Genomic DNA, 72,089 nt, shown 5'->3' on the forward strand with positions numbered 1-72,089 from the left:
AGATCTTACAGACTTGCAGAAAAAGCAATGAAATGTACTAAGGACGTTCAATATATAAGTCTCCCTGTGCTATAAAATATTGTATAAAGCAATGCCATTAAAAAGAAGCACATGGTTGACAAGCGCCATCCTTCGTCTACAAGGAAGAACAATCGATTCGTTATCAGACGTGAAGGCGCATGCGCTCAAGGGCGAAAAGTTAATGCTTGTTCGGAAGTTCAGAAGCATAGATGCTAAGGGCGTTCTGCTTATGGGCTTTTTGGAACAAGGACGAACAATTAATGCTGACCGTTATTGTCAAACATTGGATAAACTGAAAAACGCAATTCGACATAAGCGACCAGGTCTCCTGTCAGCTGGTGTCATTCTTCTTGACGATAACGCTCGCCCCCACTCAGCAGTGCAAACACAACACAAAATTGAAGAATTGGGGTGAGAACGGCTGCCCCACCCTCCATACAGCCCCGATTTAGCACCGAGTGATTTCCATCTTTTTCCGGTGTTAAAGTCTGAATTGCAAGGTTACCGTTTCGAAACAGATGAAGAAGTGAAGCGTAATGTGAGAATAGTGCTCAATAGCCAGAGCCCTGATTTTCTTGCAAAGGGTATGGACAAATTGGTGCAATGGTGGGACAAATGCCTGAATCTCTATGGGGATTATGTGGAGAAGTGAGAAGGATTCTCCTACACATGTATGTATAGTTTTCTAATGTATCTTAAAAATATTATTTTTTACAGCATACGGAAACTTATATATTGAACGACCCACGTATGAAACACAACTCGAAGGAACTTACAAAATATTTTTAAAACGTTTAAATCTCAATATGTTTTTCCTAGTTTTATGAGATATACGTAAAAATAAGCCATACTGACTCAAATAATAGGAACCGAATGCTGTCACTATTCAATATCGTTATTTTGACAACTGACATTTCGTATGGTTTCTGCATACAAATAATTTTGCGTGCCGAAAAACGTACTGTAATTTTATTCTTCTCATTTCCGTCAAATTCATGGCTGGCATGATATGATTTAAGGTAGGAAACGTTCCCTCGCAAGGTACTGAGTGCCGCCAAAGGGGGACCGGTCACTTCAGAGGCGTGTAAGCAACTAAAAGAACACCAGAAAAAAGGCGCGAACGGCTCTGTGTTTTTGTAGGAATAATGTAAATAAGTTACCTAGTGCTTCCCCGGCCATTATTGTACTGGTAATGAAAATAAATCTTTTTTTTAAAAAAAAAAAAAAAAAAAAAAAGTGGCGCTCCTGCCGCCGCGTGGGTTGCGGAGCGATAAAGTATGGTCAGCGACGATGAGAACAGACTGTACTGAACAAGTGCTATGAAACGAATAGCAGCTTTACGCACTTTGGCTCTCTTTATGGAAACATTAAAAACACACCCTAAATTCCTACAATTTATATTTATGTTTTTGGTAAAGACGCCAGGCAATGGTAATTTAGCTTTTTAGGATCGGGTGTAAATTGTATGAATTTCAGCATGTTTTTCAATAACTCTAAAAATAATTATTGACAGTTAAGAACTGTTGCATTTGTTTTTCACAAAAAATAATGTAAAGCAATGGAAACAAGGGAGAATTTCGAAATTGTATCACGTTAATGCGGTTCCTCTACACCTGAACCATCAATCATTTGTCAGAGAGGACAGAGGGAGAGTACGTTTTCTCTGACATAACGGATGCCCTTCAACAGATTTCAGTAAATTTGACGGCATACATTTCCGTATATGTCAAGACATGACTATTTCCAATTTTGCCAGAAATGTAATCTATCATTGTCAAGTTGTACGGATCAAATATTTGAAAGAAACTCAGCGTATACAGGATTCATGGTTGGTACATCAAATTCATGCCACTTTGAACATCCTGTAATTGTATGTTTGAAGAGGTGCCATTTACGTCACCGTCCAATTGTCCCCACCGGGATTTTTTTAATGTTAAGCACGCGTTGGAACATAATTGCATGTGAACATATTGTTATCATGCTTCCGGTATGCAGCATGCGTATATATAATCTCGTATGTGTAATGCAGGGTCCAGTTTATTTGTCAAGGTTCCAGAAGCAAGGAAAATTCAAACCACTGGGGTAAGATCTGATACTCTTTTCATATTCTTTTCCACTTTGCATATAATGTTCTTTCATGATCGCTGCCAAATTCGACAAAGCAAAATCTCTCACTTTTCTAGTAATTTATTTATTGACTAAAAATAATGAACCATGTAGGTACGTGTGATTATTTATCAAAAAATCTAAATATTAACTTTTCAATAGTTCACATTTTTAAACTGAGCCGAGTTGACAAATTTACGTCTTAAATTGAATGTTTTTCTGTTTCACGATAATATCCGGAGAGAAAGCTGCATATTTATCTTTGTATTTGCATTTTACGTCAATTTTCTTCAATTTTGGTCTAATTGAAAGCATGAAGATGAGTGATGATTAGATGAAAATGATGAAAATAGTATCCATATTCAGGACGGGATTCGAACTCGGCAAAATCGATAGGCGACCACTTAACTCGCCCGGTCACCGAGAAGGCTCGATAATGGAGAAACTTAAATGTATCCAAAAAAAGTTTTTTTTTCATGTCCAGTGGCGGCGATTGAGTTCCAATACTGGGGTCAACTACAGTTTACTTTCCCTTGGTAGATAAGGTTTAGCATAGTGCGGGAGAAAAAGTGGCAAAAAGTGTGTTTTATGTATGAGCTGAAAGCAAGCTGTTCTTATTCTATTTATTACCATTTAAATTTAAATAAATTTTAATTATAATTATAATAGACATGGCTAATTTAAAAAATTAAAATATAGAGGTAAGAACATTTAATGTAAACATTTATACTTGAAACAATTACGTCACACAAATACAGCGTGTCCCGCTTATACGTGTAATAAAAGAAAAATTCATAACTTCTAAACAAACTGTCAAAATGATGTGATTTTTGTTTCATTATAAAGAGAGACTCAGATTTTTTTTAGCAACACATGCAGTGGTAGTTGCGCTTGCGCAGTAGCCAGAATGTCTTGAAAACTGATATTATCAGTTTATCAGTAGCCATTCGTCATGTGGTCGCTACAAGAAAAGGTGTTTTATGTTTCAATGTCTGAAGTAAAAGTCTGTGACACTTGTGCAGAAACGATTTCGTGCACGTTATGGTTTGGGTGCTAAAGAAGTAGTTCCATCGTACATTTCAATAAGGACATGGGAAAAACAAAGGGATGCATTATCTCCATTGCTCTTTAATTTTGCCTTAGAATATGCTGTTAGGAAGGTAAAATAAACTAAAGAAGGACTAAAATTAAATGGCGTGACTCAGTTGTTAGCATATGCAGATGATGTAGACTTACTGGGGGATGATGTGAATACAATTAAGAATAATGCTAAAATATTTTTCAAAACTGCTAGAGATAGGTTTGGAAGTTAACAAAGAGAAAACTAAATATATGCTTACAAGCCGAAACCAAGTGTTAGGTAATAATCAAAATCTAATTATTGATAACAACTCGTTTGAACGAGTTTCCAAATTCAAATACTTAGAAGTAATATTAACAAATGAAAATTATATTAAAGAGGAAATAAAAAGTAGGCTTAATTCAGGAATGCATGTTACTTCTCTTTTCATAAACTTTTGTCTTCTCGTTTAATATCTAAAAAACTAAAAGTTAAAATATACAAAACAGTAATTTTGCCTGTAGTATTATATGGATGTGAAACTTGGTCCCTTACATTGAAAGAGGAACATAAATTGAGAGTATTTGAAAATAAGATCCTTAGGAAAATCTTTGGACATAAAAGGGATGAGGAGACAGGTGAGTGGAGAAGAGAAGGTCACATAATTTAGAACTACATCATTTGTATTCATGTTCAGATATTATTAGAATAATTATATAAAGAAGACTTAGGTGGGCAGGCCATGTGGCACGAATGGGAGAAGAAAGAGGAGTTTACAGGATTCTTGTTGGGAAACCTGATGGTAAGAGACCTGTAGGAAGGCCAAGACGAAGATGGAGGGACAACGTTGAGATGGACCTATAAGGGAAATCGGTAGGGATGGAAAAGAGTATATAGATCTTGCTCAAGATAGGGAAAGATGGAAGGCCTGTGTTGCTGCAGCCATGAACCTTCGAGTTTAAGAAGGCTAGAGAGTTAGTTAGTTAGTTAGTTTAATGGGAAAAACAGTTACGCAGAACCGGTTCATTTCTCAAATCTCGTTAGAGACTTCCTGAACGAGTGATTTTTTGTTGTGGGGGTGTGTTAAGGACAAAGTTTACTGTACACCGGTTACAGATTTACAAGACTTGCGTGAAAGAATTGTGGTTACCCCGCACATACTTCAAAGCGTGTGGCTTGAATCTGACAACCGGTTTGACATTTGCCGTGCCACTAACGGTTCAAATGTGGAAGTTCGCTCGTTTTCTTGATTTGTAAAAAAACGTTCTGAGTTGTTACATGTTTGTACAAACTTTGGACAAAAAATATTGGTAAATAAAAAAGTTGTGATTTTTTCTTTTATTATGCGTATAAGCGGGACACACTGTATTTCCTTGCATCAAATATATAATATATATGCAGATTAACATTTTTATTTATTATTAGAGCCCGGAAGGTCAGGCATTTATTTGCCTCCTACCCAGCAATTTGTACGTTCTACTGACAAAACGTTTACTTAATCCACGGCCTCATCCATTTTTTAAATTTTACGGTAGCTTGTGAATCTCCAGGGAACTAAAGCGAGTAGAACGTTACATATTAAAAAACTTGTTATTTTATTCAAATCTATTGAAATATACAGAAAGTATAGTTGTTCCTGAAAGAATTAACTTGTTACAGTTAGAGTTACTCATTTTAAAAGTAACTACACTGAAAAAAATAAAGGTGTGGAAACTCACCTTTTGGGGTGAGTTTGGCTTGTCACAAATAGAAGGCCCCAAAAGGTGAGTTTCCACACCCCATATTGGGGTGAGTTTTTCTCACCCTAGTATAGAGTGTGTTTTTCCTCCCATAAGGGTGAGTTTTCTCACCCTAGTATAGTGTGTGTTTTTCCTCCCATAAGGGTGAGTTTTCTCACCCTAGTATAGAGTGTGTTTTTCCTCCCATAAGGGTGAGTTTTCTCACCCTACTATAGAGTGTGTTTTTCCTCCCATAAGGGTGAGTTTTCTCACCCTAGTATAGAGTGTGTTTTTCCTCCCATAAGGGTGAGTTTTCTCACCCTAGTATAGAGTGTGTTTTTCCTCCCATAAGGGTGAGTTTTCTCACCCTAGTATAGAGTGTGTTTTTCCTCCCATAAGAGTGAGTTTTCTCACCCTAGTATAGAGTGTGTTTTCCTCCCATAAGGGTGAGTTTTCTCACCCTAGTATAGAGTGTTTTTCCTCCCATAAGGGTGAGTTTTCTCACCCTAGTATAGAGTGTGTTTTTCCTCCCATAAGGGTGAGTTTTCTCACCCTAGTATAGAGTGTGTTTTTCCTCCCATACGGTGAGTTATTCTCACCCTAGTATAGAGTGTGTTTTTCCTCCCATAGGGTGAGTTTGAGGGGTTCGTGAGGAAGAGGTAAATGATCTTCATTTAGTATAATAATGCTTACCTTTAACCTTGAAGAATCAGTCAGATCTTTTCTATCTTATCCAATATGAATTCAGAATAAGATAGAGCAATCATAACTTCATTGTAATTTCTTCCCAGATGGCAAATGTATCAAAGTAGAGAAATGCAATGTTAACTCTTGCATTGTGTAATATACGACATCACAGTGAAAACAGTGTTTCTTCATTTAATGCGTTCAGATTTTAATGTGATTAATTGTCTTCTTTATAAAAATAATACCATTCAATTCAGCATTAAAATTTGACAAAGCTTAAAAATCTTAGAGGAAACTAGATGCAGCACGCTCACCAAGGTATTCATGTAGAAGAACAAGCCATCCCTAAATTACATGAAGCTTGCAAGGAATATTATGTATCGATTTCTAAATCATACAAAAAAGCCGCAACTTTTAATGTACATACATATTTTCCAATAAGTCTTTTTTGAGACTTCCACTTGATGCTTAGAAGCCAATTGGGACTGGATATATGTACAGTCACATACACTGCTGGGTTGTAATGATTTAATTGAAAGTCAATGGTGCTGTTACAACCCAGAAGTGTCCTTGAGTGTACAATATAACATGAAGGGTATTGATCTTCAGAAGTCACACCTGTTAATTATAAAATAACAACTTTTTTCTGTACTGTTTGGAAAGCAACACTCATGCTCACATACATTGCTAGGATAAATAAATGACATACTTAACACAACAAAATACTGTATACTTGTATATCCGTAGATAAATTTTATGTATACGTTGGATGCAAGTATATACATACATGGTAAGGGGATAATCTCTGAAAAATACTACCTTGCCACTAAATGCATACACATTAAGCAATAATTCAACCTTACCTTTCCTTTGCTGTTGGTTCTGCACACTCAGTTCAATGCCACAATCATTACAATGTGAGTGATTTTTGGTGCTTTTAGAACCTATTTCAGTACTTTAATAAATTAATTAGAAACGAAAATGTACATTCTTAAGAAGGCAGAGCAAATTTAGTAGAAGTTATAAATGTTCATATACATAATTTTTAACCACTCTATTTCAAATACAGAGCTTAATTTTTTTCGCCCCAAAGATTAGGTTGAAGAAATAAAGTTACCAGTTAGCAAAAAATTCAACTTTATTTACAATATTCGTACATTTCATCTTGCAATAATTCAACATAGTTCTCACAATTTTATCAAAAAAAAGAGGAATTTTACTTCATTGCTAAAAATTTGCATGCTGTATTCCTTTAAAATGTCTGTATGGAAAGGCGTCCATGATCTGAAAGGAGAAAAAATGTAAGAGTAAATAAGAATATAACCAAGAATGCATTTAGGTCAGAATGTGATAATTTAGAATGTACTTATAACATTTATGAGTCTTAATACTTCCCCGAAAAGTATACTAGTGATGTGTGCATACAAAGTGATTCAAGCTTGAGTAGCCAGCCTTCGTGGATGAGTGGTTACGAAAGCATGCTAAAACGCCTGGGGTGTCGAGTTCGAATCCCAGCCTGAGCACAGGTGTTCTTTGTGAGTGTCCATTCATCCATTCCATCATATCATCACTCATCCTCATGTTCGCAATTAGCCCAAAAGTGGCAGAAATGCGAAGAAAAATAAACAAAATCAATCAGTCAAGCTGCTCAATTGATAGATTGACTTGGTGTTTTAAGTCCACTTTATGCACAATATGGCTAATCGAGACTGGACCTGCGGTTCAAAGTGGGATCCGAACCACTATGTGCCTCCACAGGGTATCGAACCCAGGACCCCTTGATTACAAGGCAACGACCTACCACTGCACCATCGGGGAGGCCCTCAAGCTGATCAGTTTCTACATTGAATGCAGTAGCACTAAATTGGCAATTTATTTTACACAGCATTTCCCATAATATTTAAAGCTCGGGGGGGGTTAAACCCAGTAACCCCCCTTGCGTGCGCCACTGATTGAATGAACAGGTGGAGGGACTAAGAGTATGTCACCCTATTATGCAAAGGTAATATAAACATGCGTGCTTTTATTTCATAAGCAAGGGCCTATACAAGGAGGGTGATGATGGGGCTATAAACAGGCAGGAAAAAATAGCGAAATGAGGGCTGACTACTGGGCACGCCACAGCATATAACTGGAAATGGCACACTATCTTCAAAAGTAAGAAATTACTTTAGGATAATATTTTGTGCTGAAACATCGGTGTCGGGAGATGGAGGTGGAACATATCCGTTGACCCCCCCACCCCCTGGAATTGCCATCGGCCATTTCAAGTCACAAAAAGCAGAAGTTGTTATAACATAAATAATGTTTAGAAAGCTTTTATTGAAAAGTTAAAACTTAAAGATAAAACAGAATAACTGTGCATTTCAGTACACTAACTGTAAAATGTAAAAAAAAAAAAAAATTATAGTAATAAGGAAAAGTTGTACTTGATATTCATTCATCTAGTAGTTCTCCCAAAGGATTTAATAATAGTAATAATAATAATATAATTTTATTTTTTTGTTATAATAGTTATTACTGTAAAATTATTGTCATAACCATGATTCTTATTGTTAATATTTGTTCTACTATTAAGTTAAGTCAATGGATTGCCCCCCAATACACACACACAAACACCTTTCTGGTGTCGCCTAAGAGCTCAAACAGTACCATTCAATGTTGGTGTGAAAAATATTTTTTTTACTAATTTTTGAGTGTTTAGCTTTAGCTTTCTTTTGTTTCTGTTAGTTCTGCAGGGTGCGAAATCCTGGGGGGACAGGGGGATTTCCCACCACCAACAATCTTGGCCTTAAAAATCCCCCCACCAAAAATTTCCGGGGGGAAGATTTTTTGTTATAACAAACGAAAGATAAGTAATTACTTTTAATTTCAAATATACTGTACTAAGAATAATATCGAAAACACACACAAATTAGTGTAGTTGTGAGTATTGAATGCTTTCTCCCTCAAGAAATCATTAACAAATCTACACCAATACGCACAATTAAAGTAAAACAAGAATGCAAGAAAATTATAACTATGAAATCTAATTGATTTATATTAACATAAAGCACAAACAAAACAAAAACTTACACATAATAAAAGCACTTCAACTATTTCATAATTTATAACATCTTTAACCAAGTTAATAAAGGAATTAGTTGGCTGCTTTACAATATCTGATATGTATAAAAGTAACAAATTAATTTACTTTTTATAATACACACATGTGGCGGAGGGGGAATGTAAATTAAGAACTTTCTTCCCCCACCAGTTTTCAATGATTTCGCACCCTGTAGTTCTGTCCTGTCAAAGTGTATGTGTAAACATCATGTAGCGAAAAGGCAAAAAGATTTTATTTATTCTGTACATTATACTAGCATGTAACAGGCACAGTGCCAGAAGGAGAAGTGAGTGGATGCCTCATTCCATCCCTTCAGCCAGCAGACAAGAGACACATACCCTTGACAATTTTAAATATTTTCTATAGAAACAAGACATAGCTACATGAAAGTTCAACTCTTCAAAAATAAAAGCATGGATATGATTCTGTTTTCAAGTAGCAGAAATAAAGTTCTATTGAAAGTTTAGTAGGCTACGAAAGAAATACATAAAGATTATAATTTGTATATTTATGCTAAGGTGCATTTTGGAAATGCATATCCAAAGATTCTTAATTACAAAATGAAAGGTGTGTATGTATGGTTCGCACACGCAGCATTATATTTTACGTTCCTAGTTCTATTTATGTGATTCTGACATTTTCAGATTACATACAGGTTAATTGATTTATTTACTTACATTTCCATTTACAAAATCAGGATCATCTTCAAACATCAGATGTGGTTATTTTAGTTAAACAGCATTCAATGTCTGAAATAAGGAATAAATTTAAATTAGATTAATCTTGAAAGTAGCAAAAATTTAACTTCTTCAATACAACAGTTTATTGTACAACTATATTTCTTAATAGATGGAAGACTATTTGAAACGTTCAAGTGGATTTAACACATAAAAGTTAATTATCATGCAAAGTTAGTATCATTTGGATCCCCCCAGCAATTTAAATTCTCATAAGGAATGTCTATATATACAGTGGAAGATTGAATGAAAGAAACCCAGAATGATGAAAGTTTAGATACTTTTCAAATAAGAATTAATTTCTTTATCTGTGTGTTTTCTTCTACATAACATCTCAAAATGAATTTAATTTCCAAAGACAAAATTTGTATGTAGGCTTTTACAGGGTAACTGATAGCCAATAAATGTAGCATCACAGACCCTCACTTTGCAAGTTGAAAAGAGAAAACAAATAAAATGTATGAATCACTTACTTCATCCCACATCCACAAGAACACTAAATTGTACACAAGCAGCAATCGATTCTCAGAACTTAAAGATGCTGACACAGAAGTATATTTGCTGTGTGGTCTAGTCAACCATTTTTTTTTTCACTAATCCTCCATGAAATTAATTGTGTAACAAAGATATTAGGAAAGGTATGTAAAGAGTGAGATGCATAAATATTTCCCGGAGAAGTTCAATGCAGTTCAATTCCTTAAATACACGTGGGACGTCAAAAAATATTGAAAATTATGAACAACTTGCCTGGTAATATTTTAACATCTCGCTGTACACATTGTGTAATTAGTATGCCATATCAATTTCAAAATACTTCTTAAGACAGTCACAACAAAGTTTTACACTCCAGCCTACACTGTGTATAACTATTAGTACTGTCCTTCCCAGTGGCGAACACTCCCTTTGAAACAGAAATAACCGAAGCTATGAGACACCCACCCACCCTTTCCTATTTCCAGATTTGTTGTTTGAATTTGTTTTTAAGTCCACTTTATGCACAGAAAGGCTAATCGGGGCTTCACCTAAAGTTCAAAGTGAAATCTGAACCACTACCGAGTATGGAACCTCGGACTCCTTGATACATGTATTTATGTATGCATGTACTTTTGACACTTTAATTTTCTTTTCACACTCACTGACCACCTCTAGCGTGTGCTACACCTGGGTACATATAGTGGTCGCCACTGGTCCTCCCATCTCAGCATATAAGCTTACTTCCTAAGAGACCTCTGTCATTTCAAGTTCCTACAGCTTAAAACTTATGAAAATAATGAATAATAAATTCCCTTGAAAAGAGAACAAAATTAGATTTGAACTACTCTACTTACGTACATTGCATATCTGTGTAAATTCAACCCATGCAGGATCCTTGAAAAACTGCTATCGGTGATGAGTGGCGAAATGTTCAGTGTAGATTGGAACTAAGGCGAGTGTGTTTGTGGGTATTATCCGTATTCACTCCTCTCTATGCATGGCACATTCCTGAAAAGGAGTTGAAAATTAAAATAATACTTAAAATTTTATGTTACACAACCATATTTATGTGTAAAAGAAATCTAAGACAACACTCTAAAAGAAATTCTAGCTGCTGCTTGAAATTGTAAGTTTTCTTAACTTAAATTGTTAATGTTTAGAATCCCCCAAGGACCGAAAATTAGAAGATACTATGGACGCACACTACAGAAAACCTCACGAATATCAGCATCTGAATGTGGGAAGGCGATCATTGCTCCCGAAAATTAATGTCAAGGTATATTTAACTTTCACGCCCTTGTTTACAATGTGTCTTTTTTCCTTTAAAAAATTGTGAATTAGATGCAATCGACTACAACGAATGAATGGAGTTTAAGCAGCAGCTTACAAATCTTATAAACTCTTACAGAAGCCTGTTTTGTAAATAATATTTCCCATGCAAATTAACTTTACGTCCCACAGTATCCCACTGCATTATTTTGGCCTCTTTACTTAAAAATCAATTACAAATCCCTCTGGGGTACGTTCCGACAGCCAATAACGAAAGATTATGAATTGTGCGCAACAAGTTACTTTACAACTTTAGGAACATCACACACCAAACGAAGGTGTCAGTCGCAGTCAGAATAGTCGACACCAAAGGGGGCTCTAGCCCACCACGAAATATTTTTGGCCCATCTCCTCCTAACACAAATAGCCAACAGTTAAAAATTGGGATTGCTTACAGCGCAGCGAGAATCACACAAGAACAGAAGAACACAAAGAGAGAGGGTGAAAGAGACCGAAGATACATTGACAGCGAATGACAGAGAACATAAATAGAAGAAGGAAATGGTAAAGAGAGAAGGAAGCGTAGAAAGAAAGAGACAAAAGGTAAAGAAGAATAACGGAAATGGAAACAGAGGAACCAAGAGAGCAGAGAAAAATTGAAACATATGAAAACTGAGAAAGAAATAAAGATGATAGAGAATCCTAGTAGCAGTGATAATTGTAGTAGGGTCAACCTTTGTGACGTTGTTCCCCCAAACATCCACATATTCTGTTTAAAGTAAGATTATCTTTCGTTTGTACCGGATTGTATCGCATTTACTTTCGTTTGCAACATTACAGAGTTCGAGTATTCACAAATTGAACTTGGGGGGGGGGGACTTCAGGTAGCCCGTACAGTTTTATCCCAGCGCATTTTTTCGATTGTACCGTAACGATTTGAGAGTAAATTAAATTAATATTTGAAGTTCCCTCGCCCCCAACTTTAAAATGAAGGACAAAATCATTACGTTTGTACCAATGAAATAACTAAACTAAACAACTAAAAGCTCCCCATCATGGAGGAAGAAAAAATCAAGCAACTTCTTGGATAGAATTTCGTTTGTGCACTTGAAATTTTATTTTTTATCGTTATAGTTTTCCAGTTATTTCTCTCCAAAAATGGGAGTGGGAAGGACGGAAACGAACTTAAACCATGATTTCTCAGTCTCCGTAACCATAGGCGTAAATTGGCGGGGACAAGGACCCCCAAAATTTTCACATTTGTTATAATCTTCAAGTTAGGCGACCTGAGGAGCAAAGTAATAAAGAGTAATATTTGTGATTTCGCTAGTTATTTAAATGTCTTAGCACGTCGAGCTGCGACGCCAGGTGTCCCGGGTTCGAATCCCGCTTGGGCATGGTTGTTTGTAAATGTCCATTCATCAATTTCATCACTCATCCCCATATTCTCAAAATTAGCCAAGAGGCACAAACCGCGAAGTAAAATAAAACGAATCAATCAAATCAAATCAAACCATAACGAATGCCAATCTTCGGACGAGAACTATTGAAAGGGCTCACACTGCATGCTAAACAGTGCCCTCTCACCGTGTACTGTCATTATTTCGAAATGTGAAACACATTTTGGTCTAAGCATTTAGGATAGGACAATCTGAGCATATATAAAGAAAACTTACAGTGTAAAAATATTGAAAACGTTATTGAACTTACTTACCTTCGAATCCTGCTTTCTTATCTTCACTTTCAAATACCCACTCAGCAGACAAACTATTCTGGCCCACGGCACAGACGACCTCACACGTCAACGGCAAGGCTATTCTGGGCCTGCTTATCCCAGACGTCCTTCGATTGGTCCACACGAAAAGCGCGCCGTATATGACGCGTGACTTGCAACAAAAGACACTAAAAGTGAATGTCCTTTAAACAAAGCAACGATCTTTGGGGGTGGGGGTAGTTTAGACAACTTTTGTGGCAGGCGGATCCACTGGGAGGGCGATGGGAGCGATCTCCATTCCCAACTGCCAGTTCTTGGATATGATATTATACCTGATATTTTTGAGACTCAAATGTTCCGACTTTTATCCCCAAATTTAAAAGGCTCGATAATATTTATAAAATAAGTCAACCTTATGATCAAGATAAGCTAATCGAAACTGACACTACAGTTTAAATTTGTATTGAATCACTGTGCAATATGCTTCAAAATGAAATCCAACTGAGACCCCTTGAGGGAATAGGCTTTCGTGTTCTCTGAATATTCACTATATTTCTCATATCTGCTCATTCAGATTACATTGTGGCAATAGGAGGTCAAGAGGCATTATGATACAATAATAACCACCTATTCCAGTCCTCGACCTCTATTTTTGCAAAGGAATTCTCTATCTTCTAGAACACAAAATCAGCTTCGTTCCTGTTTACAGTATAATATGTTGTTTATATATAGCAGTGTAGTGTATGTTAGAATTGAGGTTCGGTGAGGTGAGGCATTCGAATGAAATTCGCCCCTCCCAGCTGTAACTTCTGGATCCGCCACTGGTTTGTGGCAATTTGTAAGCGCTCTGTGGATACCAAAGTCCTAAGAAAATAAAGGACAGAATTTCTCTCCTCCACAAATTGTTTGAGCTGGTTTATTTTATTTCGCTTTTGTGTCACTTTTGGCTAATCGCGAAGATGAGGATGAATTGATGATATGATTAAATTCATGAAGGGACACTCGCAAAGAAAACACATCCCCAGGCCTGGATTCGCTGCGCTACCCACTCCGCCATGGAGACCGGCTTTCCTTCACAGAGATAAGTACTTCATAATAATATTAATGTAGAATATAATATTGTAATTCTCATCCAGGAACAGCCCTATAGTAGGGGGGTGGGAGGATAAGGGCAGTTGATTCAGGTTCCGCAACAAACAACTTCAAATTTCCCCAGAACTTATTAGTTAATAGTTGACATTGATACTTTCTAATACACATGATTAGTTGACCAAAAATCTAGATTTTTACCCCCTAAAAAACTAATGTGAACATGATAATGTTTTTTGTTGCTTTTATATAAAGAAAACTTCAAACTGCGTTTATTGTGTAATGCTGGTTATTATCAGTTCGTTACAATAATCTGTAATTAAAATTTTATAATAATAAATGAGTATTTAATGTCTTATTGTTGAAAATATTGTCTTTGCATTTACTGTAGTGTCCTAATATACTGATTGGAACAAAGAACTCCAGAAAATATAACTTATATGGTGGTCGTTACCAAAGATAATGTACTCTTCCTGCGGGATTTGTAAGCAATAAGTTCTTCTCAATAAGGGAACCCCCACGGACAGGGTGCAGAGCTGTGGTGCAACGCTCTCGTCACTTGGTGTCCGGGTTCGAGCCTGGGTGAGTGACTGTTGAAATAGCCATTTCCATAAGATAAATTATTTTCCTGTATTTGTACATATTGCCAATGGACACGAGAACTTGCGAAAAATAACATTTTTTAAAAATAATCCAGATAGTTAATAAACAAGCGTGAATGTGAAGATATGAAGGACGTATCATCCAAAATACAATAAGTAACTTCATTTTTTTTTTAACTAGTCGTTGAATGCAGGGTCTTGCACTACTAATAAAACTGTATCTTAGATAGTGGTAAGCAGGAATAATGCTGTTTTCTTTTCCTTCTCACTGGCAGGCAGACACGTCATTCGAGGTATTACATATATCGATTGCCTTCGACTGTTGACTAGAACAATAGAAAACCAGAATTTTTTAAAGGAAGATCGGCCGTTGGTATAAAATTTATTATTACGTATTATGATTATTTTGATTGATTGATTTGCTTTATTTTACTTCGCTTTTGTGCCACTTTGGCTGAAACCGAGCACAATTTAAAATGAAGACAAAACCGAGAGTGACAGCCGTCTGTATAATCGAGACTTATACTGTCCGAAAGCCTTGTATTGTTCAAGGATTTGGTAAATCGTAGTGTAAATTATTTTTTGAATTCGTTATAATCAAAATTTCTATAATATGCAACTTGATTTACTTTTTATTTAAAGATGTTTAATTTTCTAAAACTTTCGTTTTTAAGTTATATTACTAAATGTCTTTAAACATTTCTTATATATTTATTATTGAGATAATCTAAACGAGACCGAGGCTTTTCCTTCGGGAAAGAAAGAGCAACGAGAACGAGTCTGCTTACAGCGACGTCTGGCGAAGAACGAAAGGTTCCTTCATTCACGACTCTCGTCTCAGTTTGTAACCTAAATTCATTTTGCACTTTTATTAATTTTTGTAAAAGTAATCCTATGTTCAATGGCATTGATTCACTTCAGTTGACCATATTTTGAGAAATCTTACATGCCAGTATAATGCAAACTGTCTGAAATAAATGTAATAAGTTAGCCGTGACCGAGCACGTTGAATAGTAGACTCAAGGATTTTGCTACCGAATGCTTGACGGTCAATTAGTTGGCTTATGAAAAGATCCACGTATATATCCAAACCAATAATAATAATAATCTCTTGATTTAGTAGGTGACGTGCGCGTGGATTACAAGGAAGCAGAATTCTTTATAGGGGTGGTCAGGCCAACAATAAAATTTAAACAGTAATATTAATAACAATAATAATTATCATGCTTATGATTATTATTGTTATAAACTAATTGAAATAAACCAATTTTATTCCAAATGTATTATCATTACTATTATTATTATTATATCCTCCTTGGAAGGAATTTTCTTCTCGATCCACTTGATAAATGAATTTCCAGCGCAACAGTAACTTGACTGAGATGCTTATAGTCATTAAATTTTGTTATTAACTTCTATAATAATAATACCCGTGGCTCTACAGCCCTCGAAGGGCCTTGACCTATCTCCCGGCTGCCAGGCTCCATCCCACAATCCTACCTAGAGGTGTGGAGATCTTCAACCAGTAATGGGGTGACGTGGGGTCAGCACGTCGAACCTCCAGCCGTTATAGGAGATATCCGTGACCGGGTTACACTACTCACTCGTAGCTCGCCAATTTCCTCACGATGGTGGGTTGCCACCGGTCCTATGCACAGGCCGAGAACCCGGAGACTGAACCCAGGCGGACTCGAACCCATGCCGTCGGAGGCCAAAGCACAGCGCCTTAGACCGCACGGCCACGGACAAGGACAATTAACTTTTGTACAGTTTGTTCAAGAAAAAGCTTTCAAAGCTAGTTAGAAATTTTAATCACAGCGTTTATCAGAGGAATATAATCGTGTACCAGAAATAAAACATTGCTTCGACTTGTAATGTCATTCCCAGGGAAGACTTCAGGTTTGGTGCATTGACGCGTGACGCGCACAGCAAGGGGTTGCTCGTTACAAAGGAAAAGGAGAGAAAGTCCAGAAACGGAACTTTGGAGGATATTCACGTATGGTATTCAACACGTCGTTGCAAAATTTATTTGTTGCCACATCTATTTGAAGACAGTGGCTCAGAAAGGGAACCAGTTTGCCTCATTAAATGTAGCGTATATTTGGAAATGAAACAAGAATAACAAATTGGAACTGCGTTTATGGTAATTTAATTAGCTTAACCAAAATTTCTTTTGAATACTTAGATAAGCGGACCTATTTAGAAACTTTTATGATTTTTGTTTATGCAGCTCTAAAGATTTCAAAAATATGGATAAGCATTTTAGGTTGTACATTGACTGTGATGTAGGGGGGGGGGGGAAAGTAATGAAAGTTGAATGTCTTCTGGAGTTGCGGTCCCTTGCAAGGATAAAACGCAAAGTGGGATGAAACATTTTCTATTAGACTGTATGTTGTTGGAGTTACCGCCCTTAGGCATACCTTTTGAATAAATGCAAAAGATAGTCGTTGGTGTAGTAAACTACGAAGCAGAGGGTTTGGGTAAAGTTTGAATATGTCCTTTTCTTTGTCTCATCAGTGTTATCCTCATCGTTACAATTAAGCCATTCGTCAAATTGCAAATTGAAGTATTCGTCACATGTCATATTGGTGGCGTACGTAAGTTGTTTGGCAGAGAACTTTAAAAAAAGAATTTCAAATGCAGGAAGGATGGGAATTCTAGGAACATGACTATAACACAGGCCCGTTTATTTCGGGGGGGCTCATCCTTATCACCACAGGCGTCGCCAGAAATATTTGCAGAAGGGGACAGGCCATTGATTGGTAGAAAGAATAATGACAATAATAATTATTACCAGTTTACCACGGTTATAATTATCATTTTACAATAACAACTATTATAAGTTATTGAAAATAAACCAATTTTAATCCAAATTATTTGTTATTATTATTATTATTGTGTAAATGGAGAGAGACTGCTAGATCCACTGTATGAGTGTATATCCAACACATTGTCCATTTTTTTTACATTTTGTACAGTTAGTGTACTGAAATTCATAGTTATTGTATTTTGTTATTATCCTTTACACATTCCGTCAGTAAAGGCTTTAAAAGTTTTGCCCAAATTTTACTCATAAAGTTTATATAGTATGACTTGTCACAAAGAAAACTATAAATTTTGAGAGCTGGTGGATCCATTTATTCTTTGGATTAAATGGTAGAATATAACAATATAAACTGGTTTCTCTATTACACACTAAACTTTTTTCGATCTAATGTTTAATCCTGCTAAGTAAGTAAAATTAATTACCTCTATGCACTATTTAAATTAGATATTTGTAGGATTTCGGCGCTTCAGCCCCCTTAGCCCTCCCCCTGGCTACGTGCCTCATAACAAGAAGGCATAACCCTTCTCTTATGGTCATAATCCTTTACGATAATCCCAGTGACTTCGGAAATATTAAATTTTTAATTGTGGTGGGGTCACATTTTAAACATTAAGTTTATTTTACATCTCAGCACAGAGAATTGTCTTGACGCCTCTCGTTAAATTTACTGTAAAATAGTAAGGTTAAACAAATTATTTAAGCGTTAAAAAATAATTCCAATTACATTGAGTACTCAGGTTGTGTACTCCTGGTGTTATATCTGTAATCTGTGTTTTGCATAAGAGCTTCCTCCTAGCCGAAAAAAGTAATGAAATAAGAATAGGAAAAGTGTAATGCAGCCCGACAGATAAGCGTTATGAATGAACACTAGAAATACCGACTCCAAGTAACAAAATTTACTTCTCCAAGATAACATTGATAATGAAGGCACATTATATTTTCATGAGAAAATAACTACAAAGATGCAGTCATACAGGTTCGAACAACAAGAAAGAAGAAATATTGTAAACAAAAAAACACGTTTTTTATGCCTTAATTTGTATGCACTTGCACGATTGCATATGTCACACGTTCCTTCAGGCTATAAACATGTATTTCCTTTGTTTAAGTGAGGAAAAATCATATTTTTCTTTCGGCTTAAATTTTGTTAATTACTGACGTAAAGCAGTGAAATTGTACTTGAAAATAAGAAATGACTATTCAAATAGATTATTCCTGAAATTTACATGTAACATACAGGTATTTATTTCGTACACTTTCTAATTATTAAAACATCATAGTGATCTCAAAACTGACAGGTTTATTCCAAGGTCCCTCGACCGCTAGTTTCCCCCACACGAACAACGTCGACGGACTTTAGGTTTTCGACCTATTTTGAAAGTATTTCACGATTTAGTCACTCGAATCAGCGCCACTTGCAGTACAGCGCCTCTGCTGAATATTTAGAGAACTGCTACAGGGTGGTAATTTGTTGGGAAAAGGGTTCAGCAGGTAGAAAAAATTGCCTCGGAGAGCCTGGCAGGGGGTCCAGGACGACAAACGTTGTCATGTCGGCAAAATTCTTTCGCTATGAAAAGGCCTGTGAGTGGATTTTCAGTGGGAAAGTTTGTACATGTGGCATCACGGTGCAGCCGAAACTCACCCAAAGGGGTGTATAGGGAAGGTTTTCACGACAGATCTGCACTCACCCTAGGGTAGGGAGGAGAAACTCACTCAAAAGGGTGAGGATTCCGAGTATTCTGACCTTCGAAGCTTCCAAAGAGCGAAACTCACCCCAAACACACCTTTTTTTTTTTGCAGTGTACCGTATTTTCCGGAGTATAAGACTCACCGGAGTATAGGACAAAGCCCCCTTTTCTTGCACATATTTTTGAAGAAAATTCTTTATCACTGATTTTAAATTAATTTACAATATTATGAAATATGAAGAACTAGTTTTAACAAATAACTTACCTAATGTTGTAACTAGGAAAGAAAACATTTTGATCTTCTTCGTCACACGCAGCAAGGAAGCAAGAAAGAAATCGTCCGACTCAGAATACAGAAACAAGCTAATAAAAACCTGATTATCGGCGTATAAAACGCACCCTGTTTTATAGACTAATTTCTAAGGTAAGAAAGTGCGTCTTGTACTCCGGAAAATACGGTGGATAGAGTTCCCCTTACTCGAAAAATAAATATTACATCCAAATTCTTCAATTCATTGCCATAGCCTTTGTGACTTGTGTGAAAACATTATGAAATAGAAACATGCACATGTATTGAAGAGTATTGACCTATGAAATGGATACATAAAATATTTCCAATTACAACAGAAAGAGTACATAAATTAATGACACTAAATGATTTAAGAGGAACAAAATGAATAAACACAATTATGAATAACAGGACAATTTAAACAGAAACGATACATGAGTAAATGACACCGAATTTCATGATTTACCATGAATGAAGTTAATATATACAATTAAATATAAGGAGGACATTTAAATCAGAAACACGAATTAGTAGCAAAACGCCAATTACTTCACAACCTAATGTCATTCTGTCTTCACAAAGAATATCGGGTTGTTTAGAAAATTTTCCAAATCTTTGTTGAATTAACGTAAATTTACGAGGCGTGTCAGGAAAATACAGATACAACGGATATATATCTTAGGGAAAATATGTAGGGCATAAGTTGACAACACTCACAATAACCTTGATCCTCACTCTTTCCAGTAGCGTTCATTCGCAGTGTTGCCCTGAGTCTTGTGCGAGTCACAGTTGCTGGAAATGGCTGCGGCGGTAAAGAATCCCGCCAAATGGTAAGTGCAGGCTGTGATGTGGTTTCTCCAGGGAAATGTCGAAAAAGGAGCAGACATTCATCGTCAACAAAGGCACGACAACACTTCGTCACATTTTGATGATTCATAATTATAATGATTCATAATTTTACGATGAATGTCCGCTGGAAAGAGTGAGGATCATGGTTACTGTTAGTTTTGTCAACTTATGCCTTACATGTTTTTCCTAAGATATATATTCGTTGTATCTTTACTTTCCTGACACGCCTCGTACATTACATGTTTTGAACTTATCATATTTTTTATCAACTTTACAGTTTAAGAATGTCATCATAAATTGTGAGTTATTTTTCTTTTCAGCATCATGTCACTATTCAAAGAACTCTTGTTCCTAACACTCGCCTTCATGCTGGTAAGTTTTTATCTAGTCAAGTTATTCAATTCAAGCTTGTTGGTTCACGTCTCACTATTAAAACAGTCTTCAGAAAGTTCCTTTTCTGAAAATAAGTGGATTATATTTCCTTTGCTGAGAAAATAACTCACAGATTCAAATTTAGAAATGTTACTTAACTGTAAGTTAGTTTTACTGTCACTTTATTTTAGATAAGCTCTCAACCGTAGAACGAATTTAATTCATGAGCTACGGGCAGTTTGATCTCCGTTTAACTGATGGTCGTCAAAAGTTAACGTTAATTTCCTTTAATCCACAAATGTTCTAATATTAAGGGAAGAAAAGGGAATAATCGAACTTTAAATTGTTTTCTTTTATTATCATACAATCTATGAATACTAACAATAAACAAAAGTATTAGTATCTTAATTTAAGTAGATAATTATTTGGAGTAATAATTTTCATATATGTCTTAGTTTTTCTTTTCTATTTATGAATGACTTCCATTCTTTTATTTGTGTTTTACACTGACTCTATTGTACTCTATTGGTGTACAGTTGTTACATTCCACCATGATGACACACGCACGCATGTACATAAATATAAACTTTACTACTTACTATTTTACTGCTTATACACACATATTAGTGGTAAAGTACTTTGTGGCCTATCTGTATAGACAATTTTAATAAATGCTAGGGTCAAGGTTCCATGAACTTAAATCGACGAAGGACAGTTTCGTACCAGGTGTGCATTCATTTCAATATCGTCGGAATAGGTAATCGTACCGATAGTCCATGAGCCAGGACCTCAAATTTAGGCGATCGATACCATTCGGGGGGGATGGGTTGTCATATGATTTTCTTGCAAGGTGTGTATGCCTGGAACTGGAAAATGTGTGATAGCATCTCATAACTCTTTGCTTTTTATATAATATTATTGAGTTAGTAACCTCAGCTGAAAAATAATGATTTTTCATATTTTTCATAAATAGCATATAAATTCATCACAATTTTTGAATAAATAAATTTAATTTCAACAGACTTATTAAATTCAATATTATTTTATAATAATTATAATTATTAAGTGTAATAATATTAATATAATCCTTTTAATAATAATAATAATAATAATAATAATAACTTTATTGCTTATATATTGACATAGATTAAATGCTTAAGTTTTACTTACAATTTTCAATAATAATAGTGGCTAAATCGTAAATACGCATGTATATATGTTATACATATCTTCTGAATAGGTGTTATCCCTCATTGATTTTCGCATGTGGGTAGACTGCACTATTCAGTGCACCTGATGTTATTTAGACAGAAGACATACGTTGGCAGTTTGTAGTTTCTAATTGATTGATTTGGTGTTTCAAGTCCACTTTATGCACAGTAAGACTAATTTGGACTGGACCTACAGTTTAAAGTGAGATCCAAACAACTATGTGCCTCCACCGGGTATCGAACCCGGGACTTCTTGATTTCAAGGCAATGATGATACCACTGTGCCATAGGGGAGGCAGTTTCTAATGGAGTTGCAAGCTAGTAGATCTAAAACAGTTTGAGGTGCTGACTCCCACTCCATCCAATCCACTACCAGCTGCTCTGCTCCATCGTGTTTTTCGATGTTCAACTTCTCCAACTTGGACTAGGTGTACGTGGATCATTCAGAAGACATCTCTTGCTTATAGCGGCTTGATAATCGCACGTTAAGCATGTTTCTTGAGACAGTCCCTCCAAGGTGTAAGTTGATGAATGTCTATCTCACCCTCCTTTGTACAGAATAGACATGCCATGTCATTCACATAATGCATGGAATATTTTGGAGCATACAATAAGAACGAGAACTACAATTTGCCCATTACTTCTTCATTGAGAGTCTCATTGATCTGCGAGGCTGCGAAAATTTTTCCTGTGTACGTCTGTTGGCAGGAAGGATGTTCAATGCACTTAACTTTTCCTTTTCCTGCAAATGTTGGTTGGTTGGTTGGTTGATTTAATGTTTTAAGTCCACTTTATGCACAGTAAGGCTAATCGGGACTGGACCTACAGTTTAAAGTGGAATCTGAATCAATATGTGCCTCCACCGGGTATCGAACCTGGGACCCCTTGATTAATTTTCCTGCAAATATGTATGGAGACTTATCATATCTAGACAAACATTTTTATTAAGAATTGAAGCTTCTTTTCTAATGTCAAGAACCATTATGGGTATTTTGGTACTATATTTCAGAAACAATTTAACCATGATTCTTTCATGGAATCTCATACACATAATACACGCATTTGTGTCATCTGAGCCTCTCATTACCACTTCATAACCCTCATTAGCAGTGGCAGTATTCACCAACAAATTACCATCTCTTCATGTGTACTGTTGAGATTGAGCACTTTGGGACTCCCTTCAGATATGATTTTGCATTTATCTCCACAGTTAGCGAAGTTTTGTATTCAAACGTTTTTTTCAAAATGCTCTGATTTCCTACATTCGTTAACAAGATATGCAATTAGAGTTGTTTTATTTATTACGTGACTTAGGAATTTCCTTCACTTTCTGACAATCTGGGATATAGAGATGCTCTGTGACTAGTGCCCGAGTTCTTCCCATGTGATTGTCCTTTCGATGTTCTTTATAGACGTCTCATTGTACGTATCAAACAGAAATCGATTCTTCGACTCCTATTTCCTGCCGCAAGGTAATGGAAAAAGCTGATACACCTCAGGAAAGTTTAACTCCTCTTCTTTTACTTTCTGAATAAGAGCCATACCATCAATGAATTTCCAGACATTTTCTTCAAGTATGACTCTGAAGCCCACGATAATGGTTCTTAAAGAAAGCCCATTTGAAGATTCCGATTCTGTGCTATCACAATAATTCGAGCACATAGTATCTATCTGATAATTGACCTGCCATTACTATCAACTGTCTTCTTCTTGGATCAAGAGAGGATCAGAACGAACTAGACGAAAACCATGTTTATGCAATTGAAAGAACATTCAGAGAACAGATACAGTAGAGTATGGATTAGTACAGATAACAGAAAGACCCTTCAGTCGCTTCAACCAATGCTCACATGATGTGAGTCACTAGACCAATGTGTGTTTCAATAGAACAACTCATAAACGGACAGGGTCACAGCAGTAACTCACCCCGAATGTCCAACACCGCTGCACATCTGTGTGGCATGGACTCGATGAGGTTATCGAAGAGAGCTCTCTTCACTTTGGGAAATTTCAACTCTGGAAGAGTTGAGGAAGGTGCCATCCTACCCACAATGCGTCTGCCAAGTGCATCCCAGACATTCTCTGTATGGAATTTAAGTCCATCATCACGCTGGCCACTCCATACTATCGATTCCCTCGTCCTCTGACACGTTGTGCACTAGCAGAACTCTGTGAGGACGAGCATTATCGCCGATGAAATGGACACGATCTATTGCATCTGCACACGGCATGGCAAGAGGTCTGAGGTTCTCGTCCCCATATCTAAGAGCAGTCCAACTGGCATTTTGGATGACGTGGAGGTCCGTACGTCCCACAATTGTGATTCCAGCCCACACCATCAGTCCACTACCTCCATTTTATAATGTTTCTTGCACAAAAGCAGGGTTATAGCTTGTTCCACATATCCTCCAGATTAGGCACGTCTATTGTAAGTCTGGAGGCTGAACCGCAACTCATCGGAGAACACCGTTCAACCCCATTCGTTGTGGCCCCAATTGCGATGTTCTACAGCCAAGTTTCTATGGACTAAAAGCTGTACGGTGATGGAACACACACCATGAGTCTATATGCATAGAGGCCATCTTTAAGAAAATGATTGCAGGCAGTTTGAGATGGCATATGCCCCCTATTACTGTGAGAGTGGCATGTTGTAGTTTCGTTGCATTCTGCCATCTGTTCCAATCGGTTATTACCAAGAGGTATCCGTTGTCTCTTGGTGTTGTTGCTCGCGGACGGCCTTGACCTTGCCTTTGTCGCACATTTACCGTTGTTTGGAACCGAGTCTACAGGCTAGAAATGGCACTTTGAGACACTCCAAGGGCTACAGATACCTCTCGCTGTCTGTCTACCTTCCATCCTTTCTATGGCTCTCCACGCCATTGATTCACGTAAATTACACTTTCGAGATATTGTACCACTTGCCCACGTTCCTCAATAAACTCTTACACTGTCCTTGGACTGTAACTGTCATTCTTACAGCTGCGCACTTCAGTTGTTAATTCACATATATCGGCATTAGTGATGGGCAAATTAAATAGTCAATTGAATCCAGTAATGGTGATTTAAATTATAAAAATATTCACATATTTTGATTGGTGTAATTATTATAATCTTAATTATTATCAGAATTATTATTAATTTAGATCAGAATTACTGTAATTGTCATTTCTAATAGTAAAAGTCAAAATATTAAAAATTATCAATACTTTCCAATTATATCAAGGTATCTGGGAAGTGGAGAGAGAACACACAGACGGAAAAGAGTTATGACATGTTATCACATATTTTCCATCTCCAGGCATCCCAACCTAACCAAAAAATCATATTGGAACCCATTCCCCCGAGTGGTACCGACAACTTGTCTGGCTCAAGGCCTATGAAGAAAATCCCATTGTGCAGAGAATAAGATTTTTTTCCCATGTTGAAAGTGGAAGCGGTTTTTAAGTTGATTATTATGCTAAATACGATCTGTAAAACATATGATGAATTACTATTTACAGAATCCCATGTATTACTTATGGAGAAAAGAAAATCAACAATAACTTCAACTTCAAGTTACTTACTGCTCATCAAATGGAAGTTTCGACTTTTCCCATAATAATAATATCCACATAACCGCAATGCTAACTTTTCTCCCTCTTCTACAACCATCCAGAACACAGACCTCTCCTTCTCCAGCACAACGCGGGGAAAGCTCAATGTGGAAGGGGTGAATCAGGGTCTTCCTAGACCCCTCGTGTTTGGCTGGACACTGAAGCTGTTCCGCGTGGACTTAATACAAAACGTATCCTTCTCGGGTGTTCGAATCATTAGTTTATTACAACGACAAATTTAAGAGACAGAGCACACTTACAACAGAGAAAGCTCCGTCATGCATCACAATAGATTTGGCGAAGAGGATGGTGCGTTTACCTGCCCAACTTGACGACAGTAGCCCTCGGTGGCATGGTCCTCTGGCTCCTCTAGCCATTCAACGTCGCTGCCTTGACTGATCCCATTCTCGCTTCCTATAGCTCTCGTCTGGTCTTACGGCCTACATCATAGACAAACTACTAAGAGAGACTTGCGAATGTTATAATCTGTGGTCTTAATACGTCACGGGCGAAACTAGCGACATCTATTGGCAGTGCACCAAACTATGTTGCCGATTTGCTTCTCTGTGGGCACGCTAGATGGTAGGCTGGGCAGAGAAAATGGAGGGGAGGGATTGTACCAAACAATGTATTTAAAAAATTTTCTAAGTTTTCCCTTTTTACCTTTTAAATATCCTACTGTTAATATCATCTTCTCTTCAATGTAAGCATGAGCGAAATAACTTATTTTGCAGTTATAGATTACGATAAGAGTGCTTTAAACAGCATCCACTGAACTGCCGTTGCTAACGAGTACAAAAGCAAAGCAGCCTCCATACATCACGCGGCACCCTCGATCCTTGTCCATCCATGTCCATTGTCCAACTGGCGGTGGCGGACGAGCGGTCATTTCAAATTCAAAGGTGTGATTGCGGGGGCTGGCGAACGCTCAATGAGTGTTGCTAACTCCCCCCGCAGAAAATGAGCTGAGCACTGGATGACAGAAAGTATGGTAAATGCTTTGTGGAAATAAATATCAATGTGAAGCGCTGTGTAATATAAGCTTCATATTACAAGCAGCAAATACCAAGGATTTGATATAATTCGCAACTAATGCTAATTAATAAATAATCCGTTTTAAGATGTCTACAGTCTTCTTTGGGAACTAAGGGCCAGGGAATATATTTCAAATGGTACACTTGATAAGATTTATCGTGTTTCTTATTCAAGGAAAGAGGGTCTCCCCGATGGCGAAGTGGTAGCGTCGTGGTCTTGTAATCAAGGGGTCCCGGGTTCGATACCCGGTGGAGGCACATAGTGGTTCGGATCCCACTTGAAGCTGTAGGTCCAGTCCCAATTAGCCTTACTGTGCAGAAAGTGGACTTAAAACACCAAATCAATAAATAAATAAAATTATTCAAGGAAAGAAGTTCAACACTGTGTTACATAATGGACATTATTCATAAGACCATGTCGCATCCCGGATGGCGTAATGATAACTTCGTTCGTTGACATGTAATCATGATGTGTCGGGTTCGATATCACTCTGATGGAGATAGTGTTCGAAGTGGAAATTTTTAGATGAGGGGATGTTTGCTCGAGCAGTGAGTCCAGTTGTTGCATGCTCCTGTGTTTTGAAATAATAAATAATAAAATAGGACAGGTTCGGATGATTTCCGTAGGTATTTCTATCTTAGATATACCCCCACATCGTTGTCCATTGCAGGCATTGGATGGTGTGGATCCCACCTTGGCCTACTGGGCCAAGCCCAAGTATCCTATCTGTGCATAAAACAAACACAAACAAGCTTAAAATTCAAGACTTCTTCTGGAGATATTCCTGCGAAAGCTTTCAAGTAGATGTCCTAAAAACGTTCAATGTAACTAGGATCAGCAAATGTTTGTTGTGATTGGTTTCACTGTTAGCTGACGATTGCCTGACATCTAGCGTAGAACTATGAAATACTTCGCGACTGAGAAGCGCATAGCTTGGGTGCACTTCCAATAGATGTCGCTAACATCGCTGACGTCACGAAGACCACAGCTCAGGCCATTAGAGCTTCACCTCCCCCTGCTAGGGCCTACATGCTGGCAAGGGAAGTGGGGAGCGGGGAAGCAACCAATTCAGCGCGATAAGAAACACAGAAGTCTAAAGAACGAGGTGTACGCAGCACTTCCACCCGTGACGTCGTAACTCTCAGCGCCACCGCTGTTGTCTCGTTGCTCTTCTCTTGCCAGCATGTAGGCCGCCCGCCCTAAGACCCGACAAAAGCTGTAGAATATTTTATTAAACGAAATCTTCCGCCATCGTCATCAAGAAGCGTTAGGGCGCGGGTCAACTTCCTCAAGATGAGTCGGTTACCAGTGGCGTATCCTGAAAATTTGACCTGGTTCACAGGAACAATTTTTATTCATTGTATAGATTTATTATACGCCACCTATCTATATAAATAAGATATACTATAAATACAACGCTAATGTAGCGATAAGCATGTAAAACAAATACAGGAGTCATACAATTTCAAATTATCCGGCAATTTCGACAGTTTTCATAAAATGTTCCATTTCACCATGAACCTGGAATTTCCTTCATGTAGCAATACTGCCTCTGCCAAGCGATGCACAGAAAGAAGCAAATAGTTCTCTCCTGGCAACACTGTTCCCAGCGATGAACCGACCACACGCAGACCCCGTATTTTTAAAGGCCGAGTCTGCTGCCACGCGCGTGTCAGCAGTAAGAATGAGCGTCAAATTTGCTCCTGACACGTAATTCGTCTGCTAAGAGGGTGTTACAAATCTTAAGAACAGATGAAGACGAGAAAAATGCAAGTTTATGACTAGTGGGAATGAATGTACACGTAATTTAGAACCTTTTTCTTTAGAAAGCATTTAGCGATATTATTTTAATGCTAACAGAACCTAACCTAACTACGAGAGCATTTAGGTTTATTATTAGAAGAATTCTGAGGGACCTAATCTTAAAACATTTTTGTGAATGTAATCGCTACAACTTCACAGTATGTGTTACAGACGTAATTGCATACATAGCATGATGCAATCACGATAAAACACAGACCGAATCTGCTGGCACGCGCATGTCTCTTTTGAGGTTAGCAGAAAAAGAACGTGGCAGCAGACACTAACATTTTTAAATAGCCATTCACTTCTGCTCGCTCGATATCCCCTTACAATCAGGGTCAGAAGGGTGCGTTATACAACTATCAGTGGCGTACGTAAACAAGTCTTTAAGTTCTTTAAATAGTTAAATTAAATTCTGGATTAAAAGTTTTCATAATATAATAAGCAATTTTCCTTATATTAAAGCTAAATATACATATAAAAAAATTGATGAGAAAAGTAGCTTCTGTAAACGCGCTAACATAGAGAATACGCCACTGTCGGTTGCTTACATTGACGTTCTTGCCTATGACTGCTCCAACCGACCTCCATGCGAGTTGGGGCAAGTTATTCCTAGAGAATTTCTTCCGAGGTTACTACAAAATGTATAGTCAATAGCGTATGCGAATCATACGATCTTCCTCTTCAAGGGTGCGGAAGGAAGTCTCGAATTTTGAACATTAGCTTTATGAAAACGACGCATTGAGTACAGAGCGAAACCCTTAACTAAGGCTCGCTTTAGGTGAAAGCATTTTCCTTAGCATTTGTCTTAATATTTATGTTGTGACCAGAATGCTACTGTGTAAAGTGAAAAATTTCAGGTGGCATGGCATATTTCGTTGCACTTCTCAAGGGTCAATAAACCTTTTCCTACTCCCACAAAAATAGGCAGTAGTTAGGTTGGAGAGTTCAATGAATTAACCGATCTCTAACTACGCACTGGTAGCGATCAGGCTGAAAAGTTCATACGAACTAACCGATCATCGATTCAGATAGATGATATTAACATTTCTCAAGGATAGCTTCCGTCCTATTTACGTAGCATTTTGAGCCTCCCCGATGGCGCAGTGGTTGCGTCGTCGTCTTGTAATGAAAGGATCCCGGGTTCGATACCCGGTGGAGGCATATAGTGGTTCGGATTCCACTTTAAACTGTAGGTCCAGTCCCAATTAACCTTAATGTGCATAAAGTGGACTTAAAACAGCAACACACACTCTCCGTAGCATTTTATATAGCATAACCAATCAGAAGCGACCTCTAGGTCACGAGTGCAGATATAATGGCCGCCGCGTGAGCTTTAAACAATGTATCACTTCACATTTTTAAAAGCCGATAACTATTCAACCGAGAGGAATAAAGTTTCGTATAAAACGTTATTAGATACAAAAGCAATGGCACTGCCTAAATACATACTTTACAACGTATACAGTACACGCATGAATGATCATTAGGTGTTTTCAATTTTGAACACCGTGCACTTGCCAAAGATGGCGTAACTCGACGTGCCTTTCGTACTGTATCTATTACACATTGTAATCTCAAAAGCTAACCGAAATGTTACATGAAATGTTTCCGTGAAAAGTACTATCTTCTATAAGTTTTTTGGAAACACTTACATAGCATGTATGCTAGTCAAGATTTTAAGGGAAATGCTTTTGTCTAATATATTTTATTTTCTATTGCTTGTTACAGATTGCAAGCATTTCTGGCCGCCCGCAAGAAGAAGAAAGTGGTTCTGAAGACGAAGGTGAGGGTACAGGAGGGCGAGGGGGACCCAGAGGAGGTCCAGGGGGACCCAGAGGAGGTCCTGGAGGACCACCTCCTCACGGACGAGGTCAAGGAAGGGGACCACCACCACCACCACCCGGCGGCGAGGGGTGCTTCTGCCCTCCTCCACCCCCCTGTGGTGAACCAGGAGATTACCCAGATTTTACACCTAAACCCGACGAATTTCCAGGAGAGAATGATGGAGTTCCAGCGGAAGAGTGACCAAGGTAAGGAGAGCTTTCATGCAGGGTTGTTAAAGTTCCAGGATGCCGTAAATTCTAAAGCGTTCTATTGGGTCCCGGAACATCTTTTTCTCACACAATTTAAATTCGGTCCAAGTTGCGTGTTGCTTCATTGAATAAATGTTCCTAGACCGTATTTAAATTGATTCGGAAAAAAGGTTCCTGGACCGAATTGAAATACCTTACAGATGAAAAGGTTATTTACTGTCCACTGTTTACATATAAACCATTACGGTTGCTGATTTTCTCTCCTGGACCGGAATTGAATTTATTTTAAATTTCTGGACCTTTAACAACCATGCTTTCATATACAAATGATTGAGAGAGAGAGAGAGAGAGTAAGAGAGAGAGAGACAGAAGGAAAAGAGTGTGTGTGTGTATATATATATAAAGGGTTATCCATAAAGAACGCCGGATTTGAAAAGGACGCCATATTTTTTTTTGTTTGGTTGGCAGCATTGTTGGTGCGATACTTGTTATCAGTTATCATTGAGATTTTGTGTTGAGAAGCGTTTCAGTTGTTCTACTGTTTGTGTGTGTTGCTAACGCCATGGAAAGGTACAGTAAGAAACAGCGAGTTTTGATTGTCAAAACGAACTACAAGAATGATGAAAGTTTCGCGGTGACTGTTCGAAAACTCCGTACGATACTTGGTCATCTTCATGCATGGAACGAATCAACTGTTCGTAGGTTGATCAAGAAATTTGAAGAAACTGGATCAACAGAAGACATCAAAAGCCCTGGACACGCTCGAAGTCGCCGGAGTGAAGCAAACGTTGCTGTTGTGCACAGTGGCGGATTAAGCTTCCTCGCCGCCCCTAGGCACAAACTTAATGTGCGCCCTTCTCAAAAGAAAAGTAGTAACTTATTTGCAGTATTTTTACAGGCTAATATAATATATTTCATTAATAATTTCTTTTCTCACTCTATCAGCAAGCAGTTCAATAACTTCATCACAAATTGTAGAAAACAAGTAGCTTGTATGACCTTTCCCCGGATTTCCGTACCGTTCAATGTGTTCTGCAAGAAATGGATCAAACTCGGCAATAAGCTCTAGAGACATCATGTATTGCCCGTTGTGCAGAGAATGGATTTTTTCTTCGTGTGGCCGCGGTGGCTCAGTCGGTAACATCTGACTACCATACTCAAGGTCCCGGGTTCGATCCCCGGCCGGTTTAAATCCGGGAACTTTTCTAACGTTGGAAGCGGCCCCGGCGCCCACCCAGCGTCGAATGACATGGGTACCTGGGGTAAACCCTGGGGGTTAAAGGCTGTCAGGGGCGTGATGCTGATCACATCATCTCCACTCATGACCGGATCAAGAAAGTGTGGGGCGTTACCCCCACCCCCTATACGCCTTCATGGCGTGGTGCTAAGCACAGGAGAGCACTTTACCTTCTTTTTACCTTTGACCACGTAAGGGAAGCCCGCGACTTGTCAACTCTTTACGACGACAGAAAAAACTCTTCTTAAGACACTGACCCAGTACGTAAGTTCCGTCTGAATATGTGATTGAAAATGGTTCTCCAAGGTCCCAACAGATTTCTGCCTTGTTAAGAGTGCCAACTCGCAGTTTTTGTGTTCTTCAGAATTTTCGTGTGATGCTAGAATATTTGAAATGCTTTTCCAGTCTGAAATGCAGTGAGTTGCGATGTTTGTTTTGCCCTTGAACAACCTGCATGATGCACAATAAACGGCACTAGTGCTGCACGAATATACCAAATAATTCCGCAAAATTGATTCGATATTTACAAGTTTACGAAATAAAAACACCATTATTTAAAAATCTTGTCTTACCTGCTATGAGTCTTTGCGATTTAGAAAAATCGTTTTCAGCATTCTGATAAATTCCACATCTTAGAAGAATGTCAATTGTAGACTCATTCAGACACCACATGGCAGGATCGTCAGTAACGAAATTTGCACTCTCACTGTCACAATCAGGAACTCCTACGAACTGAGGGGACACTACTTGAGGTGCACTTTCTTCCTCCACTAAACCCACAATATTTTCGACATTTTGCATTTCACAGAGTTCACTCGATGTAGCCGCTTTCACTTCAATTTTTGAACTGCTTTCGGAAATCACTTGTTCCTTTCGCTTAAAAAACGTATCCACTGTACCAAGCTTTTTCTGTAAGGTTGCTTCTCTCACGCTTTTCGTTTTCAAGTTTACGATAAGCCGCCCCACTTAACTTTGTTCACTTCATGCTGCCTGCTGCATAAACAAAAACAAAAAAAAAAAACATCAAATCGCAAACGCACTAGCAACAAACTGAATGCACCAGCCAGAGAATACAGTAAGATAAAAACTAGTTGCGGTCCACGCGAAAGCTGCACTCACTCACTCACTTATCAGCAGTGTTTGTGTGTTTATTTTTTTTTAAGACTGGCATTGTTACAGATGCGAGTTTCAAACAATCAGTCTTCTTTCCTGCCTGGCCATTAACAAACGCTTAGTGGAATGTATTTACAAAAACAAACCATTTTAAGCGATAAAAGCCACAGCATGGGTTAAAAACAAATTGATTGGCGCCTGAAGGAGGCAGAGCAGACGAAACATTTCTTGATAACACATAAATCCGATACATCAAGGTTTCTTTCGTATGAAGCGAAAGTTTTGCAAACCGTTGATTTGAAACATTGGTTTCATGGGTCTAAATTGTCACTGTGTACGTAAGACATTTTTTATTATTCTTGATGTTCTGGAAAAAAGATTTGCCGCCCCCAAGAGTTGCCGCCCCTAGGCACGTGCCTAGTGGGCCTATTTGGTAATCCGCCACTGGTTGTGCATGATACTGTTGCTGTGAGTCCTGCAAAATCGTATCGCCGTCGTGCTCAAGAACTGCATATGGCGCCAACAACAATGCAAAGAATCTTGACGAAAGATCTGCACTTGCACGCGTACAAAGTACAGTTAACACAGGAACTGAAACCAGCGGATCATGGAAAACGACGGCAATTTGTTGACTGGATCCTTGAAAGGGAACGAGAGAACGAGGGTTTCGCAAAGCGCATCATTTTCAGCGATGAAGCTCATTTTCATTTAAACGGGTTCGTAAACAAGCAGAATTGCCGAATATGGGGATCTGAGAACCCAAGAGTGATTCAGGAAAAGGAAATGCATCCTCAGAGAGTTACGGTTTGGTGTGGGATTTGGAGTGGGGGTTTGGCCGGTCCTTACTTTTTTGAAGACGAAGAAGGAAATGCTCTGACAGTGAATGGAATTCGTTACCGTGCAATGCTAACTGATTTTCTTTGGCTTCGTTTGGATCAAATGAACATCGAAAATGTATGGTTCCAACAAGACGGCGCAACTTGCCACACTTCAGAAGAAACAATCGATCTGCTGCGTGAGAAGTTCCCGGACAGAATAATCTCGTTGCGAGGAGACCAAACCTTCCCACCTCGATCTTGTGACTTGACACCATGTGACTTTTTCTTATGGGGGTACACCAAGTCACAAGTTTACCAGAACAAACCCCTAAATTTGTTGGAACTTAAGCAAGAAATTCGACGTGTCCTCAACACACTTGATGGGGAAATGTGGGTTCGGCTCATGGTGAATTTCATGGACCGAGTGATTGCGTGTAGGGCTAGTATGGGGGTCACATGCCTGATATTGTTTTCCATGTTTAAACCTTAATATCTCCTGAAGAGAATGGTATGTGTTTTGTGCTTTTTTCCAAAAATAAATTTCATTTATAGCAACGACAAATCGGGCGTTCTTTATGGATCACCCTTTATATATATATATATATCTTCTTTCTTTCACTCTCTCTCTCTTCCTTTCTTCTCATCTATTTCTCCCCATCTTTCTCTCACTCCCTCTCTTTCTCTCCGTTTTCTCTCTCTCTCTCTCTTTAGAAGGAAGAGAAGAAAGAAAGAAGGAAGATAGAAAGAAAAGATGGAAAGAGAGAAGATTTCCCTCTCTCAGAGCGAAGGAGAGAGGAGAGAGAGAGATAAAGAGACAGAGAGAGAGAGAGAGAGAGAGAAGAGAAAAGACAGAAAATCTTTCTCTTTCCTCTATTACTCACTGCTCTTCCTAATTCTATGTGCGTTGCCCAACTCTACGACGCTTTTGAGAATGGTAGATAGAGCTTCCTGATGTATTTAATTTGTTTTCTAATCTCTTGGTGGGGTCATGTGTAGGCTGAATTCTAATTGTCGAATATTAATTTCAACTCGAGCTTCCTTTATCCTGGCAAATAAGCTTTGGTCTTATGCCCAATGTTATTTTCGGCGAAGAGCTTCTTACACCCTGTCCCGGGTATCTCTGGAGCAAGGCAGCGCATAGCGACAGAGAAGAGAGGGGGAGGGGGAGGATCGAGTGTGCAGAGCGAACGTAATATTAACGTATGTTTTCATTGCATTAAGGAGACATTTTCCATTTTTTTCTTGACAATAACAATTTCAAATCACAATTACTGTAAATAAAAAACCCTAGTGGTTGCGACACATAAAACAGAAGACATAATATTATTTGTATTAACAATTCTTTTCGATAAATGCGTGTATACAAAACAAAGTACCATATTTACTAGCCACGTTGAAAAATATGATATCACGTTAAAAAAGAGTAAGTTATTAATAAAAACTATAAAAATATTCGTTTATGTTTTATGTTTTATAATAAAAAAAATTCTGCCTTGGTCGGCATATTGAGTTTTTCATATCATGGAAACAAGGCTTAATAAGATAACCTGGATGGTAACAAGATCGAATCTCGTAGCTAGGAAAGCTATAATTCCTAAACCTGTGTTTTTTTCATTAGGTGCACCCCTCCTCCCTTTTACACATAAGTGAGTACGCCTGTACATTAAACAATTGCAAATGCCAAAATTACACGAAAGAGACCAATTTATAATGTATGGTGCAGAATTATGAGAACAAGGATGCATCTACCAGCTGAAATTTATGACTCAGTAAATAAAACAATTTATGAAAATCGGTGTATTTGTAATAAATCGCATCAAAGGAATAGAATTGTTAAGATAATATGTTCCTTATTCATGTTCCTTAAAATGATCTATAACAAACAGATCCTATGTCCAGAAACATAACCATTGTCTTATGAATTAATCAATGTGATGTAATAACTGCTTTCTATTTCGATTAAAACTTTACCGCGCAGGCGGTTAGCTCCATTTGAGTTGTGAATGCAGCTGATTGGCTGTTTGGCTTCCATGTTCTCTATTCTTTTTATGCCCTTTACCAGAAGAGAAGTCTAATTTCGTAATCTACAATGTGACTGATTTGCTTCATTTTATTTCGCTTTTGTGCCACTTTTGGCTAATTTGCGAAGATGGGGATGAGTGATTATAAGATGAAATTGATGAATGAACACTCACAAACAGCCATGCCTAGGGCGGGATTCTAACCCGGGACGCCTGGCGTCGTAGCGCTATGTTCAAATCACAACGCCCGGGGGCCGGCTTAAACTACAATGTGCTTGCGTTATTTAATGAATGTAGTTGATGACATTTCATGACTAATGGATATTTTTATTTAATTTTCAGTTCCATTCTAAAGCCCTGAGAAGACCGAAGCTGCTTTCCCACACCTGACGCCATTTTAGGTCTTTCGCTCCCATTGGAGCATTTGCCTGTTTGAAAGAATCCAGTTACATTCCTCTGTAGTCACGTGTCAGACATTTTTCCGTTGCCACACTCCTATTGAATTGTAAATAAATAATTTCAAAATATCACGTATTGGAATATATTTCACCACTCTTTGAATGTTCCATGTCTTTGTGGGATTATCAAATCAATGTTTGAGGGTTATGTATTGTAGGTATGTTCAATTGTAATCAAGTGGTTCCAAGTTCGATACATAGTGATGCGGATCCCACTTTAAACTGTAGGTCCAGTCTCAATTAGTCGATCTGTGCATAGGGGGCCTCCCGAAAGGCGCAGTTGTTGCGTCATTACCTTGTAATCAAGGGGTCCCGGGTTCGATACTCGGTGGAGGCACAAGTGGTTCGGATCCCACATTAAACTGTAGGCCCAGTCCCGATTAGCCTTACTTTGCATAAAGTGGACTTAAAACAGCAACTCAAACTCTATCTGTGCATAAAAGTGGATTTACAACAAAACTCAGTCAATCAATCAATCAAGTTATATGTTCCAGATCAAAAGGAGTAACAAATAGTCATATGCTTGGTCTTTAACAATGGTTTGTTATGTTGTTTTGCTTATAGATGGTATTGTTAATTCAATGGGTGTGGCTATGACGTAAGGAAGGTCGAAGAGGGAGCTTTTTCGGAAGGAACTTCACTTCTCACTGATTAGCCCAAAGCAAGGGACATACATTAAGTGGAATTATACCGTCATGGAGTAATTGGTTAAAGCACTGGATTTGTAGTAAAAAGCACAGGTCTGTCGTGGGTTCGATTCCCACCTACAGCAAAAGAAATTCCACCTGAATACGAGAGAAAAGGTGCTTTCTCAAAACGTGGTGTTAAGTATAGCTTAAAACACTAGACAATGGATAATGTTCAAGTAACAGGGTTAGCCTAAAGGAAATAGACACTTTCAAAGTTTTACAGAAAGAAGAGTTTTTATTAATATGGCTGAAATACTTACATGGTTTGAAGAGTACGTCCTGAAGTTTACATTGGTAAGTTACAAGTGTTCCATGAGTGACCCTTTTGTAACACGACAGATACCATACGGCTCGACTTACGTCAAGGGTGCTCACGTGATGCTGACGTCACAAAGACAAACGAAAAGAGGAGGTCGTAAACTTGAAGACTTTCTCCATACAACAGTACAAAATGCTTTTCGATGTAACAAACAAATTTTAATTTATAAATCGTTTAAACTGTCTATTTATTTTAGGCTAATCCTGTATTTTGTATGTCACTGCACTCTTTGTTCTATTAATAGCTAGATCCTTTGCCAGTTTTGATTAAGTTGGTCTACAAATTGAAGTAATTGTAGTGGCGGCTCGTGGTACGGAACGTTGGTGGTTACAGCGTAAAGATCTACTTATAATCATACCTTCTCAATAAATAGTGAAATATGTCATCAGAACACCGGACATGGATTTCTTGTTTTGACAACTTCCGATTTCCCAAATGCAACTTAAAATATTGCCAGTCTTCACTTCATAAATTGTATCACATCATCATGTAGTAGATATTAAGGTACCTGAACCCAATATGGCCTACCTAAAGTGTGCGATTGTTTTCAATGGTGTACAAAGTCAGAAAGGTAAAACTAATCGCAAGAATCAAAAGATGGAACATTTTGGACGTTTACTGAAACTTAGAGCTAATTCTAAATAATAATATGGATGTAAGGAAGATTTTATTAAAAAGTTACGTTTAGGCTATATTTGGCACATACTATATACCCAATATGGCCTAGTCATATATTTTGTTCTTTCACATCAAAATATGCAACATGACATATATTGTAATGAAAGTACAACAATATTGTTTTTATTGGGGATAAGTATATTGATATACATACATTTTATTTACAGAATGACATATGAGATTTGAACAAAGAAATAACATTGTTTAAAAATCAATAAACAGGAGTAACATGTAACAATTTGTTACCAGAAGACCGTGGGATACACATCACAGTTTGGCAAAATGAAAGGTCTTTTTTCATCCTTAATAAGATCTACACACTCTATACTAGAAACAAATGTCACATTTGCGCATGTCCTTCACGATATATTCCTATGAGGCCATATTGAGTCCACCTTTTACCATTTGTTATAAACAGTACTTTAGATTAAAGTCTAAACTAAGTACATTGTTGTAAAGTACAAATTATGAGCTATCATAATATGTACTAGAGATATAGCTATACCCTAAACACCTAGTACTTGGAGGGTGCAGTAAGTAATAATTTCCATATGCAATATTAAATCACGTAGAACACAAACACGAGGTCCAGCTATTTTGCTTTTTTGTCCTCAAGTTACTGTACGATAGGCACAGCCAACAGGTTCAATTACGTCATTCGGACAGCCTAAATGACATACTATCGTCATCTGTTGAATTAACCATATAACTACTTGGAAACAGCAAATAGGCCATATTGGGTTCAGGCACCTTACGTAATAAGTACTTGTACTGAAAACTTGATACGACTTACAGAAACGAGAACAGAATTTTGAGTTACATATGAGAGTCCAGTGGAGTAGCGGCCGGCCCCGCAACCTCCGCAATGCGGCGGCGCCCCGAACTGTATGTACCCCGCTATGTTCTCTCTCTGTGCTCCTGACATTTTATATCGGCTAATCCCAGAAATTAGCAGATAGTGTCGCTTCTTTGAAAAATGGATTTATGAGACCGAAATTTGGTTCCCAGTAACATATCATATGACGAAGTCTGCGATAATAAGCATTGGCTTATTGTCTCAGCCAGAGGAACCCGGGCAACTCGACATCATAAACTCAATTTTATTAAGTCACTTATCCATGGAGTAATTGTGGTTATCGGCGTCCCAACACATGTTTTCTCATCTTGTTTGAACTGCGTCAAAATAACTAAATATGCAGTACCAATAGCGACAACCTAGAGAGTAATGATGAAAAATCTACAAGCACTGTTGACATCAAAATATGATCAGACATTGTATGAAACTTTCTTTTACAAAATTGAAACTTTTCTCAATTTTCTATAATCACAGGTAATATTAATTTTAATTTCCCTTGCGTAAAATATTAAATATTTTACATGCAATACTAACACAAACTTGAGTACTCCATGGCCGCCCAATTCGAATCCTGGTAAGGTGTGAGTGTATTTTTGTTTCATCATCTATTTACTCAGGTCATCACATATCCTCATCGCAGCGATAGACACAGCAGGTAACATAGAGACTTGAACAAATATGTAAAGAAAATAATACAGTACATAACCAAAAATGAAAATAAAAATAAGGCCACATAAGAATGATTCAATTTCTGAGATTTTAATGAGTTTCTAAGTTAAAAATGAATTTAGTCCTTTAATAATTCGTGTCATTCTATAGAATGAAGGGATCTGAACCAGCTAATTGATGGGGTGATGTAAACTACTCATCATTCATCCTCTTGATGAGACCACTCGTCATTGACATGACGAGTTATTGCTTGGCATGCGAAAGGTACAAATTACACAAAGGAATTAAACTACTGAAAAGACAATGGTCACTCGTTGGATTTTGTGAACCGTTGAACCTGTATCATGGCTGGGTGTAGGATAATTACCTGTCTATGTGAAGTCTTTAGCTGAATGAAAATAGCGAAGTCCTCTGTAAGCTTCTCTCCTATTGTCGACCAGAGCCTTGTACTACTCCTCACCTACTGACCTGCTGACCACCTTCACTCTCTCCACTCAATCCCCAAAGTCAGTCACTTCCCAGCTTGTCTCACCTCTATATTCCCTGGCCATCGAGCTCTTCCTCGATGCCGAATCGCCGAATCGTGTGATTATCATAATTGCTACCATGCAAACCGCTGACACCAAACCCAGAAGTATTACCTGTTTCCTGAATGCTCTGGAGGTTTGCATGGCACAACACAATGCATTGTAAACATGCCTAAAAGGCTTGAGACAGCTGAGAAAAACAAGTGAATGCCCTGGTCAACATGAAGCGTTCAGAGAGACTTAATAAAATAAACATACAATCCTAGGGATTGATACGAATTAAACAATATTCAGTTTAAGAGTTTCCAGCATGGATCATCTTGCCAGATACAATATTCCCAAAATAACGTCTACAGAAAGAACTGATTTATTCGAATTAACAAACACGTGTGGTTAAACTTTTTTGTAAACACAAACAAAAATTATGGCAACATTTTCTAAATTTGGTAATTTTGACATTGTTTTGGTAACTCTGAACAAATTTACACAATTACTAAAATATTTGGTTATGGTGAACAATAATTTGCTTGTCGTCTATTTAGATAATATATGATTGCTATAAACTATTTTTTATTTAAAACAAGTATGATATAATTCAATCTCTCCTTTCCTTCCCCGCTCTCTCTCTCTCTCTCTCTCTCTCTCTGTTCGATAGATTGTAATACTGAATTCACATTTTGAGAAGTATCCATGTGTTCGCATGTCTATCAGAATGATTACAAACAAAGATCTTTACGTTGCCATTTTTTATACCAATCTGATATAATGTTCTCTAGTATTGTTATGCACGTGCATTTCGTGTTATTTTTGTCTAAAATAGTGGACCAGTGGAATGTGTTTATTTTAGAAGAGGCTGAAGATATTATATCTGACCACAGCCTACTTTGTGATGAACAAGGGACGAAAAATCCGGCAGAAATTGAAGATTTTTTGGAAAGCTGGCACAGATATAGAGGATAGAGTACGTAAACAGAATCGGTTATTATTCTTCAGACTGATGACGAACTGAATAAAAAAAGAAAACCTGTTTTATAGTAAAGTAATAACAATCATAAATAATAACAAAAGTATATCTAGTATGTATCCATGCATCTGGAGTTATCTATCAAATTGATACATTGCGACTGAAGCCGTCACTATTTCCTATCGCATTTTCAATATATTTAAGTACAAAGAAACGAATATTCCGTTTCTAGCAAATGATCTTCAACTATCGGTATCAACCCAGCTTATTGATAATTCTGAACGTATTGGTGATGTTTACCTTGCTATACCTTTTTGTGACAAAGCGAGAAACGAAAATGCTGAGAATATGTTGCTTTACTATCTTTTGCTGCTTAGAAGAACCACATTGTGAGGAAATATTCACATTAAACTAAACATTGATATTGTATTCATGCAATCTTACCGAGTGTAACAGTCTCAAATCCACTGTGAAAAGTCCACAGGCTGTGAACTTAAGTCCCTGTCAGCCACTTCAGATACAAAATCTTGTAGCTAAATTCATGGAAAGAGAAAATAAATCATGATTATGAATACGCAAAGTAAGGGAAGGCGTGTCAGAGTGGTTGAATAATGTTTGACCACATATTTGATGTACAAGATGAACTCACATATGTATTGGTTCTTTGTTAATGTAAAAAAATGTGAAAACTAAAAAAAGACACACTTAATATTTGAAATATATTGTGATATTTGAAAGAAGATCTTTTGCCCGTCTTACCCCGCATTGTAACATTATTAAGTTAGAATCAAAGCATGAAACATAATGGGCGTTTTAATAGCAGAACTGTGTAAAGTTACTCAAAGAATTAAGTTTCACAGAAACCACAAACATGAACAGCGTCTTCGTCTTCGCTTGATACACCTGCACTAGAATTATGTGCCCATCGTGCACAACACGACACCTGATCCAACCTTCATCAGAAAAATCCTGACAGTAGAGGCACTGATCATCCTCTTCAACACTTTCACTGTCACTGGACCCTTTATGCTGCGAAGAGGAAGATGAAGAAGGAATATTGGACGTTTCCTTTGCTGAATATATGGACTTTGTCTTCTTTACTGCCTTGTTGTGTTTCTTGGCTTTGGAAAGATTAACTTCCACTTAGGTGCTGCTTTCGTTATTTCATGGGTTTGTTCTGCTCTCAGTTCTGCTATGTCGGTGATTCTGTTAGGATAGCTGCCGTTCCAAGTCGTTTTGAAGATCTTCTTTTGTTCTTCTGACCTACGTTTGGAATAGACACAATGACTTCAGGACCTGCAACTTTAAAGGAGGATGACGTAGGTAATTCACCAGGGACGTCGTTAGGGGAGGCCTGGGGGGCCTCTGGCCCCGGAACTTGTAACTCTGGCCCCCGGAAACAAAATTTTGATCGCTTAAAAATTATCCTAAATTAATACTACATATTATTTTCTGGTAATTTTGCAGCAGAGTTGAAAACACTGCGTGGGAAACAAATCTGTTATTCTGAAGGAAATCTTTGGAAGCTTAAGAGCCCGTATCAGCGTCACTCGAAAAACGCACCGGACAGATGTCAAATTTTCTTCCTAGTCTTGCCAATATTGATTCCATTTCCCCCTTCGAACGCAAATCCATTGCATGGTAGACCGTTTGAGACTTTACTGGTGGGAGGGTTGCTTTGTCGAAAGAAACAGAAGACAAGGTTCCCTGTCCGCTACTCACCCCCCCCCACCCCGCCTGGAAGGTCAGGCTCTGACCATAACAGACCTTTCTTTTGAGCCCGCACGTTTATAACTCCGAGCCGAGAGGGTTTCTGTGACAGGACAGCACTTTTTCCGAGTGTCTGAAAGAAGAAAAACACACATTGACGAACATCGCAATACAACTTACATGTAATAGAGCCAAGGACTATTTAGGGGAGGCGGGGTGTCCAGGGAGTCCGAATCTTCCACGAGAGACTTACTAAAATTAAATTATGTAAATATGCTTGTTTTGTTTAGCATCTGTCGTATAATCGAGAGAGGTGTATTTCTTCAAACTTATTGTAAGGGAAGGATTACATTGGGGTCATACAACTTTGGATGACTGTATCAAAGAAGATTTATACACACCACTACCTAAGTAATATGCTTAAATATTAAATTAAGAGCTTTACTTTTCGTCAAATGGATCTAACATCCTTTTTTGTTATTCAATAAATATTCAATTCCTTATCTGTTTCACAATCACCTTGCCAGGTCAGTTGTTTTTATACAAATTGAAGCGATCTTAACTATTCATGAGCTAGATAATGAATAGGTACTGTTATATTCCTATTCTTATGCCATCTTTTCCCATTCATGTGATAACAATATTAATTAATATTTTAATATTATTAATTTAATATTACTGTTATTTTAACTTGTTTTTATTATTAGAAGAAGGTACCAACATCATAGGCGTGCGCAGAACCTCTGATAAGAGGGGGTGGCAAAAACCTTGAAAATTAAGTCAGATCGGCAAAGAAAAACCTCATTTTATCTCACTGTTTTAGTTTTTTGCATTGATGTGATATATATATATATATATATATATATATATATATATATATATATATATATATATATATATATATATATGTGTGTGTGTTCGCGCGCGCGAGTGTGTATATTATATATATATATACCTAGGTATTAACATATTATTTAAATACATTACGTAATCTATTCATCCGCCCCTTAACAAACCAACAGCAAAATTTATATAGATTGTCTCTGAAATGTGAGCGCTCGTTTTCCTCCAAACCAAACTGTTATAGCAGCAACTGTCTGAATTACTTATTCGTTCTTACTTTGTTTCTGGTAATTTACAATGTATTGGAGAAAAGAAACTGCGAGCGAAGCGAGCAAGAAAATTTTTCGATCCAAATTTTTGAAAGTTGAAAACAGTATTGATTTAATAGGGCGCAAAAAAATTCATGGGACGGCATGGCATTCTCTTTTACAATTTTTCTCAATCAGATTGTTCGGCGCCCAGGGCCAACTCCCGCTACTTCCTAGCTACGGCTCGGAAGTTGACAAGACTGCAAGAAAAGCAGGTACCCCGAGCGAAGCGAGAAAGAAAATTTTAAGAAATGTATTTTTATTTGTATAAAATTTAAAGTCGAGGGGACAATTGTCCCTCTGTAACCCCCTGCAAGTGATCCTGACCGTCTGGAAGAAATAATGCAAGATGGACAAGAAAAATTATTCCGTCTTGAGTATCCTTTTGTCCTGCTACTAGTAGATTCTGCTAGTCTTGCTTTCTTTTAATTCAATGATTTCCGTCCAAGGTTGAAAAAAGGCATAAGCAATGCCCCCCTGTCCCATTGTGGTTGCGCCATTTCCTTTTAGAGTATAATATCGTTTAATAACAGCGACAATATTGCTCTGCACTAAATTTCTAGGCGAAAGTATAATAATATAGGGGCATGTAACGTCTGGAAGGGGGGCAAGGATGACCACACCTTGAAAACAAAGGTCAACCTAAAAGTATATATTTCACAAGTATAATTAGATTTCAGTCATAGTAATTTACATTAATTATTATGTAATGGGGACGCAGGAATGCGATAATTTCAAATTCAAGTGGTGTTTTATGAGGGGACAGCACTAGTATCGGGGTAATATGCCCCATGAAAAAATACCTTTCTTGTCCCTTTGTGGAAAAATCTGTGAACGTCCGTGATTAGAGGGCAATCCCCCCCCCCGCCCGAGCGCACGCCTCTGACCAACATATATGAGTAGTATAATTAATGCTATAACAAGGACCACTTATAAGTGTAGAAAATAAGAGGTTATTTGATTGAACAACCCGATTTGTCTACACTTAAAACAATGCCAAGAGGGGCTTATACCCCAATTCTTCTAGTGTGATATGCTCTGAATTTTTAAGAATTTTGAATTCTAGTGTAGAAAAGAAGAAGTCTCAACAGACAGATTTGCCTACACTTAAAATTATGCCAAGTTCCCATATCATCTTATTGTTTATAGTGTGTTTTTCTGTCAAAATCCCAGGAATCTTGAATTGATATAAAGCTCATAGCTATTGGGTTCTGAGACCCAGTAGAGTGTGGTGCATAGCCCCATGGTTTTTATTGCTTTGTAATCAGGAGGCTTCTGGGTTTGAGTCCTAATAAAATGTGAAGCCTCCCCTGATGGCAAAATGTTAATATTGTTGCCTTGTAAACAAGAGCTCTGGGTTTGAGTCCTGATAAAATATGTAAGATTGAAATACATGTGGCAAAATAATATGTCCACACGTGAGATTTTGAGAATAATTATTGTTAGTTGATATACAACTGATAGCTCCCAGATCTGAAACCTGGTAAAAAGTGTTGTACAACAGCATAAAAAAGCAAAATTATTTTATATTGGGGATCAGCCTAGTTATTGCTGTTATAATTGTTTTGGCATATTGTCCACAGTTCTGTTTTTTTGGACCAGGAAATTTTATATAAATAAACAATAAAAATGCCAAAGCAAAAATATTGCAATCAGTGTAATAAAAATATATCTAGTTCTAATTGGTCTAGGCACCGGCATATTTGTAACTCTAAGAAATGCAGAAAAGCTACTAAATTGTGCCCAAGATGCCATAAAATATTAAGCAAGGCATATTACAAATGGCATAAGTGTAATTCTTATGTACAGTCATCAACATTGCCCTCACAACCATCCACATCTGGTCTGAAAAGAAAGCATGAAACACCTGTTAATGCTAGAGCAGCAAAGCAGCCACGCTATGCACTACCTATCCATAGCAGTTTTAATGGCCAATTAAGAGATTATCGGTTTGTATCAGAGCCAAAATGTGGTATTAAGAATTTTTTGAACAGTGTAAATCCTGATGTGCAGGCAATTCTAAATACACAAAATGGCTCTTATAAGCTGTCCCTCAAATCGTTTACACAATATAAGAAGCCAAACGGCACAAAATTTACACAGCCCCACATAACAGAAACTGTACCTGTATATTCAAATGCAAATTCAGACACAATAATAAGCAGTTTGATAGCTCAATTGAATATTAAACACTCTGAATTTGCAGCAAAAGAGTCTGGATGGAGCCTATGCCGTTCTCCACACAAGTTATATGTTAATATTTCTGAATTCAGCCCATTACAAGGATCTACATATCTGCCATTACCTGCCAATATTAAAAACAAAAGAGCCGTGGTTAATATTGAAAATAATGATGAGAAATGCTTTTTGTGGTGTATTTTAGCTGCTTTGTATCCAGTTTCAAGGCATCCTGAGCGAATAAGTTATTACAAACAACATGAAGATGATTTCGATGAAGCAATGAAGGGCTTAGAATATCCAATGTCTGTTCAGAATATTGATAAATTTGAAAAAAAGGCCAGGAATATCAATGGCAAACAATTATCTATTAATGTATTTACTTGTTCTACTGGTCTTGGCATTTGCTTGATAGCACCTCTCAGAATCAGTACATTTGATGATGATTCTGCTGTTCCGATTGATTTGCTCTTAATTGAAGGGTATGACACACACCATTATACTCTGATACATAATCTTGAAGCTTTAGTCAGAACACAACTAGACAAATCTAATAGAATATTCAAGTTGTGCAGAAGATGTTTAACTGTATTTGATGGTCAAAAAATGGTGAATGGAGTTCAGGAAAAAAATGCAAAAATTGCTAAAAACAAGTTAATTGAGCATCTGAAATACTGTGGCAATCATAAACCTGTTCATATGGTAATGCCAATACCAAGTGAAAATGCCAAATTCAATAAGTTTGAAGCCTTGTTGGAACACCCAGCATATATAGTCTGTGATTTTGAATCAAATCTCAAACCTCTTGCATTCTGTAGCCCAGACCCTGAGGAATCTTCAATTACACCATACCAGTTACATGAACCTTCTAGTTTTTATTATGTTGTTGTACAGGATGGTGTTGTTACTAAAAAAAATTCACACTTGGGACCAGATGCCATCAAAAAATTTGCACATAGAATAGAAAATGAGTGCCGTGACATAGCATCTAATATCTTATTAAAATCAAAACCCATGTTGCCTTTAACAGAGAAACAGATTGAAGATTTCAACAATGCAGAAAAATGGCCGGTATGTGATTCTGAATTTTCAGATACAAATATCAAGGTACATCATCATTCTCATACAGATGGTAAATTCAAAATGGCCCTGTGTAATAGCTGTAATATTAAGATCCAGAGACCAAAATTTGTCCCCATATTTTGCCATGGAGCATCCAATTATGATTTTCATCATTTGATCAGGTACTAGGGGTTTGACAAACAGAATTTAAATATTTTAGCTGAAAATGATGAAAAATATATTGCTATTAGCAAAATAATTAAAGTTAATTGTGTTCCTATTCACTTAAGATTTCTTGATTCATACAGAATTCTGTCTGCTAGCCTGGCTACACTGGCCACTCAATTATCTGATGATCAATTCAAAATCACATGTGCTTTGTTTCCAAATCAGGACCTGAAATTAATTAGGGGGAAGGGTGTATATCCATATGATTATGTTACAGATTTTTCTAAATTTGATGAGTGTTCTCTGCCACCACAACAAGAGTTTTACAGCAAAATCAGAGCATCTGGAATCACTGATGAAGATTATCACCATGCCCAGTTGATGTGGAACAATTTAAAATGCCAGACATTTGGTGATTATCACATGGCATATTTAAAACTTGATGTCACTCTCTTAGCTGATATACTGCAGGCATTCAGAAAATCTTCCATGAAAAATTATAAGCTGGATCCAATGTATTTTTACAGTGCTCCGGGCCTAGCATGGTCTGCAATGTTTTTAAACACTAAAATGCAATTGGATCTGATCCAAGATCAAGATATGTATCTGTTTATGGAGCAATGTATAAGAGGAGGCATGGTACAATGCTCTCAGAGATATGCCAGAGCAAATAACAAATATATTCCTGATTATGATCCAGCACTGCCATCAAATTATATACTGTATGTAGATGCCAATAGCCTCTATGGTTACGCTATGATGGATAAACTGCCATATGCAGGGCTTGAGTGGGTTGAAGATTTCAATATTGAAGATCTTCAGGACTTTGATGACAGTGACTATGGCCTCTTCTTAGAGGTTGATCTGACAATTCCTGATGATTTACACAACAAATTTTCTGATCTGCCCCCAATTCCTGAGGTTAAGTGCTCACCTGGCTCTAAACAGAAGAAATTGATGATGACTCTGGAGCCAAAACAGGGTTATATCTCATATTATAAAAACCTCCAGTCCCTGATGAATCATGGTGTTCAAGTGACCAAACTTGGCAAAGTTTTGAGGTTCAGGCACTTAAAATGGTTGAAGCCATATATTGATACAAACACAGAGCTTCGAATATCTGCAATGAGCCAATTTGATAAGGCCTTGTTTAAATTGATGGTCAATTATGTGTATGGCAAAACTATTGAAAATGTCAGAAAACATACTGATGTTAAAATAATTACTGACCCCAGCCTGAGCAAAAAATTGATTGCAAAGCCTAATTTCAATTATAGAAGAATTTATGATGAAAATATGGCACTCTTCAACATGAAAAAAACAAAAATTAAGTTTGATAAGCCTATTTATGTAGGGGCTGTGATATTGGAATTGGCCAAATTACATATGTTAAAATTGTATTATAATGTGTTGAAGCCTTTTTATGGTGATTGTGTAAAATTGATATATAGGGTCTTTCATTAAGAGTGATACTTTTTAAAATTTGAAAAAAAAATAAACCAATCAACGTATCAAAGTAAATTGTGCTTTATTTTGAAGCTTAGACATTGCAGTTATGTTCTGAACAAAATATCGTTCAAATGTCCACCACGGCTTTGAACACACTGATGCACACGATGGCTCCACTGATCCTGATTTCAGTGGAAAAATCATCTTCTCAGACAAGGAGCATTGTTGTCTTCGTGGTTTCATCAATACGCAAAATTGTCGTTATTGGAGCGAGAATAACCCACAAGTGGTCCATGAGGTGCCATAGCATTTAGAAAAACTCACTGTGTGGTGCGGTTTATGGAGTGGCGGCGTCATTGGACCTTATTTCTCTCGAGATGATGAGAGAACCGTTACCGTCAATGGCAACCGCTACAGATCCATGTTACGCAAATTTCTGTGGCCAGAACTTGACACCATAGATATTGAAAACATGTGGTTCCAGCAGGATGGCGCTGCGTGCCACACAGCTAATGCTACGCTCGATTTGCTGAGGGAGAAGTTTGGCGACCGGATCATTTCAAGACGTGGATGTGTGAATTGGCCGCCACGGTCGTGTGATTTAACACCCATAGATTTTTTTCTTTGGGGCTACATCAAAGCCCAGGTCTATGCTGACAAGCCATGAACTTTGGAACATTGGAGGTGAACATTCGTCAGGCTATCGCAGACATAACGCCACTAATCTTGGCCAGAGTGATTAACAATTAGAGCTTCGTGTGCATCAGTGTGTTCAAAGCCGTGGTGGACATTTGAACGATATTTTGTTCAGAACATAACTGCAATGTCTAAGCTTCAAAGTAAAGCACAATTTACTTTGATACGTTGAGTGGTTTATTTTTTTTTCAAATTTTAAAAAGTATCACTCTTAATGAAAGACCCTTTACATGGACATAGATAGTTTTGTTCTTGATATTCAAACAGAAGATGTTTATCAAGATATATCACAGCCTGAATTGCTTGAATATTTTGATACCAGTGAACATTCAAAAATTCAACCCCACAACAAAAAAATGCCTGGCAAGTTAAAAGATGAGACACTTGGTGATGTTATTGTGGCATTTGCTGGGTTAAGGGCCAAGATGTACAGTTTTGAAATATGTAGTGGTGTTGTTGCCAAAAAAGCCAAGGGCATTGGCAGAGTGACTGTAGACAAAGAGCTTGAATTTGAGGATTACAAAAATTGTCTCAAATCATGTAGCACAATCAAAACATCAGAAAATAGAATTCAGAGTGTGGATCACTTATTGACTACAAATATTGTAAGAAAAGTGGCTCTGGACCCACATGATGATAAGAGATGCATTTTGTCATGTGGCATACATACTCTACCATGGGGTCATTGTGATTTGAAAAATAGCAATCAATGTCCAATCACAGAGCATGATTTGAAATAAATAAACATGCCTATGAACTTATTTGGGTTCAAAAAACGGGCTATTATGGACCTGCCAACACCACAAGCCTCTTCTGATATAATATCTAAACTGAGTGCTTTGTTAATTATTCATCTGAACAGCATACTTACAGATGTTGATGATGAAACAGGCAACACATTGTACATATTTAACAATAATTTAAATTATTATCAATTACTTGTAGGTGGACAATTGCAATTTATTACAACCCCTGAGGGTGATGTTAAAATTTCAGTAGGGAGAAATATTTATAGAATTAAGCACTCAAACATGATTTCTGGCACTGTTTATACTGTTTCTGCTGGTGACTGCTTATATATTGAGGTCCCTGGATCCTATGACAAGCTTATACCTTTTTTTATAGAATTAAGAATCAGATATTCAATAATAAATAACCACTAAAACAAAAATGCCTAATGATATATTTGGCCATACGAGGCATGAAGATCATAGTGATGAGATTCTGATGCTTGATGTCAGAGTCAAGAAATTAAGAAGTGATTTAGAAGCTTTACAAACTACACTCAATGCCAGTTTTCAACTAGAAATTACAAATTTGCAATCACAATGCATGGACCCTCTTCTTAAAATTGACTCAGAACTCAAATTGCTGCTTCAGAAATATACTGATTTGGCCACATTGGATAATTTTCAAAGTTTAGAAGAAGCTGTAGCAGCTCTTCAAGCCAAATTTAAGACCCAGGCCACCAACTCTGAGCAATTGAAACAGCAATTAGAAGAGCAGATAAATAATGACCAGACACAGCTCCAAACAATTGTCAAAAGCATAAAATCACAAGAAGATTTTGATCTAGTGATTTCCACTCTAAAAGAACAGATTCAATCACTCCAAATACCTAATCAGGGCCCTCTGAACAATGCCATAGCCGAGGTTAAAGAAAAAATTGAGACACTTGAAAATTTTATGAACAACTTGCCATCTTCTGATGCTTTGAGTGCAATAACTCGGAGTGTTGCCAAAATTAAGCTGCAACTTGAAACATATGAAGATTTTGGAAAAATTCAAAGTACCATAACCCATCTTGAAGGTACCATAGCAGCAGTGCAAAGTGATTTGGCAAATGTACAAGAATCTCTAGAATCCCGATTGCCTGGGATTGTAGATACCCTTGTCAGTGTCCAGCAACAAATCACAAAGCTTGAAAACCTCAACACTGAATCTGAGCTATCTCATTTTCATCACTTGATCGATGATATCCAAACAAAACTTGAAATTTTACAACAATCAACACCCACTCAGGCAGATATAGCCCTGCTCCAAGATGCTATGCGTGGTGTGGTTGATGCTTCTGAATTAAATGACGTGAAATTGGCACTTGAATCCTTGCAAAATACTGTATCAAATTTGCCTACATCACAGGAACTTAAAAATATTAAGAGAGCAGTGAATCGCATATTGAAATCAGAAGATATCAAGAATATCCAAACAGAGATCAAACAACTTACTCAGACAGTGGCCACTCTTCCAACCAATCAACATATTAATGAACTGCATGCCCTGTTTGAGGATATCAGAAGACAGGTCCATGATCTTACTGCTCAAAATTCAAAATTGGCAGTTGTTGAAAATTTACAGCAAATTGTAGCTAATATCAAGCAACAGCTAGGGACCATGGAATCCAATCAAGCAAATGCTCTGTCTGTTTTTGCCACCCAGCTCCAAGAGATTGTGCAACAATACAAGAAACTTGTTGTGGTCATAAAAATCAAGCCAGGCCATGATGATGTTGTTAGGACTATCAATGAGCACCTTGAATCTGTAGCAAGTAGATTGCTTACAGCAGAAAAAGAAATAACAGGCATAATTGAAAATCCTAAACATACAGTAATTCTTGAATTGTACAGAATCCCCAACAAAGAATATGATTCACCATTTACACCAAGTGGCAACATATATATGCTGTCCCCTGCACAATTTTATTACCAGTTTTTTGTTGGGGGCACACTTAGACCAATCAAGATCAAATATTGGCTACAACCACAGGCACACCACTACCCTACCTTATCAATAACAAATGCTGACAACAAAGCAAAAATTACCAGTGTAGAATTAGAGGATTTTACAGATCCCAATACATTAGAAACAGCATATGTTGAAGATGATGGCTCTCTGGAATTTAAAATACAAATAGGGGACAAATTATATTTAGAAAATCCTGTAGTATCAGCTGCTGAACACCCTATAGTTGCAATATTCTTGTTTACATATTATGTCTAGACAAATTATTGTTGATGAATTACACAGACAAGCCAGACATAATTTTAAGAGACTGCCAGTAGTCACAAAAGGCATAGATGATTTATGGCAGAGCGACTTAATTGAGATGGCAAGTGGACAGTTGAAAAACTTAGACAAAATCAACAACGGCTACAAGTATCTACTCACTGTAATAGACACATTTTCAAAATTTGCCTGGGCTGTGCCACTCAAATCCAAGACTGGAAAATGTGTTACAGAAGCCATCAGGACAATCATCAATCAGAGTGGAAGATCACCGCGCTATTTGCAAACAGATAATGGCAAAGAATTTTATAATTCAGTGTTCCAACAATTTATTAAAAGCCAGGCAATACAACATTACTCGAGTTACAGTGATCTCAAGGCCTCAATTGTAGAGAGATTCAACAGAACCCTAAAAAATCATATGTATAAACAATTTACACTTCAAGGTAATTATAAATGGATTAATATTCTTCCAGAACTTCTACATAAATATAACAACTCGGTCCATTCCACAATCAACATGAAACCCTCTGAAGTAACTTCATCTGATGAGCAAAAATTGATCAGCACTATTTATTATTCTAGATACCAGCCAACAACAAGAAAAGCCAAATACAAGGTGGGTGATCAAGTAAGAATCAGCAAATATAAGCACTTATCAAAAGAGGCTTTACAAGAAACTGGAGCACTGAATTATTTACAGTGGTTCAAGTTAAACCTGGGACCCTTAACACATATATAATAAAAGACCACCGAGAAGAAATTCTCAAAGGCAGGTTCTATGAAGAAGAGCTCAGCAAAACTAAACAGCCTGACACATATCTCATAGAAAAAATCATTCGCAGAAAAGGCAACAAGTTATTTGTCAAATGGCTAGGACTCCCAGAACACAGCTGGATCGATGCAAACAAAATAATAATATGAGCACCTGGGATGTTATAAATAGGCTGCCGGAACCTGAACAACAGAATAAGAGAAATGGCAAGTTGCTACCTGATAATATTAGATGTCTTATTGTTGGGCCATCGGCTTGTGGTAAAACTACACTAATGGTTGATAATTTTTTATTGGCACCCAACTGGTTAGACTGAAAAAACAGGCACTTGTATATCTTCTCTAAGAGCTTGGAACAATTAAAATATCAGCAGCTGATGAAGCTATATCATGGATTGGATACAGCCACTTTTGAACCAGATGTTAAGCCACTTCATGAATGTCTCGATAATTCTGTTGTTGTGTTTGATGACATTATTCTGGATAATCAAAACAAGGTTAGAATTTTTTTTACACAGGGCCGGCACAAAAACATTGATTGCTTCTACCTGGCACAGACTTTTTCAAAAATACCCAAGCAGCTGATCCGAGACAACAGCAATTTTATATGTGTGTTTCATCAAGACCATACCAACCTCAAACACATACATGATGAATATGTAGGTGGGGACTTGAGCTACAATGATTTTTCCAAGTCTTGCAGTGGGTGCTGGTATGACGAGCTGTCATAAGGCTTTCTGGTAATTTGAGTTTCGGGTGTGGGTAAAGTAGCCCATCTCACATCCTAAGACGATGAACTCGTCTAGTGCAGAGAATTCACGATAGGTGGAATGCCTATGCAATATAAAAACTTTGCTGCTTTAGTACTTACGCGAAGAATCGCTAGATGGCTCTGACCGTTGTGCGCATTCAAATTGTAAATTCCTTTGTTGATATCCGATTTTCTCGCGGTTTCCTTATGCACAAGGACATTTTGATGTGTCGGTCACTGCACGCATGGGCAATTCGCAGTAATGGCGCAAAAGAATAAAATTTACAGCGTTTTGGTCTAGATGCCATTGGTTAATTAACAGCAAAAAGTTTATCTTAATAAGCATTACAATAGATTCTTTAACGCATACTCATTTTTGTTAACGTGTGATGTTTTAATCAAGTAAATTGTTGATTTGGTAAAGACAATCGTGCTCTGCACAAAAGGTTGGGGAAACGAGGACTAAAAGAAGAAGAAGAAAGTGGGGAAAAAAGCGAGATTCTGGCGGAATGGACGCTAAACAAACGGCATCGTGAGGAATATACGGTGACCAAGATCTGCAAATTTCGGCGTGGACGCCTGAGTTGCACGATTACTTTACTTGGCCATAGGGCTAGAAGCGATGAGCCAATGTTTTGGAGTAAACACGGATCATTGGGAATGCGAGCTGGATTTGGAATACTGAAACATAACAAGGTGGTATGAGGAGCGAATTTTGCCTCGTGATATCTCAAGTGAGGTAAGCTGCATATGTACTTTTAGTATTGCATGAGCTCATGTTTCAACGCTTGTAGGTAGATCTACCCGTCGGTCAATGTACTTCGAAGCATGCTAGCGTGTGGTCAGTGTGGTTCTTTAAATAACGAACGAATCGTTATTTGCACCGCGTGAATGAGCGCGAGGAAAATGGACGCCATTGAAGTCTGAAATTTGAATTCTTGACGGCTTGAGCGAAACGCGTTTGACATTGGATAATATATAAAGTGATGTTTCGGCCATGATACATATTGGACGTTATATGTCACGGAATTGCTTGGTTTAATGTATATTTGATATTGTTAATTTCTCGTCGATCACAAATACCATATGTATATATTTTCGTAGTATGTTTTGCATGGTGTGCATTTGGTATTGATAAGTTCTTGAAGATCACATGACCATATATGGTGGCTTTCACGATCAACATATTGTCAGTTGATTCGTATATCATAGTTCAATAAGGAGATACTCTCCTTCATATTAAAAACAATACATACTTCAATAAGGTTGAAAAAATTCTGTTAAAGTATTTGAAAATCAGCTGACTGATAATGCTCCCATAAAAATGATATGGGTGTAATTATTCAACTCAATAAATGAGTTCATTGTTTCTTGGTGTTCATATTTGCAGTCTTTGACATATACTTTCATTTTGGTTATTCGTGACAATGCTTATATGTTTAATTCTTCCTTTTCAGAGGGGGGAATTGCGCATGTGTCAGTAAATTGGGTTAGTGTCGCTACTATGGAAAGTGGTTATTGTTAGTTGTAAGTCAAATATTTACTGTTTGAAATCTGAAGGTATAGAAATTATATTTCCAGCGATCTGCACGCGTCACCAGCGCTATCAGGCAAAATTTCGTAAAGCTAATAATCTTATTGAGCCCGTCGCAAGATTGATGAGACTCAATTATTGAGTCGTTGCTGCTGGGTTTAAACTAATAAATTTAAACTAATCTCATTTAGTCCGTCGCACTGGAACCAGGACAGTTATGGGTTTGTCACAATTGATATGACAAGAACACCCAATAGTGGCAAATACAGAAATAAAATCAACAATTTTCTAGATATTGAAACATAAATAAATAACCATGAAAAGGCCAATCATTGATGATCTTAAATTAAGAGATTATCTTGTAAAAAGATTTAAGGGATGGAAATCAGAGAACCGAGGAATTTATGAAAAACACAAACAAACAGAACAGCCTATAATTGATGCTATTAGTGAATTAGGTAAAAATATCAAAACTGTTACAGAGCAAAATCAAAATTTGATCACAGAGCTTGTACCTGTAGCTGCTAGGAACATATTAGATTATCCATTCACCCCACTTTCTAGTATTCATACACCTAGTCCTATTGCTCCTAGAAGAATTGAAGCTACTCAGGATCCTATTGAATTGGGTCTTCTTGCTCAAAAATATTTAAGCACATCTAAAGACAACAAAGATGAGGTTTTTGGCTTATATGCTGACACAGAGCGTGATGGTAGCATCATACATAGAATTGGCAATTTCAGAGTAACATTTATGGGAGATGATCTGATTGTATATTCAGAATCTCGTCTTGGAGAAAAAGGTGGTTTTGTTAAGTACCCCGGCACACCTGGATTGTGGGAACTGATGACTAGGAAAAGGCCTGGCAGCTATACAGATCAAGATTATGAGTATTACAAAGAAATATTAATAAAATCAGATGGTCTATACCAGAACAATGATCCCACACAAAAAAGAGTCAAGTCTAGCAGTGGAGCAAAATACAATAATTTAATCAAGCCCATATGGTCACAGATCAAGACTGGCAGTGGAATCAAACAATACAACACCCTGCCTAAAGAATTTGTGTGGGTTGATGATGTCAGGAAACTTGTAGATAGGTTATTGGTGATAGCTGGGGAGGAAAATGCTGGCAACCACAATTTTTACAATGAAAAGGTTGGAATTATGGACATGATAAGCACCAAATTGTCTAATTTTATAGTGAATGACACTAAGGGGATTGGATTTCTTATAAAAATTATTAATACTCTACCCCCCAAATTTTGGAATATTTCTGAGGGTCGGGGCTTGGTTAATGACATTATAAACAAGCTGCCATTTGAACTACACATTCCAGGTTATCAGTATTGTGGTCCAGGCACAAAACTGGATCATAGATTAAACAGAGGTGATCCTGGTGTTAATCCCCTAGATGCTGCTTGTAGAGACCATGACATAGCATACAACACACATTCTGATCTTGACAAGAGACATGTTGCAGACAAGAAATTAGAAGAGGCTGCATTTGGTAGATATGTAAGCAAAGATGCTTCTTTGAGTGAAAAAACAGCAGCATTGGGGACCACCATAGCTATGAATACCAAACAAAAATTGGGGTGGGGGTTGTGAATATGTATATAATAAACCTACAATGAAGGCCAAGGGTGTTATGTATCAAATACCTTATGCAGGTCTTAAATCTCTTGGGCCTATTGACAGCCTTTTGACCAAAAAGCAGCGCAAGAAAAAAAATTCTTGTATTGCCTAGGGCCATGGTATGAAATTGTTACTTAGTACCCCCAATTAGAAAAATTACAGCAATCAAGAAAAAAATCACATGTGGGGGGTTTCATATTTACTATCCCTGCCATCTTAGCTGCTCTCGGGGCTGTGGGGAGCTTGGCTGGGGGATCAGCTGCCATAGCAAAAACAGTAATAGATGCCAAGAAGAATAGGGCAGAATTAGATGAGCAGAGGCGCCATAACCTTGCCATAGCGAAACAAGGCAAAGGTGTTAAGAGAGCCATGAATAAGTTTAAAAAAAACAAGAGCCGCTTACAAACCAAGATATTGAAGCTTTAATCAAGCCACTGGGCATCAAAAATTTTAGAGGTGTGTACATGTCTGATTCTTTACCAGAACAACCACTCAACAAAGAGTGTGGCATTGTTAATTTGGATGAGTACAAAAATCAGGGCACTCACTGGATCTGTTATCTTAAATATTTAAAAGATGAGGCATTTGTGTTTGATTCATTTGGAGGTGTTCCACCTGAAAATTTAGTAAAATATCTAAAATCAGCTAATCTTTATTACAATAATGCCCGTGTTCAAAACTTCAAAGATGTTAATTGTGGACATTTGTGTTTATCTGTTCTTAGATATATGTCTCAAATAAATAAACCATCAATTGAAAATTTTCAAAAAGCCTTGTGGTATCTAAAACATCATGGGGGTATTCCATCTCACCAGCCAAAATTCAATATTGAAACTCAAATTACATGATGACATAGTGTATCCCAAAACAATAGCTCTCAGAGCATTTTATGGCATGTACTTCATCCCTAATATTACACACCACAACAACACAATTGTAGTTGGTGATCAAAAAATTGTCATCACTCCAGGGCAGTATAATCTGTCCACTCTAAATGCTCAATTACCCAGAGGTATAGTATTAAGTCAAAATTCTGTCACTCACAGAGTAGAGATTGTATCTGCTACAGAAACAGTAGATCTGGGTACTATAGGAGAGCTGTTAGGCTTTGAGAACAACACAAAACTTGAAGCGGCCATCAAACACACTGCTATTAATATACCTAAATTCTTAGCCATAGAGACTCTGAATATTCACTGTAATGTGGCCGAGGGTATGATCACCAAATCAAATGGCATAGGCACTCACAAACAAACTGGCATCATTGCAACATTCAAACCTAATTCTGAATTTATGGAGCCCATCATCTACAATCCATCCCCAACATTATATTTTCCTGTGTGCCATAATAGAATAGATTAGATTGAATTGATGGTCACTAATGAAAAAGAAGAATTAGTTGATTTTGCTGGAGCCACAACAACTGCAATCATAGAAATTAATATTTAAATAAAAATACATACAAGAAAAAATGGAAAATATTGAGAGTTATGAGCTACAATCATTCCCCCCAAACAGGAGGACATTTGCAAATTTAAATCAACCCAACACAGAGATTGAGGTTGATCTTGATGTAGGGGATGGTTTTATACACCCCCACAGAGCAGATCTATACATCAAATTTGATGTTGTAAAGCTCGATGGTACAGATTATCCGGCAAATTCAAATATAAGATTGGTAGACAATTTTGTGCCACATCTATTCTCTGAAATTGAGGTCAGAAAACATGGTGTTGTTATAAACAGAGTGGATTATCCCGGCATTACCTCCACAGCTTTGGCTACACTAAAATTATCCAAAACAGAGGCTTCTTACTACAAAATAGGTGGATTTGAGGCTGGTGATAAGATATTATCCAAGAGCCACACAGTGCTGTTCCCCATGCGCCTTTTGCCAGGATTCTTCTCAGATTACAAAGATATTATGTGGAAGAGTGGTTTAAGAATTACATTTAGAAGAGCTGCCAATGATAATAATGCTTTGATGAGGTACAGCACATTAAACTCTACAGGGGAAGCTCTGCCTAATACCCTACCTGATGAGGGCAAATGCATTATTCAGACTATGGAGCTAAGAATCCCTGTTGTTGAATATGAGGCCAGTTATGCTCTTAAATACAAAGCTGATATAATAAAAAATCCACAGATTCCTTTACAATTTTATACATATCAATGTGTGCAGAAGCCCGCATCTGGTACCTATTATGAGTTTGATGCTACAAATTCATTCTCCAGTATACAATATGACATGCCGGATTTTGTGGTGGTACTGTTTCAGACTGGAAGACACAACAATCAGGAAAAAAATTCAAGTAAATTTGATAGCTGCAACATCAAGAACATATATCTTAAAAATGGCAGAAATGAGGTATTTCCTAGAGAAAATTATAATTTAGACATGTCCAAGGATGATTTCCTTAAATTATATGAGGCATTTTCAGCATTCAAAAGGGTTACTACTGGCAATACTGACATGTATTACACACCAGATGAATTCAAAGCACAGAGACCCATGTTTGTAATCAACACTTCAAAAAGGAAACAAGTTGTGGTTAATGACAGGACAAACATTAAAATTATCTGTGAATTCCACGATACACTCCCCGATGACACCATATGTAGTGTTATTCTCATAGGTGAAAAATCATATGTTTATGATGTAAGAAATGAGAGAGTCACGGAGCAATTCTAGAAGATATTTGCTCTATTATGCTGTTGTACAACACACTTTGCGGGGTTTCAAACCTCAACTGTATATCAGCTAGCAGTGAATATCTCATGTGTGGGCATATTATTTTGTTGTATGTATTTCAATCTTACACATTTTATCAGGACTCAAACCCAGAGCCCCTGATTACAAGGCAACAATATTAACACTTCTCCATATGGAATATATCCACATTTTACTGGGTTCTGAGACCCAGAAGCTAATACAGACAAAATTGGATTTTGAACTGTACAATAAATTATTCTCTAAGCCTTGCCTGTGCTCGTATTATCAGAATAATACAAAACTAGAATTGGTTTCAGCATGCAAGGCAGTTCATTGCCACTATGTCAGAAAATTTGTATCTTTATCTCAATGATCTTTGTTACACTTTTACATGTTGCCTTGCATGACTAAGAATTTTTCCCCTGTCGCACAGAAAGATTAATGGCCCCTTCAGTGAATCACACAGAAATATCATTAATGCTCCCTTCTAGCTGTGTAGATTATATCTCTTGTGTGCCGGCAAGGCATGCAAGCAAAACATTAGTCTTTTGATAGATTAATATCAATTCATGCATTTCCGAGCTAAATAATTGCTTACCCCGAGCAATAGAATTGATCAGAGATTAGAAAAAAAGCAGGCAACAGCTCAAATTTTGCTTGCATTTTGTATTGAATTAGATCTGTAAGTTGTAGAGCATAGGAATATGGCCAAAAACAATATAAAAGAAGCCATATTTTTGACAAGTTTATGAACAACAATCACACAGATATAGCTTTTACACACATGGCCGATTTTGACAGAAAAACATACAATAAACAATAAGATGATATGGGAACTTGGCATAATTTTAAGTGTAGGCAAATCTGTCTGTTGAGACTTCTTCTTTTCTACACTAGAATTCAAAATTTCTTAAAATAAAGAGCATATCACACTTAAAGAATTGGGGTATAAGCCCCTCTTGGCATTGTTTTAAGTGTAGACAAATCGGGTTAGTAGTATCAAAAATGTGACTCCCACTGCAACCCTGATTTCTTGACCAAACGACCACAAAAATCTTAAAAACTCACTTTCTCTCCCCGTTCCGCGCCTCATTTATCGCGCTGACGATGTTTCACGGCGCAGAAAAGCCGTGATGAGTGAAAGATGAACTCTCATCCTCTCATCCTCTCATCCTTCAAGGATGAATGCACCTTATCGTAATTTTCCAAGTCCGGGGGGCCAAATGTTTATATATCGTTAGCTTTGTAAACCTCTCGCGAACGATGTGCCACACACACATACACACATATGCGCGTGCCTCTTATTATTTCCGTATTGTGACGCAAACAAACAAACAAATAATTGTTTTTTTTTTTAGGATTCCTGGCCCCTATAACCTCGCCAGGGTGCGTGGTGGTGGCGAAATCGTCACAAGTTTGGATTTATACTGCGAATGTTGTCAAAAATTCAATCAACGTTGTTCATTCTCAATGCTAGAATCTTACATAGATTATTCTCTAAAACGAAAATCGATAATCGCGTGCAAAGCCCCCAAGGCATTCATCCAATTTCTAATGTTTTTGCGTGGATAGCGATGCTCAATAGAACTTTTCCCCGTCCCCGTGGAAAAATTGTGTTTCATCGCTCAATGTAATATTTTTTTCATCACGGACCAAACTATTTCTCGAACCAACCCAGAAGCATTTGCGCAAATTCGAAATTACCGAATGTCATTCGATAGTGGTGCAGAAAAATTAAAAAATCAATTTTCGATTCGTTGAGAGCATCAACTCAAAAAACGTTAGCTGAGCTCACACAACGAGAAATAATTGTTGTTTCGTCCGAGGTGAAATTATTGTTTTCACGCAACGTGCAAAGTATATTGCAAGCGTTTCCGAAACTAACATCTTACGAGGATGCAATTTTAAAAACAACAACGACGGGTGTCGAACGTTCATCGTGGCTTCGAAACCTCACTCATTTGTTTTTTTGTTCCGTGCCCGCATATTGGAGCGATTCGCAATTTCGCTCGCAAGTTTTATCTTTTTTGGAAGCGTGCACTCGTTTAGGTAACGTTATCTTTTCGAAAGAATTACTACATTCACAAGAATTGATCGCAGTACTACCCGTGCTGCTACCAGCTTCGACACATACGACCGCCACGCCGTCGCCGCCACAGCCTCACCCCCAGAACCCATTCCGCTGGCATTAACTTCGACCCGAAGAGATTCTACTTTTTTCAGCTTTCCCACGGTCCTGAACGAAGAATCCATCACATCCCCCTATAACAATCGAATGAGAAGCGGATGCGGCGGAAGCGAGCACAGCAACAGCATCCGCTTTGGAAATTTTATCTATCCACAATTATGCTCGACCGACAACAAAAGCTGTATTGTTGCACGTGGGATTTTTCAACCTTTTCGCGTATTATTTTTATGGAATCACAAGCACGAAACAAAGCGTCCACCGTTTTCGTTTCAGGCATGGTTGAGTTTTTTGGGTGCTGGTTCTCACAGAGCTGGTGGGGATCGCCTGTTTCACACACCACACCCTCTGACGGGGCGTGTGGAATAGAGAGACCGAGGAAATGATCGACAACAATGCATGGGTGGAACTGTCAACGCCCGTTCATTTGCTATTTGTCCCCACAGGATATTGTGCGCATCGAAAAGTTTTTTGTTGAAAAAAAGTATAGCATTGTTTGTTTGTACCACATACATGAGTGAATCGGTCAACGGAGGGGGTTATTGCTAGGACATTGACTATAGCGCTCATTGTGTTTTCACCAAAAGGAGAGGAGAGGGGGTCGCGTGGGTTGTGGGGGTTCCTATATAACGTACCAGTTTCTTCTTTTGCATATTATTATCATAGTAAACGTCAATCGTGGCAGTTCAGTATTTTTTAAATTTGTTTGTTTGGCAGTATATACATATATATCATAGTGAAAGTTTTTTAGTGAGCTACAAGTTTATTTTGAAGTCTCTCTATCTCTCTTGAAAGGTGAACGTCAATCGTGGCGCAGTTCAGTATTCTTTAATTTGTTTGTCTGGCAGTATACACATATATATCATCGTGGAAGTTTTTTTAGTGAGCTACAAGTTTTATTTTGAAGTCTCTCTATCTCTCTTGAAAGGTAAGTTTTTTTTTTTTCATGATATATTTATATTTTGTTTTGCGTCTGACACACACACATATTCAGAGGAGTCATAAAAAATTGATACACACTTACATGTCGCATATTTTTTTACCTCCTACAACAGTGCACACACACACACACACACACACACACACACACACACACACACACATACTGTTCGCGTCTAATATATATATATATATATATATATATATATATATATGTGGAAGGAAAAAATATCTAGCATTTTTCAATTTTTTTTCCTTCTGTTTCAGTGCGCTTTCCCCTACCACCACCACAACCCCCCCCAAAAATTTCTCTATATATATATAAATAACAGAGAAAAAAAATGGAATCGCAAGCAGGTCCCTCCGGTCTTTGCGGGAAAGTGGCATGTCGTAACTGTGGAAAATTAATTTCGAAACCTAATATTGCTAGACATTTGAAAAAATGTCGTCTACCGGAACATGATGTCATAGTCCCCCCGGCAAAGAAATCTCACATTGATGCGCATGAAGGCGGTGCTTTGAATAAAAGTGCACGCATCATGACGTATAAATCTGGAGACGAAAAGTGTGACTCGGCCACGTTCCTCGACAATGTGAAATCCCTTGTAGTCGATCAATTACGTTATTGCCTCGTTAATGTTGCAGTTAAAATTCATCTCGTCTTGACCCTGCTGTATGAGAAAGTTGTCTCGTCCAAGACGAGCACTTTCAGCTTTTACGTAGGGTGCGAAGGCTTACACGAAGGCAATCACCACGATCTTGACGAGATAGTGACACGGCTTTTTGAGCATCTGGGAGAAAAACAAGAAGCGTTTGAAGGACGCGGAAGTGGATGGAGTCTTTGTGGTCGCAGGAACATGCTAGAGCTTCGAGTCTGCAATTTCAAACCCTTACGCAGCGCTCAAAAAGAAACAATCAAAAAAAGCAAAATGTTGCACGAGACATTAAAAAAAAAAAGCCGTGTTGAACATACAAAGTAATGATCAGAAGAGTTTCCTATGGTCTGTCATCGCCGCATTACACCCAGCTAATAATGTTAACCCCGAACGCCTGTCCAATTACAGACGATACGAGAGGAAATACAAAAATGTCATGAGAGGAATTTCCTATCCTGTGCCCCTGAATGAGATCGATCAATTTTTAAAAAACTATGGAGAGGAAAAAAGAGAAGATCTCGATATTTCTGTGTTTGGGGTTGACGATTGCGGCAACATTCGTGTGTTAAGACCTGCTAGAAGCCAGAATAATGTAATTCGACTCTTGCTCGTAGATGGCCGTTACAGTTTGATACGGAATTTCTCACGCCTACTCGGAAGACAGATGAGCAAGAATCGCGATAAGATCGACATTTGCGATCGATGCTTGAGAATTTTTCGCGTGGGAAAGAAGACGAAAGAACAGCACAAGTGTTTTGGCTCCGTGAATGCAGAACCCGAAGATGTCATGCCGGAACCCGGAACCAAGATGAAATTTCAGAAACACCAGGCTCTTCTCCACCATCCCGCTGTCCTTTATGCCGACTTTGAAAGCTTCCAAGTTCCCATGACGTCTTGCAACCCTGATCCCTCTACCTCAAGCACGATCCAAATTTTTCACCACGAGCCTTGCAGTTTCTCCATCTACGGAGAAAAATTGAATGATGCCATCTTGTATTGCGGACCCGATGCGGCAAAACATTTTGTTAAGAAGATAGCGGAATGCGCGAGAGAACTTGCACCCAGCCTGAAAGGCTCTTACGTTTCTCCACCTGCTCTCACGGCGGAACAACAACAAAAACATGACACGGCGACAAGATGCGCGGAGTGTGACCAGGCTTTCACCCCCGAAAATCACAAGGTCGTGCACCATGACCACCAGAATAGATTATTCCTGAGCACCATCTGTAATTCGTGCAATCTCAAGATTAAGGAGACGCACTTCGTTGCCGTGTTTCTGCACTACACGGAGAAGTACGACACGCATCTCTTCGTCAAAGAGCTCTACAACATAACTTCTCGAATCAGGATCATTCCGAGAACGAGCGAGAAGTACATCGCGGTGAGAGTGTGGATCCCTCTCGAAGAAGGAGGAAGTGTGGAAGTTAGAATCCTGGACTCTTACAATTTCCTGTCCTCCAGCCTGGCCACCCTTGCAGCTCAACTTGGCGACGAAGATCTTGTGGCCACCAAGCAAAAATGTTTTTCGGGAGGAGATGAAAATTTGAATCTGTTGCGTCGCAAGGGCGTCTACCCCTACGAGTACGTCAACGATTTTGACGAATTTGACGAGACGGAACTTCCACCCCGGGAGGCATTTTATTCTCATCTCACGGAGGACGTCTGTTCCGAAGAGGACTACGAACACGCTCGTAGTGTGTGGACGGCCTTCAATTGCCAAACTTTTCGTGATTATCACGATCTGTATTTGAAATTGGACGTGACTCTCCTCATGGACATTTTCGAGTCGTTTCGCAAGAGATGCATCTCGATCTACAAGTTGGATCCTGCGTATTTCTTCACGACGCCGGGATTGACTTGGGAATCGATGATGAAATACACCAAGGTGGAACTGGGGCTCATCGCAGAGAAGGAACAGTATGCCTTCATGGAGAGTGCGATACGCGGTGGCATCGTCCAATGTCCCCGACGCCATGCTTAGGCAAATAATCCTCGTACGCCTGGTTACGATGCATCGAAGCCCAACACCTACATCGTCTACTGGGTTGTCAACAACCTGTACGGCCACTCCATGTCCCAGTGTCTTCCCATCAGCGACTACGCGTGGATGACCGAAGAGGAACTCTCCTGCGAGGATGATTTTCTCAACTGGAGCGAAGATAACGAATGGGGCTGAAGTGGATCTCGATTACCCCGAAACGCTGCACGAGAAACATCACGGATTGGCCCTGGCCCCCACCAAAGAGAAGCCACCTGGAGGACAGGAGCCAAAACTCATACTAATCATGGAGAACAAGACGAATTACGTTTTGCACTACCGACTCCTCCAATTCTACGTGCGTCACGGCTTGCAGTTGAAGAAAGTACACAGAGGATTGAAATTTAGGCAGAGTAGGTGGCTGGAACCCTACATAGCCGAGAACACACGACGCAGAGCGCAATCGACATCGCCTGCAGACAAGGATCTGTACAAACTGTTCAACAACGCCATCTACGGCAAGACGATGGAGAACGTGCGTAATTACATCGACGCAACGTTGGTCACGGACGAAAAGAAATTCGAAAAGATTGTCGCGTCACCCTACTTCAAAAACTTCACCATTTTCGACGAGAATCTAGTATTCGTCGAGAAGAACAAGAAGCAAGTGATGCTCAACAAGCCGATTGCCATAGGTGCCACCGTCCTTGAACTATCAAAATTGCACATGTACCAATCGTACTACGACCAGTTTCAACCTTTTTATGGAGATAACATCCAAATATGTTACATTGACACGGATAGCTTCATTTTTCTAATCCAAACACCAAGCCTCGAACATGATCTGACTAAGATGAAGCATCTTTTTGATTTCAGTAACTTACCATCAGGCCATCACCTGCATTCGACGGAAAATAAAATGACCATAGGAAAGTTCAAAGACGAAGCGGCTGGTAATTACATCAGCGAATTTGCGGGGCTTCGTGCCAAAATGTACTGCATCAAGATTGCAGAAGAAAAAGAGATCAAGAAAGCGAAAGGGGTAGGAAAAATAAGTACCAGCAAATTTAGCATGCAAGACTACAAAGAATGCCTGTTTCAAGGTAAAAGAAAACTCAGCACAGATCATCGCATTGCGAATAAATTACACGAGCTGTACACGACGCGCGTAACCAAGGTCGCACTGGATGCAAGAGACAACAAGTTACGTGTTCTCGATTGTCAAATACATACGAGAGAGTGGGGCCACTGCAATGGAAGCGATAAATGTGATGTGTGTCAAACTGTAACCGCATAGCCATGAAGTCCGCTGTGTCTTTTCCTCTCCAAACACAGACGGAGGAAAAGAATGAAAGGGGAGCCCTCAGGCGATGAAAAGTTGGAACTCGTTATTATGTCGTTAAGGCTCACTCTAAACACGAGGCTCATTAAATTCAACTCTTACTTTTTTTCTTCTTCCTCGTAATATAATGATATATAATTACATGTTCTCGAGCCTTTTGAATTGCATCGCCGCAGAGGAAAATCTTCTCTTGAAATTTAAATAACTAACAGGGACAATGAATCTCTTTGGTTTCCGGAAACAAAGCAACATGGAAACTCCACTATTAAATTCCAATAACCTCTTACCTTCCGTGTTACCTAAACTCAACGGTCTGTTGGTTATTCATCTCAATAGTATCTGGACGAAACTGAATGACGATGTAGGCAAGATGTTTTACGTCTTTAATAACAATTTACATTTCTACGAAATTCCGATCGACGGGAAACTTCAAATCACCGTGAATCCGGAAAACGTAGGCGAAATCAAAATTTCTACCGGCAAGAACATTTTTCGAATCAAGCATGACAAGATGCTTTCTAACATTACGTACGATGTTTCTGCAGGAGATTGTCTTTACGTGGAACTCCTAGGAGATTACGACAAACTCATTCCTCTCTTCGTAGAATTACGAATCGTCTATCCTATTATAAATAACCGTTAACCAAAAATGCCTAACGACATTTTCGGCAACACCAAGCGTGTAGACCACGCAGAAGAGATTCTCATGTTGGACGTCCGAATTAAAAAGTTGAGGAGCGATTTGATCGCTTTGCAGGAGACCTTAAACAAAAGTTTAGAGTCCGAGATCGCTACGCTCCAAACGCAATGTCTCGACCCCATTCTGAAAATCGATTCCGAACTGAAAACGCTCATAAAAAATTACGTCGACGTACCTTCTTACGACAACGTTCAAAATATACAGTTGAGCGTGGATTCGCTTCAAAATGATTTGGCCAAATTACAGCAATTTCAATCTAAAAATGAAGATTTGGAAAAATTGAAACTCGAAATCGAAGAACGAACTTCCGCAATAGAAAAGAATTTCTCTGAACTTCAAACCGTCGTGAAGGATATAGATGTAGAACGTTTGCATGTCGTCGTTTCCAAATTACAAGAAGAATTCACCGGCACGTTGGAAGAAATTAAATCCAAGTTACAGACTTTGGAAGATACCATGACGAACCTACCATCGTCAGACGAACTGCAGGTCATCGGTAAAAGCGTCGCGAACATAAAAATTCAATTGGAGGCTTATCAAGATTTCGAACACATTCAAACCACCATCGCTACGCTTCAGGCGTCTCTGGAGTTGATCAACGAAGAAATTAAAAATATTCACGCTGAAGCGAGAGCGTTGACGAGCATTCAAGACACGTTAAGCATGGTCCAGCAGAAGATCGAATATTTAGAAAATTTGAACGTCGAAACGAATCTTGCTCATTTTCATCACGTGCTGGACAACATACAGGCTGACTTGGAATCGTTACGGACGAGCGTACCTTCGAGCGAAGATTTGGAAAAATTGAAAACGGCGGTGACGGCGCTATCCGAATCGAGCGACGTCAAAAGTTCGTTGAGCGATCTCGAGAGTAGGGTGGCCAATCTCCCCACCTCCAAAGAATTGCACGCTTTGAAAAGGAACATATCACGTATGCTGAAACGACTAGAAACGGAAACGGCGAACGTGGAACAGATTCGAGACGAACTTGCTTCGCTGGTGTCGACGTTGCCCTCTTCGCAGAGCGTCGCCGACCTTCACACGCAGTTTACCGAGATGCGAAGCATCGTGAACGATCTTACCGAGAAGAGTTCGAAATTGAATCAAGTCGAGAACCTTCAGAACATCGTCGTCAACATCAGAGATCAAGTTGGAGTGCTGGAATCCACGCAGGAATCGACGCTGGCCTCTTTCGGTGCCAAGTTGCAAGAACTCAACGAAAACTACAAGCAGTTGAACGTGGAAGTGAAAATCAAACCGTCATTTTCTACAGTAACGAATACCATAGTCGAGCATTTGGTGCCCGTACAAAATACACTGGGACAGCTTCACAGCAACCTCGTTAGCGTCGATACTAAATTCGCTAAACTGCATTCTCTGCAAGCCATCGAAATCAACAGCGTACCCAATCAACAGAGAATCTCGTCGAAGGTAACAAACTCTACATGTTGCATCCTTATCATCCGTACTACAAGTTTCTCCTCGATGGCACGATTCAGATAAACGAATTTTCGTACTGGTCTCACGGCAGAAAAGCTAGCGTTCCCACCATGACTTTGATATCGAATCGTGGTGTCCAGAAAGCAGGAAACATTCCTCTGGCACGTTGGAACGAAACGCGCAACGTATATGAAATACACGAAGACGAAGATCTTACCGTTTTCGACGTGAGTGCCGGCGATAAGCTGATCATTCAAAACACAGGTGAGGTGCCACCCTCCTTGAATCCCATCACGCTGGTGCTTCTCTTCAAACGTAATCTCTAAAAAAAAAAATGTCTAGGCAAGCCATCGTCCAAGAATTGCATAAACCTGCACGCCGCAACTACGAACGTTTGGCGGTGGTGACCAAGGGCATCGACGACCTCTGGGAAAGCGACCTCGACGAGATGAGCAGCGGCAATTTGAAAAACGTGCATAAATTGAACAAGGGCAACAAGTACCTCCTCACCGTCATAGACACGTTTTCGAAATTCGCATGGGCTCTACCTTTGAAGGCGAAAACGGGAACGTGCGTCACGGAAGCATTCAAGACAATTTTTCGCGAAAGCGGCGGCAGACGACCTCGGTTTCTGCACACGGACAAGGGGAAGGAATTTTACAACGCCGTATTCCAAAAGTTTATTCGGAAACATGACATTCGACATTACTCGACCTTCAGTGACGTCAAGGCCAGCATCGTGGAAAGATTCAATCGCACTCTGAAATCGCGCATGTGGTCACGCTTCACGCTTCAGGGAAGCTGCAAGTGGGTCACCATTCTTCCGGAACTCGTTAACGACTATAATCACACGGTGCACGGAACGATAGGCATGAAGCCAGCTGACGTTACCAAGTCCGACGAGCAGCGATTAATTTCTAGCGTTTACTGTCCAAAGTACACGCCCACGACAAAAAAACCTAAATACAAAATTGGAGACCAGGTGAGGGTCAGTAAATTGAAGCGAACGTTCGACAGGGGTTTCACACGAAACTGGAGCACGGAACTTTTTACCGTGGTTCGAGTTCTACCCGGGAACCGTCACACGTATATAATAAAGGACGGTGGCGGTGAAATTTTATTGCGCCGCTTCTACGAGGAGGAACTCTCTAAAAGTAAATACCCCGACACGTACCTTATCGAAAAAGTTTTGCGTAAGAGAGGCGACAAACTTTTGGTGAAATGGCTGGGACTTCCGGACACGAGTTGGATCGATTCAAACGAAGTGATTCTATGAGTGCGTGGAATGTCGTGAAACGTCTACCTGATTCGGAAAATCAAACGAAGAAAAGGAACGGCGAATTGCTCCCCGACAGCATACGGTGTCTGATCCTAGGACCTTCGGGGTGCGGAAAGACGACACTGCTCATTGATAATTTTATCATGTCACCCAATTGGTTAGACTGGGAAAACAGACAGCTCCACGTATTTTCGAAAAGTCTCGAACAACCGAAATACCAGCAACTTATGAAACTGTACGAGGGACTGGGCATTGCAACTTTCGCAACTGAAATCATTCCACTGGACGATTGTCTCGAGAATTCCGTTGTGGTGTTCGACGACATGATCTTGGAAAATCAAAACGAGATTCGTAATTTTTTCACTCGAGGTCGTCACAAAGGATTGGATTGTTTCTACCTGGCACAAACTTTTTCCAAGGTTCCGAAACAACTGCTACGAGACAACGCTAATTTCATATGTTTGTTTCGACAAGACCACACCAATTTAAAACACGCACACGATGATTACGTAGGGGCTGACGTAAATTACAATCTATTTTCTAAATTCTGCTCCCACTGTTGGAACAGTGACGATTTCGGATTCGTGACCATCGACATGACTCGAAAAGCAAACCATGGAAAATATAGGAATAAAATAAACGTTTATCTAGACGTCTCAAAGGCTAACAAGAGGACAATTTCAGATTTGCAACAAGAAGAAAAAAATCCAAAAAAATCAAAAATCAAGAATCTAAAAAAATAAAATTTGAAAAACGTTCTTTTTTTTCAAACGTCTGACAAGCATATATAAAATAACCATTACAACAAAAAGTGAGTGTTAGAAAAGTGGATAATCTCAAGCGGGTGACGGCAGAAAACTACGAGAACCGAACGTATAGGCTGAGAATTCGACGTTTCAAAAACGTTTCAACATATATAGCAAAATGTCAAAACGTCAATTTCAAGAAGAGGACAATCTCAAGCTTCGCGATTACCTCGTGAAACGCTTCAAAGGTTGGAAATCCGAGAATCGCGGATCCTATGAAGAGAAGAAACGTCAAGATAAACCTGTGATCGATGCTATCAGCGGTCTAGGTAAAGAAATTAAAAGTGTCACGGAACAAAATAAAAAATTGATCAACGAACTCGTACCGCTCGCAGCTAAAAGTTACACCGTACCCACGCCCATTTCGAGCATTCCTTCGACGCCGTTCGAACTGCAGGACGTACCGGCACGACGTCGAGCCATAGGTAGCACGTCGTCTTTGGATAAGATCGAGTTGGGACCTTTGGCACGAGACTACCTGAGCACGGGGAAATTCGACAAGGATGAAGTGTTCGGATTGTATCCGAGGATGGAGAGCAACGAAGGCGGCGGTGTGGTTTGGAAGATTGGAAAATCGAAGGTGACCTTCGAAGGCAACGACATTAAAGTCAATTTAGGCGAGAAGGATAGTTGGACCAGATATCCGGGTACGGTGGGACTGTGGGAACTCGTTGCCAAAAAGCAGCCGAAAGATAACACCGACGAAGATTACCAGAGTTACAAGGAAATTTTGATCATGACGGATGCCTTGTACCAAAACAACGACGCCTCGCAGAATAGGATGAAATCGAGCAGCGGCGAGAAGTACAGGAATCTCATCAAACCGATATGGAACCAGGTCAAAACAGGCAGCGGCGTCAAACTCTACAACACGTTACCCAAAGAATTCGTTTGGGTGGACGACGTGCGCAAGCTCATAGACAGGTTGTTGGTTATTGCAGGAGAGGAGAATGCAGGCAACAGCAACTTTCGCAACGAGAAGGTTTGCATCGTGGACATGATCAGCACGAAACTTTCCAACTTCATCGTGAACGACGACAAGGGCATAGGTTACCTCATTAAAATCATCAACACGTTGCCTCCGAGATTCTGGAACGTGGCCGAAGGAAAGGGACTCGTGAACGACATCATCAACAAGTTACCTTTCGAGATGCATTTACCTGGCTACCAGTACTGCGGACCAGGTACCAAACTCGAGAAAAGATTGGAGAGAGGAGACAAGGGTGTGAATCCGTTGGACGCCGCATGCAAAGATCACGACATCGCCTACAACACCACTCGCACCGATCTGGATGCAC

The 72,089-nt window shown here is 38.5% G+C and overlaps 1 protein-coding gene across 1 annotated transcript; it reads left to right on the forward strand.

The window, feature by feature from the left end:
- Positions 1 to 2,040: 2,040 nt before the first annotated feature.
- On the forward strand, positions 2,041 to 35,940 carry LOC145989476 (uncharacterized). Its single transcript, XM_083124824.1, has 4 exons — positions 2,041 to 2,103; positions 20,557 to 20,608; positions 29,982 to 30,283; positions 35,818 to 35,940. Exons 1-3 carry the CDS (start codon positions 2,045 to 2,047, stop codon positions 30,276 to 30,278), a joined length of 408 nt encoding a protein of 135 aa, XP_082980950.1. The 5' UTR covers positions 2,041 to 2,044; the 3' UTR covers positions 30,279 to 30,283; positions 35,818 to 35,940.
- The last annotated feature ends 36,149 nt before the right edge of the window (positions 35,941 to 72,089 follow it).

This window comes from Lepisma saccharinum, chromosome 6, assembly GCF_977018435.1.
Source record: "Lepisma saccharinum chromosome 6, izLepSacc3.1, whole genome shotgun sequence".
Lineage (NCBI taxonomy): Eukaryota > Metazoa > Arthropoda > Insecta > Zygentoma > Lepismatidae > Lepisma > Lepisma saccharinum.

What these genes read in the sequence shown, in the direction of transcription:
- LOC145989476 (XM_083124824.1), top strand. Translation starts at nt 2,045, where the DNA reads ATGCAGGGTCCAGTTTATTTGTCAAGGTTCCAGAAGCAAGGAAAATTC. An exon ending in GGAAAATTCAAACCACTGGG is followed by an intron (nt 2,104 to 20,556) that starts GTAAGATCTGAT and finishes TTTTCTTTTCAG; the next exon opens with CATCATGTCACTATTCAAAG. An exon ending in TAACACTCGCCTTCATGCTG is followed by an intron (nt 20,609 to 29,981) that starts GTAAGTTTTTAT and finishes TGCTTGTTACAG; the next exon opens with ATTGCAAGCATTTCTGGCCG.